General features: G+C 46.1%; 3 protein-coding genes across 11 annotated transcripts in view; 1 reads left to right on the forward strand and 2 right to left on the reverse strand.

Annotated features, from left to right (window-relative positions):
• KCTD6 (potassium channel tetramerization domain containing 6) overlaps positions 1-5,273 on the forward strand; it is a 12,340-nt gene extending 7,067 nt beyond the window's left edge. For 2 of the 3 annotated variants that reach the window (XM_033210276.1, XM_033210277.1), the window contains exons 2-3: positions 987-1,056; positions 3,872-5,273. In XM_033210276.1, coding sequence (XP_033066167.1) covers positions 1,030-1,056; positions 3,872-4,558 — 714 coding nt within the window. In that variant the 5' untranslated portion in view covers positions 987-1,029 and the 3' untranslated portion in view covers positions 4,559-5,273. Of the gene's footprint in view, positions 1-986; positions 1,057-2,533; positions 2,623-3,871 lie in introns of those variants that run through there. The other variant, XM_033210279.1, reaches the window with a different exon arrangement.
• A 2,744-nt stretch (positions 5,274-8,017) lies between these two features.
• Positions 8,018-41,369, reverse strand: ACOX2 (acyl-CoA oxidase 2). 3 transcript variants are annotated; one of them, XM_033210280.1, is made up of 15 exons: positions 41,272-41,369; positions 39,100-39,350; positions 38,515-38,677; positions 38,149-38,300; positions 37,600-37,707; positions 35,872-35,991; positions 35,431-35,546; positions 34,672-34,844; positions 33,005-33,167; positions 30,670-30,860; positions 28,624-28,803; positions 26,041-26,146; positions 20,440-20,657; positions 11,763-11,895; positions 8,018-8,171 (listed from the first exon to the last, which is right to left on the reverse strand). In XM_033210280.1, exons 2-15 carry the CDS (start codon positions 39,257-39,259, stop codon positions 8,109-8,111), a joined length of 2,046 nt encoding a protein of 681 aa, XP_033066171.1. In that variant the 5' UTR covers positions 39,260-39,350; positions 41,272-41,369; the 3' UTR covers positions 8,018-8,108. The 3 variants fall into 3 exon arrangements, with proteins under 3 accessions (XP_033066171.1, XP_033066173.1, XP_033066172.1); XM_033210281.1 differs by having other exon boundaries at positions 8,019-8,171; positions 39,100-39,370; positions 41,272-41,320; XM_033210282.1 differs by lacking the exons at positions 38,515-38,677; positions 39,100-39,350; positions 41,272-41,369 and adding an exon at positions 38,393-38,475.
• A 21,392-nt stretch (positions 41,370-62,761) lies between these two features.
• FAM107A (family with sequence similarity 107 member A) overlaps positions 62,762-69,999 on the reverse strand; it is a 65,703-nt gene continuing 58,465 nt past the window's right edge. For 4 of the 5 annotated variants that reach the window (XM_033210284.1, XM_033210283.1, XM_033210285.1 and 1 more), the window contains 3 exons: positions 68,069-68,243; positions 65,901-66,057; positions 62,762-65,382 (listed from right to left, as the gene is read on the reverse strand). In XM_033210284.1, coding sequence (XP_033066175.1) covers positions 65,275-65,382; positions 65,901-66,057; positions 68,069-68,243 — 440 coding nt within the window. In that variant the 3' untranslated portion in view covers positions 62,762-65,274. Of the gene's footprint in view, positions 65,383-65,493; positions 65,628-65,900; positions 66,058-68,068; positions 68,244-69,999 lie in introns of all 5 variants that reach the window. The other variant, XR_004436917.1, reaches the window with a different exon arrangement.

Raw genomic sequence — 69,999 nt, forward strand, 5'->3', positions numbered from 1 at the left:
GGTGTGCAGTGGCACAATCTCGGTTCACTGCAACCTCCGCCTCCCGGGTTCAAATGATGCCCCTCCGTCAGTCTCCTGAGTAGCTAGGATTACAGGTGCCTGCTACCACGCCCGGCCAACTTTTTGTATTTTTAGTAGAGATGGGGTTTCACTATGTTGGGCAGGCTGGTCTTGAACTCCTGACCTGGTGATCCGCCTGCCTCGGCCTCTCAAAGTGCTGGGATTACAGGCGTGAGCCACTGCGCCCGGCCTCTCCCTTTTTCTTAAATGACCTTTATGGTGAGGACCATTATAGGTTTGTACCAGGATAAGGTTGTAGAGTTAATCATAATGTTCTCTTACATAAATTCTAAAAATTGACTTTCTAAGAAGAGAGGTAGAATTTGAATGACTGGGTTGCTTCCTAGACTCTTCCTCCTTCTCTTAAGTACCAGGTAGTTCTTTCTCTGAAAATCTTCAGTCTCTTAGTTCCAGATGGGTTCTCTTTTTTTTTTGAGACGGAGTCTTGCTCTGTCGCCCGGGCTGGAGTGCAGTGGCCGGATCTCAGCTCACTGCAAGCTCCGCCTCCCGGGTTTACGCCATTCTCCTGCCTCAGCCTCCGGAGTAGCTGGGACTACAGGCGCCCGCCACCTCGCCCGGCTAGATTTTTGTATTTTTTTAGTAGAGACGGGGTTTCACCGTGTTAGCCAGGATGGTCTCGGTCTCCTGACCTCGTGATCTGCCCGTCTCGGCCTCCCAAAGTGCTGGGATTACAGGCTTGAGCCACCGCGCCCGGCCTTCCAGATGGGTTCTCTATGGTAAGAATACAGGACATGGAGGCCCTAGGGGAATGCTTTCTTCCCCAGATCTTTGCCCTGCGGTAGGTTTCAGCTGAGCAAGGACGAGTAGTTTTTCTGGTGTTTGGCCTCCTCTGTTGGGTGGAAAAAACCTTTCTTCTTTATGTTCATAGTTATATATGCTATCATATGTCTGTTTTTCTCTTGAAGTTTCCCTGAAACCTGGGCTCTTGAAGACGCATCACTGGAGCAGATGGATAATGGAGACTGGGGCTATATGGTGAGTGCTTCTTGGAGATGTATTTTGAAGGCTGGGGAATTATTTTTGTGTGTACATAAGGATAACTTATGTATTTTTAGGTATATCTTATAAGAAAAGAAAATTGTGAATTTGTGTAACCTCTCTGCCCCCTTTTACTTAGCTTAGATGTATTTTGGAGGTTGTTTTTGTCGCGTGGTGTTTTTTTTTTTTTGAGACGGAGTCTCGCTCTGTCGCCCAGGCTGGAGTGCAGTGGCTGGACCTCAGCTCACTGCAAACTCCGCCTCCCGGGTTTACACCATTCTCCTGCCTCAACCTCCCGAGTGGCTGGGACTACAGGCGCCTGCCACCTCACCCGGCTAGTTTTTTCTATTTTTTTAGTAGAGACGGCGTTTCACCGTGTTAGCCAGGATGGTCTGGATCTCCTGACCTCGTGATCTGCCTGTCTCGGCCTCCCAAAGTGCTGGGATTACAGGCTTGAGCCACCGCGCCTGGCGAGTGGTGTTTTTAAAATTTTTATTTTATTTTTTAATTTTTTTATGTGGAGTCTTACCCTCTTGCCCAGGCTGGAGTGCAGTGGTGTGATCTTGGCTCACTGCAACCTCCACCTCCCAGGTTCCTGCCTCAGCCTCCCAAGTAGCTGGGATTATCAGTGTGCACCACCACATCTGGCTAATTTTTGTATTTTTAGTAGACATGGGGTTTTACCATGTTGGCCAGGTTGGTCTCGAACTCCTGACCTCAAATGATCCTCCTGTCTTTGGTGTTTTAATGGAAGCAAACTCAAAATGGATTCTCCAAATACTTTTTATAATCACTGAAGAAGTAACGTGATTTTTTATTTTTTTTTATTTTTTATTTTATTTTATTTTTTTTTGAGGCAGAGTCTCGCTCTGTCGCCCGGACTGGAGTGCTGGAGTGCAGTGGCCAGATCTCAGCTCACTGCAAGCTCCGCCTCCCGGGTTCACGCCATTCTCCTGCCTCAGCCTCCGGAGTAGCTGGGACTACAGGCGCCCGCCACCTCGCCCGGCTAGTTTTTTGTATTTTTAGTAGAGACGGGGTTTCACCGTGTTAGCCAGGATGGTCTCGATCTCCTGACCTCGTGATCTGCCCGTCTCGGCCTCCCAAAGTGCTGGGATTACAGGCTTGAGCCACCGCACCCGGCCGATTTTTTATTTTTTAAAGTATATTGCTCTGAAGACTCTTTCTTCATGAATAGTGGCTACAAAAGGATCTAGTGAGTAATGATAGGAGGATATTTTATTGTGGTTTGGGAGATTAATGGTTGAGAAAGTGCCTCTTCTCCCACTCCTTTTTTTGTGTGTGCATATGTCTCCCTATTTTTCTGTTCCTTTGGTGTAAGGTATATTTTACTTGCCTAGTACTTGAAGTCTCTTTCTTTTTTTTTTCTTTTCTTTTTCTTTTTCTTTTTTCTTTCTTCCTTTCTTTTTTTTTTTTTTTTTATTGTTTTGAGACAGAGTCTTGCTCTTTTGTGTAGGCTGGAGTGCAGTGGCGCGATCTCGGCTCATGACTTTCCGAGCTCAGGTGATTGTCCCCCCTCAGCCTCCCAAGTAGCTGAGACTACAGGTGGGCACCATCATGTGTGGCTAATATTTTGTATTTTTTGTAGAGACGGGGTTTTGTCATGTTGCCCAGGCTGGTCAGCAACTCCCGGGCTCAAGTAATCCACCCTCCTTGGCATCCTAAAGTGCTGGAATTACAGGTGTGAGCCACCACGCCTGGCCTGTTTTTTCTTAAATAGTGTTTCTAAAACTGAAGGTATGTTTTTTAAGAGAAGCTTGCTTCTCAAAATTGAAGGTCAGATTGCAACATTAATGTTACAAAAGTGAATACACTATCAGATTATGAAATTTTATGGCTGCTGTTAGCTTTTGGGTATGTGATGATTTTTTGACTAAAATGTATATTTTAACTTAGTATTTGAAAGTATCACTTCCATGAAAAAGTTACCAAGATTAAGTCTGCACAGTTTTTAATTAAATTAATTAGTTAATTATTTTTGAGACAGAATCTCTCTGTGTTGCCCAGGCTGAAGCGAAGTGGCGTGATCTTGGCTCAGTTGCAGCCTCTGCCTCCCGGATTCAAGTGATTCTCAGCCTCCCAAGTAGCTAGGACTACTCAGGCACTACCACGCTCAGCTAATTTTTTTTTTTTTTTTTTTTTTTTTAATAGAGATGGGGTTTTGCCATGTTGCCCAGGCTGGTCTTGAACTCCTGAGCTCAGGCAGTCCGCCTGCCCCAGCCTCCCAAAGTGCTAGGATTACAGCCATGAGCCACTGCACCCGGCCCAAATTTTTATTTTAAAAACAAATTTCATAGTTTATTCCTTTTGTTTGAAGGGGAAAAACCCAAAGAAATATTGAAAGTAAATGTCTATATTATCAGATCATTTTAATTCTATCTTATGTTAAATTAAGTTCAGAAAAATGCAAGTCTTTAAAAAAAAATCAGAAAAACATAAGTGTATTTTAGTGTGGCTTTTCCCTTCTCACAATATATTCTGACCTGAACATTCTGTAGATAATGGGCCTGAAATGATGTTGTTCTGGAAGTCAGTGCCCTGGATTCTTAGCATAAGTCTTTACATAATTGGATTTATCCTTTTTTTTTTTTTTTTCCTATTGAAAGCAAATGTTAGATCGCTTCATCTGGGTGGGTTTATTGCTGGTGGTAAAGTCATTTTGCATTAGAGGATTACTAAATACATTATAGCCTGAAAGACTCTTGGGCTTTGCTCAGTATCACTTACTTTCTTAATTTGTCAAAGTTGGTATTTAAAAATTTCAGATGACTGATCATTTCTTTAAAAATTTCAGATGACTGACCCAGTCACGTTAAATGTAGGTGGACACTTGTATACAACGTCTCTCACCACACTGACGCGTTACCCGGATTCCATGCTTGGAGCTATGTTTGGGGGGGACTTCCCCACAGCTCGAGACCCTCAAGGCAATTACTTTATTGATCGAGATGGACCTCTTTTCCGATATGTCCTCAACTTCTTAAGAACTTCAGAATTGACCTTACCGTTGGATTTTAAGGAATTTGATCTGCTTCGGAAAGAAGCAGATTTTTACCAGATTGAGCCCTTGATTCAGTGTCTCAATGATCCTAAGCCTTTGTATCCCATGGATACTTTTGAAGAAGTTGTGGAGCTGTCTAGTACTCGGAAGCTTTCTAAGTACTCCAACCCAGTGGCTGTCATCATAACCCAACTAACCATCACCACCAAGGTCCATTCCTTACTAGAAGGCATCTCAAATTATTTTACCAAGTGGAATAAGCACATGATGGACACCAGAGACTGCCAGGTTTCCTTTACTTTTGGACCATGTGATTATCACCAGGAAGTTTCTCTTAGGGTCCACCTGATGGAATACATTACAAAACAAGGTTTCACGATCCGCAACACCCGGGTGCATCACATGAGTGAGCGGGCCAATGAAAACACAGTGGAGCACAACTGGACCTTCTGTAGGCTAGCCCGGAAGACAGACGACTGATCTCCGACCCTGCCACAGGTTCCTGGAAACGTGGAAAATACTGATTTTTTTTTTTTTTTTAATCACAGTGTGAGATTTTTTTTTTTCTTTTAAATATTTGTATTTATTTGAAGGCAGTGAGGACCAGAAGGAAGTTTTGTGCTTTGGCACACTCCTCCATGTTTTGTTCCCTTCCTCCTGAGTATGCATGTGCCTGTTCAGAGTCTCCAGATACCTTTTTTATAAAAAGAAGTCTGAAAATCATTATGGTATATAATCTACCCTTAACAGAGCTTTTCTTATTACAGTGCTAAAATGATTTCTGATAAAATGGTCCCTAACTCAACTAGAAGGCTAAAAATACAAGAATGAAAGAATAAGCAGAGTACTCATGATGCCTTTGAGAAAAATCAAAACATCATGTAGGGTGACCTAGTTTCCAAACCAATAAATAAGTAGTATTGTAATATTAAAGGAAAACTGTTCCAGTCATTTAAAAGTACTTATTAAGTACTGCTTTTTACAGTTATGACAACTGTTTCTTTCTATGCATATAAATCAAGGAACCAAATATCTGTAGCCATGGAAATGTCTGACTAGAAATATTTGTATTGAATTCTGAATACAAAATGTCCCTGTGGTAGAAATCTTACTCTTTCTGCCTGGTACAGTATAATTCTCAAGTGTACTGTCTACCAGGGAAAAAAAAAAACTAATAAAAAATGAAATATGAAAATTAAGTTTGTATTTATTGATTATTATTAAGGGGAGAAAATCATATTCCTTTTCTAAAATATGCATTGTTTATGTTCCATTGTTTACTGCCTGTAGCATATTTGTATTTAATTTGAGAGGACACAGTGGGATCTTAGGTTGCAGTTTATAAGAACTGGTGTGTCATTGAAGCAAGGATAGATGGAATTATTAATTTTGACTAAAAGGGTGCATATTTGAACAGTGAACATACAGTTTTTCATATTTTTCAAAAGAATTTATGTTGAAGATTACAGATTTTTCTTTAATTGCCCACAGTTCTATGACCATTATTTCAGTTTTCTGCTAAGCACAGGAACAAAATGACTCTAGCCCTTTATGCTCATGTTTTGTGGTGATCCACAAATGTATTTTGTTAACAAAGGTAAGTTTATTTCTGAAGAGAAGAAACAAACTGCAGTGAATGAAAGACCTAGAACAGTTGGAGAAATACACGTACTTTTGTTTATTTCCCTGTAGTCTTATTTTGCATAGTTCATTTGCTTCTATTTCTTGAAAGTAACTCATAGGAAGGTTATTTTAATTATACTGAGACTTCCTACTTTGTTAGACCACCGTATAAGAGGAAGTCATGTAATTTATTCCCTATTTTCTAAGGGAAGAGTGGAACTCTGAGGCTGTGTGCCCTGGGGCAAGCAGGCCCCTCCTTTTCTCTTTCTCTCTGTGAGAATATTCTAAGGTTCTCTCTCTGCAAAGATGACAGCACTTCCTTATGTCTATTTTTGCCCATGTCTCTGAAAATTTATTTTAAAATTTGACAAATGACCAACATCCAGAAACCTATAATTACCCTATTTTCACCATCTTCAAACTAAGATGTTATTGACAGTTTGCTGTGGTTTCAGTAAATCAATATACGAGTACAAGTTTTTCATTTTGGAAAATTATCTTGTGTTTGTTTATTTATTTATTTTTTTTTTTGAGACGGAGTCTTGCTCTGTCGTCCAGGCTGGAGTGCAGTGGCCGGATCTCAGCTCACTGCAAGCTCCGCCTCCCGGGTTCACGCCATTCTCCTGCCTCAGTCTCCCGAGTAGCTGGGACTACAGGCGCCCGCCACCTCGCCCGGCTAGTTTTTTTGTATTTTTTAGTAGAGACGGGGTTTGACTGTGTTAGCCAGGATGGTCTTGATCTCCTGACCTCGTGATCCGCCCGTCTCGGCCTCCCAAAGTGCTGGGATTACAGGCTTGAGCCACCGCGCCCGGCGATCTTGTGTTTAAAATTGATTTGATAGTTACCTTTAAAAAAAAAAAAAAAAGGCCCAACCAGTTGAGCTAGCTGAGGTCAATATGAAACAAAATGATTTGGGTTGAAAACAGGTGTGGAAATAGGAATAATGCTAGTTCCCAGTTTTTATTTTTATTTTATTTTTAAATGATTTTTATTTATTTATTTTTGAGACAGAGTCTCAGTCTTGTCACCCAGGCTGGAGTGCAATGGCGTGATCTTGGCTCACGGCAACCTCTGCCTCCCAGGTTCAAGCGGTTCTCCTGCCTCAGCCTCCTGAGTAGCTAGGATTACAGGTGTGTGCCATCGTGCCTGGCTAATTTTTGTATTTTTAGTAGAGATGGGGTTTCACCATGTTGACCAGGCTGGTTTTGAACTCCTGACCTCAAGTGATTCACCTGCCCTGGCCTCCCGAAGTGCTGGGATTACAGGTGTGAGCCACTGCGCCCGGCCCAAGTTTTTTAAAGTTAAAAACTTATGAGGCCTCTCCTTTGTCCTGTTTATTGGAGATAAGTTTGCTTTTGGTAACTTTTCTCAAATTTACTAATTGTTAACAATGAAATGATTGTTTATATGAGTAAATTAGGAAAAGTAGCCAGCTGAATTTTTTTTTGTTGCCATTTTACTTGTGACATTTAGAGTGTTTTGTCTAATTGGGTAATTGAAAGTGATATGAAAAATGTAGCTTCATTGTATTTGGGTAACTTGAGACAGTTATGTCTTTTAATGAAATTTTAAATCATTTTCACTGTGGAAGAGTTGATTTTTAAAAAATGATAGTTGCATTCTTAGAGCTGTATTTTATTTAGATTACAGGAAGTATAAGCACTTAGGAGGATTGTGTGTGTGCATGTATGTGTGTCCTTTTAAACCCAAGGATAAGTGTGTGCTAAAAACACACTAACTAATGAGCCTATTGGCTTTTGCTAGATCTAAAGCAAAATCCTGGTATTTAACCAAATAGATGCTATAAATGGACAGTGGTGCGGTTTTACTGTGGGAAACTTCTTTCTTTTCTTTTTTGAGATAGTTCTTACTCTGTTGCTCAGGCTGAAGTGCAGTGGTGTGATCACGGCTCACTGCAGCCTCAACCTCCTAGGCTCAGGCAATCAGCCTCTCAATAGCTGGGACCACAGACATGTACCCCTGGCCAATTTTTATAGTCATTTTCATAGAGGTGGCATCTCTCTATATTGCTCAGGCTGGTCTTGAACTTCTAGGCTCAAGTGATCCTCTCGTCTTGACCTCCTAATGTGTTAGGATTACAGGCATGATCCACCCTTCCACCGGAAAATTGAAACACATTCAGAAGTAGAGAGAATAGTGTAATGAACACCCATGTACCTGCCAATTGACCAGCTTCAACAACTATTCACTTTGGCTTTTTTCTCCTATGGATTATTTTGAAGTAAATCACAGATATTATTTCACATATATCACTTCAGACTGTATTTAAAAGATAATGACTCTGAAACATAAATATCTAATTTAAAATTTTAATGTTGCATATATGCCATAGTACCATTATCACATGATGGTGCTGCTGGTTGCTTCTTGAATACTGTTGGTTATTTCATAGCTTGGATCTCCAACTTTGTAATAGTGGTCTTATATATTCCTCATAGGCAGGGTTCTCCTGTTTGTAGAAAGAAACGCATTATTAAGACAGTATATTTCTGCCAGGATTAATGACTTTTACTTTCAAATTAAGTCTTTAGCTTCAAAAAGTAACATTACGTAAGATTCTTAATTTTAAAAATTATTTCTAAAACTCATTTTGTGTGAACATATGGAGAAACATTTTTTCCAAAGGGCATCCTTCCTATTCTCATGCAGATTTTAAATTGTGGATGCAGGTGGCCAATTAAAAACACAGCTTATCACTTGCTTTTGGAATTTAATACAAATAAAAGGCTTGACTCTTTGAGGCTCTCTGAAACTGAATATTAATCACAAAGCAAGGAACTAGATAGGGATCATATAAGCAGTATTCTAGGTCCGACTAGGTTATCTTTATGCTGTAATTCAGCGTCTTGATTCTTTGTTTCTAGTCTCATCTTTTATAATATTTACTTTGTGTGTGTGTGTATGTGCCTGTCTATACTAAAACTGTAAGCTCCTCGAACACTGGGCTTTTGACTCTTTTTGTTGTTGTTGGAGACAGGGTATTGCTCTATTGCCCAGGCTGGAGTGCAGTGGTGCGATCTTGGCTCACTGCACCATCCGCCTCCTGGGTTCAAGCGATTCTCATGCCTCAGCCTCCTGAGTACCTCGGATTACAGGTGTGCACCACCACACCTGGCTAATTTTTGTATTTTTAATAGAGACGGGGTTTTGCCATGTTGGCCAGATTGGTCTTAAACTCCTAACCTCAAGTGATCCACCTGCCTCAGCCTCCCAAAGTGCTGGGATTACAGGCTTGAGCCACTGCACTCAGTCTGGGTTTATGACTCTTGTTCTCCAGGATATCTTCAGTATCTAGAATAGTTTTTGGCACAAAGCATGTACTTAGTAAATATTTGTTGAATTATTGAATGAATGAATCAGTAGATGTATTTAATGCATCTAACTCCTACTTGGACAAATTTTTACAATAGAATACTTGGGGAAAAACAGGATTTTTGTTTTGAAATTATCCCCAACGATTCCTCCCTTAAACCAAGAAAGCACATCATCCTGTCCAGGGATAAAGCTCAACACTGCCCCAGACAGAAGAGAGCTTCTCCTATGATTCTAAGATGTTTACCTTAGCATAGCACTTTTCTTTTGGTAGAAAAATGTCAGTGAAATATATTCCTGTTTGTACTTTCATGTCTACAGGGCGGGTTTCAACATAGCTGCTCTTTTATTTAAAATATCTGCCAGGCGTGGTGGCTCACACCTATAATCCCAGCACTTTGGGAGGCTGAGACCAGCCTAGCCAACATGGTGAAACCCTGTCTCTACTAATACAAAATATAAAATTAGCTGGGTGTGGTGGTGTGTGCCTGTAATCCCAGCTACTTGGGAGTCAGGAGAATTGCTTGAACCTGGGAGGCGGAGGGTTGCAGTGAGCCGCGATTGTGCCACTGCACTTCAGCAAGGGTGACAGAGTGAGACTCCGTCTCAAAAAATAATAATAATAAATAAAAATACATAAAATATCTGCAGTGTGCCTTTTTCTATTAGTGCAAATGAGGAAAATGTCTCTTATTGCAGCTTCAAAATTATAGCATCTTTTAAGAGTAGGATTAAAAAATTATCCACAGCAGATTAAAAAATACACTTTAAAAGTGCTATTTTGGTGATCTCTAAAAGGAGCCAGAAATGTAAGATCATGTACGTTAGCAGGCAGCCTCATGTCATTTTAACTGACTGGAAACAGTTCACAAAGGTCATTTGTAACTTCACATTCCCAAATTATCATGCGTGAAAGATCCACAGTGCTATACCTGTCACCTTTTTAGAAAGGTAATATAAGCTAGGATGACAAGAGTCTGTGGCACTGTGTATGCAGCAGATTCCTTCATCTCACTACGTAGGTCGTAAAACCATGTTCATTTATTCCATAAACGTGGAGTGTCTACTCCGTGATAGATCCTGGCGTTGGCAAGGTGAATACTCCTTTGTTGTTCACAGTCAAGTGAAAGGAGATAGAAGTGAATGGGATGAAGTGCATCAATGTTTTCCCAACTGTGTTGAGCCTCTGGGTCAGTCATTCCTCTCATTTAGATAAACATGTTCTCGTGTAGTATCCAGATTAAAGTCTTTTAAAATAAACATTAAAACCAAACTAAAACACAAGAAAGCCCCCTCCATTCTCTCTAGAGAAACCAGAATGTTTCCTGTGTTGCCAGTAAAACAGGTTTGAGCTATGTATGTCAGCATTTCTGACAGGTGTTATAGCAGAGCAGGTTTTTCTCTGGAGCTCCAAAGGGCATACATTTATCTTTAGACCATGGGAGGTAGTGTGGAGTGGGAGGACTGCTGTATTTTTATGCCAAGATTTAAATGTTAGAAAGTAGAGAGATCTAATCATTAGAAAAAGTGACACACTGGAAGTAGGTTAACTGTACTGAAGTAGTGAACATATATTGTTTATTTTTCCTTGAGTTAAAAGGATGTCTTTCTGGGGACAGGGAGTGACCAAGATGGGTTAGTTGTGTTGTAACTTTAGATAGTCATGTTAAATTAAGCCATGTGGTATGACAGGCTGCAAATTGTTAAGAACAAGTCTAACACCATGCTAGGTGTGAATGAAAGCCTGAGAGTTGCCAATTTGATGTGGTGTTAAGACACCTTTTCTGAAATTGGATCAAAGAGGTAAAAAAGAAAGCTTCACCACCTGAATAATGTATTGGCACTATAAAATTTAAAATAATCTGTTGTGTACCTATCGACTTTTTGTTTTGATCATCTACGTAAAATCTGCTATTAAATATTGGTTCCTCATATTCTAACTACAGGGTTTATTTCCTCACTCCTGTTAACATATTCACTGACATTTACAACTTTTCTCTAAGAGGCTCATGAGCAGAGAGCTGTGAGCTGTGAGCATACCCTGGCCCTAGAGTGTTGGGACCTTATGAGTCCTCCCCGTCTTCTCACTGTTAATGATGTAGAGTTCTGGTGTGCTCTCCTAGGATGGCTGGGGATTTTTTTTCATGACCCTTGTAATTGTCACTTATATGGCTTTCCTGGGCTACTGATGGCAGTGCAACAGCTTTCTTTGCTCCTTGGATTGTATTCCTTAGAGTGAAGAGGAGAGGGTATCATCTCTAGCAGGCAATCAGGTCTGAGAGAGACATCCCTCAAGCTTCCTACCACTTCCGAATACCCACTTTTATCTACACAAAACTGAAAGTTAAAAGGCTGAAAATAAGGTGGTTAAATCACCGCAGTGATTTATCTCCTTCTTTTTGTTACTTAAAAGCCAGTTTACCACTCTGTGTGTATGCCCTTGGGTCTGTCAAGCCATGATTTAGAGCTTGGGCCTTCCTCTTAACTCCCTTTACTAAGTTCCAAGCAGTGCATTTTGCTGATTACAATCCAGGCTCAGAGTTCCTGCCAGGCCATACTGCCACTCCTGGTTTCTTTTATGTGTTCTCTAAAAATATTTTAAACAGACATGCTACGCCAAGTGATTGCCAACCTAATGGGAGTCAGTTAAAATAGGAGAACATGCAGGTGTTTTCACTGCCTGTTCTCTGCTTTCTTACATAATTTATAATGTGTTCCACTCAACTACCTGAGTATTGGTTGGTGACTTCTGAGCCCACTGGAACAGGCGTTCATAAACATTTCCATCATAACAGCCAAGTGCTGAATTTAAACACTCATCGGTGAAGTCAAAAGCATCAGTTAACAGGATGGCATCCTTCCTGGGATAAGAAACAAGAGTTTGTAAGTATTTTAGATTGCTCTTATGGATCAAACTAGTCTTGGATGGTGAATAACAATACCTAATTAGAGGTTGCATGATTATTTGCTTTTCAAACAATTCAGCATTTTTTTTTTTTTTTTTTTAGTTTTTAATCAGTTATATATGCATAGTATAATGAGTCAAAGAGTTCCTTAAGGCTTGTTTAAAAAACAACATATCCGGCCATGTGTGGTGGCTCACGCCTGTAATCCCAGCACTTTGGGAGGCTGAAGCAGACGGATCATGAGGTCAGGAGATCGACACCATCCTGGCTAACATGGTGAAACCCCGTCTCTACCAAAAATACAAAAAATTAGCCAGGCGTAGTGGCACGTGCCTGTAGTCCCAGCTACTCAGGAGGCTGAGGCAGGAGAATCACTTGAACCCGGGAGGCGGAGGTTGCAGTGAGTGGAGATCATGCCACTGCACTCCAGCCTGGGCGACAGAGCGAGACTCCTGTCCCAAAATAAATAAATAAATAACCAGCATATTCCTGCCTGATTTCCACTTCTTTCTCCTCAGAAGCAATTTCAGTCTTTTTTTTTTTTTTTTGAGATAGTCTCGCTTAGTCGCCCAGGCTGGACTGCAATGGCGCAATCTCGGCTTACTGCAACCTCCACCTCCCAGGCTTGAGCCATTCTCCTGCCTCAGCCTCCTGAGTAGCTGGGATTACAGGCGCCAACCACCATGCCCGGCTAATTTTTGTATTTTTAATAGAGATGGGGTTTTACCATGTTGGCCAGGCTGGTCTCGAACTCCTGACCTCAGGTGATCTGCCCACCTCGGCCTCCCAAAGTGCTGAGATTACAAGTGTGAGCCACCATGCCCAGCCGACAATTTCAGTCTTTTAGCTGATATTTCCGTATTTATCCGAATGTCAAAATACCTTGTTTATATTGCTGCTTGTTCATGGTTCAGTTTGAGATATTATCTGTTGATTCTTCATTCAAAAGGTAAAGATTTATATTTATCACCCCTCTCTTCACTCCTACCTCCCCTTGTTCCCATTCTTCCTCCTCCTGGTCATCGGGCCTCCAATATAGTTATAATTTTGGCCAGACCAATATTTAGTATTGATATCACGATGACTGTGCATCATTAAAGCATTGGAGGTAACTGGGATACTGTATCCAGTGTAATCCTTTCTTGATGATCCCCAACATCATATGAGCCCTACCACCAATTTAATGTCCCCTTGTGGACTCACTTCATTCCTTATCCACCTGAAATTCCATGCCCTATTACTCTCTCAAAAATATATTCAACAGGCCAGGTGTGATGGCTCACGCCTGTAGTCCCAGCATTTTGGGAGACTGAGGCAGATGGATTGGCTGAGGTCAGGAGTTCGAGACCAGTTGGCCAACATGGCGGAACCCTGTCTGTACTAAAAATACAAAAATTAGCCAGGCATGGTGGTGTGTGTCTGTAGTCTCAGTTTCTGGGAAGGCTGAGGTGGGAGAACTGCTTGAACCCAGGAGGCAGAGGTTGCAGTGAGCTGAGATCGTGCCACTGCACTCCAGCTTAGGCAACAGAGCAAGACTCCCTCTCAAAAAAAAAATATATATACACACACACACACACACACACACACACACACTCAACAGTTTTTCTTGCTTTGTCATACCTGTTTAGCAAAATGCATACCTCTTTGTCTTTAATTTTCCACCCACTTTGTGCTACCACCTTTGTAGCTATACATGACTGGAAAAAACAATCATAACTGGTGTAATAATGGCTCAAGTGGGCCCTGATTGCAGCTCAGCAATCGTATTACATTGCTGCATTTACTCATTGTTCATTTACTCTTTCCTTTTCTTAGGTAGTTATTTCATACCATCTCTTTGATCCTCAGAATGACACTATCCACCTTTCCCATCTCTCTTGCCTGGATGGCTTTACGTCATATTTCACTGATGAAGTGGAAGCAGTAAGAGAATCTGTATAAGTTCCCACCCTTGCATTTATACATACAATGCCTTCTCTCTTCAGGCTCTCAGCTCAGGCCTCAGTCCCTCCTTGTCTACTAGATGTCTTTTCCTCTTGCCTACTGGAGAACAAAATTCTCCTGCCTTTCCCCTACAACATCAAAATTCCACTCTCAGGGGTAAAAGGTTAGTGGAAATGCCCTTCTTTCTTTTTACTGTAGGCCTGGCTGGTTGCTGTCAAAATGGGCAAGTTCATGAAACCTGGGAAAGTGGTGCTGGTCCTGGCTGAATGCTACTCTGGATGCAAAGCCATCATCATGAAGAACATTGATGATGGCACCTCAGTCCATTCTTACAATCATGGTTTGGTAGCTGGAATTGGCTGCTATCCTCACAAAGTGACAGCTGCCATAGGCAAGAAGATCTCCAAGAGGTCAAGGATTAAGTCTTTTGCAAAAGCTTATAACTACAATCACCACATGCCCACAAGGTACTCTGTGGATATGCTCTTGGACAAACTATCATCAACAAGGATCTCTTCAAAGAACTTGCTCTTAAACACAAGGCCTGATGGGAGGCCAAGATCAAGTTCAAAGAAAGGTACAAGGAAAAAAAAATCCCCTCGGTACTGGATCATTTCCATCAGTATACAAACAGACAGTCATTTCTCCCATCTTAAACACAAGCTTTTGACTCTATTTCCTTCTCCATCATCTTGGCTCCCCTTTAGGACAAAACTCTCTGAAAGTGTTATGCGCATTTATGCTTATGATTTCCAATTTTCACATTCTCTCCTGAACTGGATCTATTCACGTTTTTACTCCCACCACTCCACAGAAATAGCTTTTGCCACGGTTACTTCCTTATTATCTTTCGAGGGTCTCAAGACTCAGTACTTGGGCCTCTTCTCTTCATGCACTCCTTGTGATATTCTTCTCATGGCTTTAAATATCAACCATATGCCAATGACTTCCAAATTTATTCCTCCAGTGTCCCCTGCTTACCAACATCTGTACTTGGATTTCTGACAGGCTCTTCAAAGGTGATGTGTCTGAACCCAGACTCCTGGGCTGCTAGCTCTTTCCTGTCCACCCTGCCACCTGGCCCTCCTGTAGTCTTCCCCATTTATGGTAAATAGCAGCTCTGTCCTTCTGACCAAAAACCTTGATTCTTCTCTTCTTTCTTACCGTACATCTAATCTGTCAGCAAATCCTGTTCTGCCTTCAGGATACATTCAAACTTCAACCACTTCCCACCACTTTCAGCACTATCACTGCTCCAATCCACTATCATCCCTCACTTGGATGATTGCATGATCCAGCTGATCTCCCTGCTTTTCACTCTTAGTTCTTAATATAGCAGCTGGAGTGAGCCTTTAAAAATATACATCAGATTCTTTCAGGTTGTGTCTATCCAATGCTCAAAACCCTCCCATTCTATCCAGTGCTCAAAACCTTCGCATTCTCTTAAGTCTTTGCAATGATCTACCTTACTCTCTCTTCCCACCCCCTGCTGTACTCCCTTAACTCTCTGACCTCTGCCCTCATTTTCCACTGCAGTCATGCCATTCCTGCCCCTGTGGCCTCTTCTGTGTGGATGGATATGCCAAGCACACTCTGGTCTCCAACATTTGTACCATCATGCACTGCATAATGACGTTTTGGTCAATGATGGACCATGTATATGATGGCGGTCCCATGACATTATGATAAAGCTGAAAAATTCCTATTGCTTCATGACTTATGTTAGAATTGCCTACAGTATTCAGTACAGCACCGTGCTTTGCAGTGTGAACCTACGAGCAACAGGCTATACCATTTAGGCTTGTGTAAGTACACTCTGTGATGTTCACACGATGACAGACTCACCTGAAGACACATTTCTCAGAACGGATCCTCCCGTCATTAAGTGATGCATGACTGTACTTATGTTCTGCCTGTAATGTTCTTTCCCTAGCAGCTACAACAGCTTCTCCCTACCTTCTCCCAGGTCTTTCCTTTTTTTTTTTTTTTTTTTTTTGAGGCGGAGTCTCGCTCTGTCGCCCGAACTGGAGTGCAGTGGCCGGATCTCAGCTCACTGCAAGCTCCGCCTTCCGGGTTTACGCCATTCTCCTGCCTCAGCCTCCCGAGTAGCTGGGACTACAGGCGCCCGCCGCCTCGCCCGGCTAGTTTTTGTATTTTTAGTAGAGACGGGGTTTCACCGTGTTCGCCAGGAAGGTCTTTCCTTAAATGTCACCCTCCCAGGGAGGTCTTCTCTGGCCTACTTAAAATTGTAGCTCCCCATCCTCCCTACTGACCCCTGGCATTCTTTCCCCCACTTCCTACTATCGTTTCCTTCATCGTAGCTATTATCATTTCACATGGTATACAGTGTGACTTATTTTGTGCATGTGTGTGCCTGTCTCCTCTCCTCTAGTCTGTAGGCATCTGTGACCCTTTTTCATCTGAAACTCGTATCCTTCATCTGAGAAATGTTTTCTTGAATTATTTTATTAATGATTCGCTTCCTTCTGTTTTCTCTGTCTTCTTTCTAGACCTATTCTTCAGATGATGAACAGTAAGACTGGTCCTCTTACTTTTTACAAGTCCTCCTTTTTTTTGTCTTTTTGCTTTCTTGCTGTGAGGTTTCTGCAATCTTATCTCCCAGTCTTTACATTGAGTTTTCATTTCCACTATCATTTTTTTATTTCAAGGAGCTCTTTTTTAAGGTTCTCTGAATATTAGTTTTAAGTAATGGCATTCAGGTTTTTTTTTTTTTTTATTTTGTGGTTGCAATACTTTCTCTATCACTGTTTTTTTTTTTTTTTTTAAGTTTTCTTCTCCCTGTGGATTCTCTTATGTCCTCTGAATTGCCTTGTTCTTGCTTGTTTTAGTCTCCATCTTTTATGTTAGGGGCATTCTTCAGATATTTATTGATCCCTGAGTGTCTGATCATAGCTAAGAGCAAGGCATTAACTAGCTGATTACAAACCTGTGGCTATGCTTGCTAATGTGGGGTTCACTATGGAGTGAATTGGATGGACCATTGGGGGACTCTGATGTCAGTGTCTTTTTTTTTGTTTGTTTGTTTTGTTTTGTTTTTTTGAGACGGAGTCTGGCTGTGTCGCCCAGGCTGGAGTGCAGTGGCGCGATCTTGGCTCACTGCAAGCTCCGCCTCTCGGGTTCATGCCATTCTCCCGCCTCAGCCTCCGAGTAGCTGGGACTACAGGCGCCCACCACCACGCCCGGCTAATTTTTTGTATTTTCAGTAGAGATGGGGTTTCACCATGTTAGCCAAGATGGTCTCGATCTCCTGACCTCGTGATCCGCCCGCCTCGGCCTCCCAAAGTGCTGGGATTACAGGCTTGAGCCACCGCGCCCGGCCGATGTCAGTGTCTTTAGCTCCTTCTCCTTGGGCTGGCCAGATTCTCCAGAGAAGGATCATCTTATTATCTTCTTGCAGGGTACTAGTCTAGCTGCCAGTTTTTTAGGAACCAGTGGGAAAAAAGGTCTGGGGGAGGGAGGTGTCCACATTTGGCCTATAAAGAACCCTTTTTTCTGAAGGGTAGCCTTATTATCAACTATACCTGATGCTCCTTAATCCACAGACCCTCTATTTACCCTTCTGCCAGGGCAGAGTCAAGGAAAGTCTTAAAATTACTCACAGAGGCTTGGTGTGTTAGCTCATGCATGTAATCCCAGCACTTTGGGAGGCTGAGATAGGAGGATCCCTTGAGCCCAGGAGTTCAAGACCAGCCTGGACAACATAGAGACAACATCTCTTTCTCTTTGTGGGTTTATGCCTTTTAAAAAATTTCAATCCATTCACTGATGTTTTAGTAGGGTTTCAGGAAAGAACAAAAGTAAATGCATATATTTAATCTGTCATCTTTACCTAGAAGTACCCCCAGCTGAGGTTTTATGACCGTTTAAACAACTAAAGACTGTTTGGGTCAGTTAACATTACAGAGAGCTTGTTCTTGGCATCCTTAGCATACTTTGCCACCCTTCAGTTTTCGTCTCAGAAATCTTAGGGAGATAGTGACTAATCAAGGCAGGGAACTGTGACACCAAACAGTGATGTGCATAGAATCTGTTAGGTGCCTAATTACTCTGCAGTAGTAAGGCTACTTAGGAACCATCATGGAAGTAAATCAATTTCTGGGTTTGATGCATGAGTAAATTGGCAGCTTGCATCAGGGCTGTCTGTCTTGTCTTGAATTGTAAGTTGCTGGAGCCAAGGCAAGCACTTAGAAATGCTGTTTGCAAATTTAAAAAACATGCTTATAGGGTGTTAAGGTGATCTTTTGTATTTTATCATCACCGACAACCGGGGCTAGAACAATTATTTTCAAGTGCTTTTAAATTCTGAGGGTTTCAGACAGATAGACACCCTTGGGCTTAAACTGTGCAGTACTTAATTATGCTCGTAATAGTTTTCACCACTGGATTCCCTGTATTAGGGAAAGTTTAATACCTGGGACATAATTGTGTCAAATGTATTTTTGACGGTTTTTGATGATTTAACTGAACTTTTTTTTTTTTTTTTCTTGAGACAGAGTCTCACTCTTGTCGCCAAGGCTGGAGTGCAGTGGTGCAATCTTGGCTCACTGCAACCTCTGCCTCCCGGGTTCAAGCAATTCTCCTGCTTCAGCCTCCCAGGTCGTTAGGATTACAGGTGCCCGCCACCACACTGAGCTAATTTTTTGCATTTTTAGTAGAGACGGGGTTTTACCATGTTGGCCAGGCTGGCCTCGAACTCCTGACCTCAGGTGATCCACCCACCTTGGCCTCCCAAAGTTCTGGGATTACAGGTGTTAGCCACCATGCTTAATATATGTATATATGTATATATATAATATATATTAAATAAATACATATATTTAATTTTAGAGACAGGGTCTTACTATGTTGCCCAAGCTAGTCTTAAACTCTTTGCCTCAAGTAATCCTCCCACCTTGGCCTCCCAAAGTGCCAGGATTACAGGTGTGAGCCACTGCTCCCAGCCTCTTTTTTTCTTTTTGTCAGTCTTGTTGATATGAGAATAGTTGGAGATTCTAGGAGTCACCTCTAACCCCATGCAATAGGCATCATATTTTCTGCCCAGTGAGGTCTCGAAAAGATTATATTCTCAAATTAGTCCATTTTTTTTAACCTTATGGACAATAGTAAATAATTTGCAATGTTTTCTTTTCTTTGCTTTTTTTGAGACAAGGTCTCACTTTCTTGCCTAGGCTGGAGTGCAGTGATGGGATCATAGCTCACTGCAACCTTAACCTCCTGGGATCAATCAATCCTCCTACCTCAGCCTCCCGAGTAGCTGGGACTACAGGTGTGTGCCCAATTCATTTTTTGTATTTTTTGTAGAGGTGGGGTTTTGCCATGTTGCCCAGGCTTTTTTTTTTTTTTATTGTTTTTATTTCTATTTTTTCTAGGACTCTTGATTGGGCTAGCTTTGGTTTTGATATGTTTTTAAAGCATTTGTTTAGATTATAGAATAACAGTGTGAAAGCACTGCATTAGTATTTCATTGACCCTGCATTAATGCTGCATTTAAAAACTTTGTGTTATTATTTTATAAATGAATATATGAATTACAGAGTTAAAAAAATTTTCATCTTAAAGCTGAGGGAGGATTAAGGTAAGTTTACTAAACTTGGTAAGAATTTGCTGAAGCACATTTAACAAAGACAAGGATGTGTTTGAAGTAGATAATACCTCAACCTTCACCTTAACATACAGGTGAAGAGCTCATGCCCAGGGGCCAGACTGAGATTGTACCCGGCCCCTCCTCTGGCTGATGGACACTGGACAACTCCCATCAGCCTGAATTTCCTTTCCAGTAAAATGAGGAGATTAATAGTACCCATTTCAAAGGGCTGTAAGGATTAAATGAGATGTATGTAAAAGCCTTTGGCACAGGGCGTGTCACATAAGTGCTCTTTAAAGGTTAGCTATGCCTGGGCACATTGGATTACACCTGTAATCCCAGCACTTTGGGAGGCCGAGGCACGTGGATCATTTGAGGTCAGGAGTTCGAGATCAGCGTGGTCAACATGATGAAACCCCATCTCTACTAAAAATACAAAAATTAGCTGGGCATGATGGCGGGCACCTGTAATCCCAGCTACTTGGGAGGCTGAAGCAGGAGAATCACTTGAACCCAGAGGCAGAGGTTGCAGTGAGATGAGATTGTACTACTGCACTTTAGCCTGGGTGACACAGCAAGACCCCGTCTCAAAAAAAAAAAAAGAAAAAAAAAGTTAGCTATGGTTGAGAATATTATTAGCACATTAGCAACATATCATTCATGTGTAGCATGCTTCATTTTATTCATTTTCCTTAGATACTATTCCTATTTCCTTGACAATGTGAAGAGTTCAACTGAGGTAGCTCATTTATTCTTAAGTATTTTTCCCATTTTTTTCTTTCATTGATTCACAGTGCTTTGTGCTGGTGTAATGATAATAGGGTATAAACCTCTCCAGGGCTGTTGCTGCTCTGTCCATTAGCAAGGTTTTAGAGTTGGAAGTGACCTGTGAACAAGGGGGTAGGGTTATTCTCTGAAGGCTAACATGGTTTGAAGGCTGTGCCACTCACCGGATCAGGCGGAGCAGGTCCAGGTAGGCTGTTCTTGCCATGTCCACTTGGGCACCAGACAGGAAGGCATCATGGAGAAAGTCACCCGAGTTAGTCAAGATTCCGTGTATGGCATGGAGGTCACAGAGGCGCTTGAGCACCTGCTGAATCGCTGATTCATTTTCTAGTTTCTCCAGAGCTTCTGTAAAACCCTTCACAGTGACATAGTAGCAGTGCGCCTACAAAGACACAAAGATATGTTCTCCTGATTTCTGGTTTTCTACTCCAGAAGTCATCCTGGAAGCTTGGCAAGATGGCTGAAATAAACAAGGCAGGATGTGCTTCCCAGCAGGCTGACGAGCAGCCGCCTTTTCTCCTAGCTCACTCTGGGTCTGATCAAGGCTTTTGGATGTCGTGTGTGTGTGTGTGTGTGTGTGTTGTGTGTTGGGGACTGGTGGGCTTTTGAAATATGGCCCTTGTTTTCTTTTGCTTGGAGCGGTTTCAAGTAGGTTGGAAAGTGGAGAGAAAGAATACAGGCATACTGGAGGCTGGCCTGGGGAAGGTGGAGGACAGCACCACTGTTCTTAAGAAAATAGCTATTTTAAGGCTGGGTACGGTGGCTCATGGCTGTAATCCCAGCACTTTGGGAGGCCAAGGTGGGTGGATCACCTGAGGTCAGGAGTTTGAGACCAGTCTGACCAACATGGCGAAACCCTGTCTCTACTAAAAATGCAAAAAGTAGCCAAGCATGGTGGTGCATGCCTGTAATCCCAGCTACTTGGGAGGCTGAGGCAGGAGAATCACTTGAACCCAGGAGGCGGAGGTTGCAGTGAACCAAAATCATGCTATTGTACTCTAGCCTGGGCAATAAGAGCGAAACTCCATCTCAAAAAAAAAAAAAAAAAAAAGCTATTTGTTGTCTGCAGTGTTCAAGTCAGTGGTGTGTGTGTGTGTGCATGCACACGTGTGTACACCATGGGGTGAGAAAATAATGGTTCAAGATATATATGAAATTTATCCCAGCTAGAGTATAAACTCCTTAAGGTAAGCAGTCCTGTTATTTAGCTCATATGTAATGGTCTGGCTGTGGCAGTTGTCAAAATAATACTTTAATACCAGCTGGCAAGTGTCCACTGCCATCAACCCTGTGAGAGCCCCTCCTGCCAGATGGACTCTGTCCCGAAGACCCCCTCCTTCTCTCCACAGCCCAGCAACTAAAGGATTAATGCTTGACCCAGCAGGAGGCCTTCAGGACCTTGCTTCCCCTAGGGCTGAAGTCCATTTTGATTGGTTAGTGCCTTGTCCTACTGGTTGTAACATATTTTGAACAGACCCCATCTCATCAAGACAAGCGCACATAATTATTTTGTCAGGTAGGATATATGAGTTCTATAAGGGAGAGTGAGGAAGACAAAAAGTATAAAGCAGTGCTTCTCAATTTTTTTTTTGAGATACAATGTCACTCTGTCACCCAGGCTGTAGTGCAGCGTTGCGATCTTGCCTCACTGCAACCTGTGTCCCACTGGGCCCAAGTGATCCTCCTGCCTCAGCCTCCCGAGTAGTTGGGACCACAGGTGCACACCACCATGCCTGGCTTCTTTTTATTTTTTTTTGGTACTTTTAGTAGAGACGAGGGTCTTGCTATGTTGCCCACACTGGTCTCAAACTCCTGAGCTCAAGTGATTCTCCTTCCTTGGCTTCCCAAAGTGCTGGGATTACAGGCATGAGCCTCTGGGCCTGGCCCCGCTTCTCAGTTTTTTATGTGCACACAGATCACCTGGGGATCTTGTCAAAATGCAGATTCCAGGGCAAGGCCTGAGACTGCATTTCTAACGAGGTCCCCTGTGATGCCCATGCTGCTGTAGTGATTTTCAGTAGCAAGATTTAGAGTGTCTTGGGGGTTTGGCTGGGTGCGGTGGCTCACACCTGTAATCCTAGCACCTTGGGAAACTGAGGTGGGTGGATCACTTGAGGTCAGGAGTTCAAGACTAGCCTGGTCAACATGGTGAAACCCTGTCTCTACAAAAAATACAAAAATTAGCCAGGTGTGGTGGTGCACACATGTAATTCTGGCTACTCAGGAGACTGAGGCACGAGAATCGCTTGAACCTGGGAGGTGGAGTTTGCAGTGAGCTGAGACTGTGCCACTGAACTCCAGCCTGGGTGATGGAGTGAGACTCTATCTTTTTTTTTTTTTTTTTTTTTTTGAGACGGAGTCTCGCTCTGTCGCCCAGGCTGGAGTGCAGTGGCCGGATCTCAGCTCACTGCAAGCTCCGCCTCCCGGGTTTACGCCATTCTCTCGCCTCAGCCTCCCGAGTAGCTGGGACTACAGGCGCCCGCCACCACGCCCGGCTAGTTTTTTGTATTTTTTAGTAGAGACGGGGTTTCACTGTGTTAGCCAGGATGGTCTCGATCTCCTGACCTCGTGATCCACCCGTCTCGGCCTCCCAAAGTGCTGGGATTACAGGCTTGAGCCACCGCGCCCGGCCGAGACTCTATCTTAAAAAAAAAGAATGTCTTGAGGGTTCAAAGGAGTTCACCCAGTGGGACATGAGTTGGGTGAAAGGTCATTCCAGGCAGGGATAACCTTATGTGCAAAAAGTTGTACATTCAGGAAGCTACAGGCAATTTAATAAGGCTGAAGTGTGGTGGTATAATGAGGTGATGATGGAGAACCATGGAGGTTAGGGTGGACTCATACCTGGGGCTCAGGTCAGTGAAGGGCTGTGAAGAACATGGTTGGAATTTGTTCTGTGGGACCGGGAGTCTTTAGCTGCACAGTGATCCGATCCATTTTCTCACTTGGAAAGAACCTGGGTTTCCTAGGGGGCCCTCACACAGGTGCTGACAACTCCACTTGGCCATTCAGACATGGTGTGCTCACAGCCATGCTGGACTTGCAGCATTTGGCTGTGGAAGGTCAGCAGATGTGCTGTGTTGCCTCTGCTGGTTCCAGTAGCCTTTGTTGCTCAGACTGGGTCCAGCTTGGCAGAACTGTAGACCCACACTCCTTTTCCTGTCCCAATCTGAGAGCTGAATCCTCAAATGCCTAAGGCTCTGAGTTGAGGAGTGGAGTGATGGAGAGCTGCCCAACGGCCTGGGCCTCTGCCTTAAAAAGCAGGATGAGGATCAGAGACAGAGGTGACCTCTACGCTTTGGGGAAGGGCTGAGCCGAACTTTGGTCCCATGCTCTGAGCACAGTGAACATTATTTACATTGTATGTGTTGGTTTAAATCTTGCCTCCTGTCTAATTTGGGGGTGGGGGTAGGATATATGCATTTATGTGCTAGCTGCCTCTCTTTAAGTTTTACTTATTTAATCTTTATCAGAGTCCTACAAAGTAGGTACTGTTATTAGCTCTATCTTGCAGATGAAGAGACTGAGGCTCTGAAATATTAAGTTTTTTGCCCAAGGTCATGGCTAGGAAGTGGTAGCAGTGACATCCACACCAGGGCTGTATTCCTAACCCTGTGTGGCCAAAGCCACAGGAGACTGAGGCTGGATTATAATGAGGCCAGCATTTGTTCCAGTGGTCCTGGAGACTGACATCTCTTCTGGTCAGTCAGAATTATAGGACCAGAGCCTGACAGAGCCTAAAGGGCTCTCCCATGCCCCTTTGTCTACAGACAGGGAAGTTAAAGCCCAGAGAAGGAAGGGGCTGCTTGAGGTCACACAGAGCTGGGACCAGAATTTAGCCCATGGCTCCCCCTTGTCTACTCTTCTGTCAGTATCATCCCCGCTTCCCCCAAGTTGCAGTTATCTCTACCTGCACATTTATGGTTTCCAGATGGGGTCCAGTTGGGTGCTGAAGCTTTCTGTAGACTAAATAACCCCGCAAAGCACAGAGTACAGAAAGCCCTATCCATTATGACCTTGGAGACGCAGCTGGTCACCACCTCCCCAGGAAGCTGTCAGGGACGTGTTCTTCCCTCACAGGCTGGCTGGCTATCACCCTCCATCCCCCCAGAGTTTGTTGCTCACCTCAGTCACTCATCACACCCTCGGTGGTGTGGGAAGGGAAAGCATCTGGACTCAGCTATTTTCTACCTCTGGGACCTAACTCCTGAGTTCTCTTTCCTTACTCTTGAAGTGGAGATAATGTCAGTCTCCCTCCCAGGGCTGTGTGGATTAAATGAAGTAACCCTGGCAAGCAGCAACTGGTCCATTTGAAGGCAGGCCATAGGTTTGGAAAATGGAGGAGTGGATAATGGGCCGCTGTGGTTCCTGTTTTGGTAATCCAGTGAAAGCGGGAAGCCTTGGCTCACCCTATGTGTGGACAGGACAGTTAGCACAGCAGGGGGTGCCCCTGCTGTAGGCTGAACAGAACTGAGGGCTGCAGAGGTAATCCCAGAACCAGCGGTGTGGTGGAGGTGGTGGGTCACATGGTGGTACTCAACGTCCATCCTGCCCCACCAACCCTGTCCCACGAGGGCCTCTGCAGCCCTTCAGGGCTCTCCTGTTCCAAGGCTGCCATTTTCTGGGTCTGAGGCCTGAGCATTGGTGTGATCACTTTAGTTTTCCAGTTGTTGGCAGTGCCAGAGTCCCAGCTGCCTAAGCTAGAACTCAGGAGTTGTTCTTACCTCTTTCCCACCCCAGCACTCTGAGGCCTGTCGCTGCCTTCTTCCCCCTTAGTATCTCTGATCTACCCACTTATCTCCAGGCCTTCTGCCATGCTCATGGTCAGGACCACCCTCAGTCCTGGCCCAGACTTGCTCCTTTCTAACTTGTTCCCTTTCATTCCACTCCGGGCAACCTGCATGATTCTTCTAGAATGAAACTGATCACTTTACTCCACCTCCAAACAAACTCAGCAAAGGCATTGCAATGAAAACAAAACCCCAACTTTTCACAGTGGTGCAAAAGGTCAGAGGCCTTGCCTGTCTCTCCTTCTCCCCTTGTCTCAGTCCTCCTCCTTAGGTCCTCCTTGAGAGATTTGCACTTCCTCCCAAGCACACCAGGATTCTTCTTGCTGACTCCTTTTGCACGCGCAGCTCCCTTTGCCTGGAAACTTTTCTCTCCAAAGCTGCCACCCCACCCTTTAGCTGGCTCATTTCAGCTTATCCTTGAAGTTGCCGCTTCTTTTGGGAAGCCTTTCTGACTCCTCCAGGTGGGCAGAAATGTGCCTGCTCTGGGATTCCACAGCAGCCTATATGGCCATGTCATGGTGCTTCCTTGACTGTAGCTGTGCATGGGCAGTGGCTTCACTGTTGAGCACCCACCTCAGTGCCCAGTGCAGAGTGGGTGCTCAAATATTTGCCGACTGACTGTGAATTATGCACAAACACAAAACGAGTAGAAATTGAATCAGACATCCAAGGATTGCCTTTGGGGCTAAGGGGAGACTTGACCTGCTTTTCTATCTGGGAGGAAATATTTGAACAACCTGAAGCAAATCCAATAACACTGCCTCATTACCTTTTCCCCTAAGAGCTGCCAGCAAGATTGCTTTGGAGTTAAGTCCTTTAATTAAAATACCCTGGACTAAAGCCTTGGAAGTGAAATGAGGGCAGCAGCCGCTGAGGCAGAGTTGGGGAATAATGGCAGAGCTGGGATTTTCCCAGCAGGGTAGTGTGCCTGGGAAACAAAACGATCCGTTTCAGCTTCAGCTGGCGGGCGCTCACCTTAGCAGCCTGGAGGTGTATGACAGTGGTCTGGTTCCAGGCCTCGTGCTGGTCAGCTCCGGATTGCGTCAGGGTCTGTAAATGGTGCACTGAGTCCTTGATCAGTCTGAAGGCCAAAGCAAAAAAGGTTCAGCTTCCTGACTGAGTGGAAAAGACAACTGATGGGCTTCCTGTGGTCCCTCAGAAGTAGAAATAATGCCTGTTTATTGACCACTTACGTGCTATAAAGCTAAATGATTGATATTCATTATCTCTTTAACTCTTTTAAAGGCAGGCACCCCCCCAGTTTGCTATGGGGAAAACTGAGGCCCAGAGAGGTTAAATAATTTGTCCAGGGTCACACAGTTAGTAAGGAGTAGAGCCAGGATTTTGACTTGTTAATCGCCACGTTATAAAGCCTCAGGGCCATAGGCCAGGAGCTGTCCCCTATTTCTTTCTTTCTTTTTTTTTTTTTTTTTTGAGACGGAGTCTGGCTCTGTCGCCCAGGCTGGAGTGCGGTGGCCAGATCTCAGCTCACTGCAAGCTCCGCCTCCCAGGTTAACGCCATTCTCCTGCCTCCGCCTCCCAAGTAGCTGGGACTACAGGCGCCCGCCTCGTCACCTGGCTAGTTTTTTGTATTCTTTTTTTTTTTTTTTTTTTTTTTTGAGGCGGAGTCTCGCTCTGTCGCCCGGACTGGAGTGCAGTGGCCAGATCTCAGCTCACTGCAAGCTCCGCCTCCCGGGTTTACGCCATTCTCCTGCCTCAGCCTCCCGAGGAGCTGGGACTACAGGCGCCCGCCACCTCGCCCGGCTAGTTTTTTTTTGTATTTTCAGTAGAGACGGGGTTTCACCGTGTTAGCCAGGATGGTCTCGATCTCCTGACCTCGTGATCCGCCCGTCTCGGCCTCCCAAAGTGCTGGGATTACAGGCTTGAGCCACCGCGCCCGGCTAGTTTTTTGTATTCTTTAGTAGAGATGGGGTTTCACCATGTTAGCCAGGATGGTCTCTATCGCCTGACCTTGTGATCTGCCCGTCTCGGCCTCCCAAAGTGCTGGGATTACAGGCTTGAGCCACCGCGCCCGGCCTGCTGTCCCCTATTTCTAATGCAGATTCCAGCCTGACACCAGTATGTTCAGGCCTTTTTGTTGACTGTCATCCTATGGCCTGAGCAAGGAGAATGGTTTTTCTGTAAAGGCTAGAGAGGCCCATCTGTCACCTAGCCTGCTGCAGGTTCTACCCACGGGACCTAAAAACAAAAACGGAAAACCAACCTTTGTCCTGAAAACCACTAAATTAGTCATTTGCCATTTTATTAACCTTTAATCCCCTCTTATTTTCTATTCCCTGCCCGTCCGTCCATGACCCTTGGAATCTGTGTGTAAAGAAAACTGTTTATTAGGCAATATGTTTTTTGCTTTGTCAGGGAATAGATAAGCAGATGTCACATTGAGTTTCAAGCAAGGAGAAATATCGTGACACTTTAATTACCTCGAGCAGCCTTATTTTCCCCTCCTCAAATCTCTCAATTGAAATGTTAGCTCTGTGAGGTCTGGGGTGTTTATCAGGCCTATTTACTGATAGGCCCCTAATGCCTGGAACAGTGCCTGCCATATTATAGGCAGTTAATAAATATTTTTGGAATAAATAAATGAATGTTCCAAGTTGCTTATGATCTTGAAATAACTATTAACCATCCCTGGGACCACAGGTTGGGATAAAAGGCCTCTTATTATATACTGAAAACATGTTTTTCCAGTTTGTTTTTGGTGTTTCATTTTTATTTTTTTATTAAATTTTTTTCTGTGTTTGGTAGAGGTGGGGTTTCACCATGTTGCCCAAGCTGGTCTCAAACTCCTGAGCTCAAGCAATCCTCCCACCTCGACCTCCCAAAGTGCTGGAATTACTGGTGTGAGCCACCATGCCCAGCCTGTTTTTGGTGTTTTAATTTGGGGCAGGGTTCAGAAGATTTCCTTTTTAGGTAGTTAAACCTCCATCTTTTCCACGGTGGTATCTGTGTTTGATCAGGACCTCTCTATTCCCAGCCCCTGGCATATTTGGTCATTCCTAACACAGAGTAGGTACTGAACAGTATTTGCTGAATGACAGAATGGATGAGTCATTGGCTTTGTCCATGTTCCCTGGAGCCTACTAGACCCTGGAAATAAATGAATTCTATTCTGTGGTGTTGTCATATTTTCAAAAATTATTTGTAGATTATGGGATATTTCAAACATACGAGTGAGTATTGCTTTATTTATTGGTATTTGCATATCAGTACATTTGTAGTATTTACATGTGGTACATTCCTTGTATTGCAAATCACCATAGGACCCTAGAGATTCAAAAAATATCTCACAGTAGTAGAAGGACATCACACCTCTGGGCCACCAGAGGTGGCCAGGATGGGGAAGTGATCGGATCCATGGCTGATGCGGGGGACTTCCCCCCTCTCCCATGGCGGCAGGGACTGAGAGGATGGGGGGCTAGGCATGGGGTGGCTTTTTAGAACTGAATCCACGAATGTCCACCCAACCAATCCAAAGGCCCTAGTGTGGCATGGAGCCTGTCCCCAGGTGGGATGGCTGATTTCTCAGCACTGGCTTACCTTGTTGCCACGTGTGCCCAGGCCGTGGTGTAGAGCTCCGGGCAGAGGAAGTCGGCTGCCCTCTGGGCTGGACACCTGGCCAGGTCAGGTGTGGCGAGATATGCAACAGATGGAGGCAGAGATCTCTGTGGCGTGGAGCCAGGGGACATCTGAGTCTGCAGGTAGCTCTTCACCAGGAACCTGGGGGGTGGAAGGGGAGGCAGGTGGGAGGGCAGAGACTCTGTAGGACAGCCCAGCACCCCTCACTCCCAGAGGCAGGCGAGTTCATGCTGGGTTCCAGCCTTCCCGTGGGAGACCCGGGTCACCAGGCCTCCACTTGGCCTCCCTCCTGAGGATACCCCCTTGGGCCATCCTGCCTCGAGGTCTGCAGCCAGGCACACCCCGGGAAACTGTGGAGCTGGGCCAGACACTCTCAGATCCTGAACATAAACCCTTCTGTGATCTGAGCAAACAGAATTTTCCATCAGAACATTGCGATTTTGGGATTTATAATGACTTGTACAGTGACTGGGTGGAAATTAAATTTTCTTAGCTGAAAAAAGAAGGATAAAAGCAAGAATGCTAACAGGAGTAGAAGGATTATAGATGACTCTCAACTGCTGCTTTAGGATAATCCAGTGGTTACAGGTTCTGGGCTTAGACAGCCCTGGATTCCCATACAGCCTTGCTGAGACCTGTGTGATGAACGAAGCTTCACCTCCCAAGTCTCGGTTTCTCTGGCTCTAGGTGGGGAGGACAGTTCTCGGCTGATTGAGGGTTCGTGAAACGGAACGAGATGATATTTGTAGAGTGCTTAGCACAGTGCAGAGTATATAATATGTGCTATTGTATTCCTTTTCTAATTTGGAAAAAAACCAAGGGATGTTATATATTTTTAAAAACACAATAAATGTTGTTTTTCATATTTGCCAGTGAACTTCTTTTTCCTTGCATAGGGAAGCATTTGCCCTGTTTGGTCACCGGAGAGTAGGTGAGGATGAGGCTCTGTCAGCCTCCAGGGTCCACAGACCTAAGAGGGATGAAAAGAAATCACCTGTGTGGAGGAGGCTGACTTGGCCGTTGCTTGGAGCCTCTGTGTGCAGGCTCTGCACCAAGCCTAGGCAATGCTAAAGCGAGCAAGGTAGGGGTAGTCCCTGCCTTCAGGGAGCTCCTAGTCTAGTTGTAGAGTAGAGCTAAAAAGGTGAACAAAAAAATGAGACAATGATAGATTGTGAAACTGCTCCAAAGGAAACAAGGCCATGTTGGGTGGGAGGGGATCAAATGCAAAGGCCTCCTGGACAGAAAGAGGTGTGTGGCTGGCAGAAGTGAGCAGAGGTGGCTGGGTGCGTTGACTTGTGCCTGTAATCCCAGCACTTTGGGAGGCTAAGGCAGGTGGATCACTTAAGGTCAGGAGTTGGAGAGCAGCCTGGCCAACATGGTGAAACCCCATCTCTACTAAAAATACAAAAATTAGCCGGGCATGGTGGTGTGTAATCCCAGCTACTGCAGAGTTTGAGGCAGGAGAATTGCTCGAACCCGGGAGGCTCAGTGAGCCGAGATTGCACCACTGCACTCCAGCTTGGATGACAGAGTGAGACTCCATCTCAAAAGACAAACAAACAAACAAACAAACAGAAAGAAGTGAGCAGAGGCAGGAGGTGGTGGGAGCATCACGGACAGGGAGGCAGGGGTCAGGTCACACAGACCTTGCAGGCCACAGCATAGAATATGTCATTTTCCTACAAGCACTGGGAAGCCATTGAAGAATTTCAAACCAGAGAAAGATGTGATCTTCCTTAGGCTCTGAAAAGATCCCTCCGGCTGCCTGTGGAGAAGCGGGACAGGACAGAAGCAAGAGACCAGGGAGGGGTCTGAGGCTGTGGTGGAGGTGACAGAAGATGGTGGCCTAGAAGTGGATAGATTAGTCATACTGGGGAATTGGACAGCTCCCAAGTGGCACTTCCCAAAGCCTGCTCCCTTTATGGGTATCAGACGGAACCCTCCACCCAACAAGCTTGGTGGGTCCCCAAGGGCTTGGGCAAAGGCCTGGGTCAGCCTGGACCTTACCTGGCCACCTGCAGGTAGAGCACTGTGTTCTCACCCTCATAGGTGCAGGAGGCCGACAATTTGGTGACCAGTGATGGCAGGCCACTCAGCTTTGAGTAGCCGTGTCCGCCACAGGCCCTGCGGCATATCTCAGCTCCCTGAGTGCAGAATTCCGACATCATGGCCTTCATGCCTGTGCTCAGTGCGTGGAGCTGTGAGAACATGGAGGGGGGTTGGGGAGTGTAAGGGGGCCTCTACCATGGGGACCAACCCTGCGCACCACTTACTGAGCATCTACTGCATGCCCAGCTCAGCTCTGAGGTAAGAAGCGTTTCCTCTGCTCACAACTTAATGAATAAGAAGGCCGGTACTTAGCTTCTGTGACTCACCCAGAGGCATACAATTAGGCAGTGTAGCTGTAGGGGCATAAGAGCAAAGGAAAACCTGGCCTGGCCAGTGTCTCCAGGATTGGGAAGAGGGTGCTGCCTGGATTGGGCCCACAAGCCTCCAGGAGTTACGGATTTTGCCGGCCTGAGTTTTAGAAAGCCTGCCTGTGAGGACGGGTGTCTGCTGTAAGCCCACTTACTGGGTTGTAGGAGGGTGACAGGGTCTGAATGTGTCCACCTAAAATTCTTATGTAGAAATCCTAGTCCCCAAGGGTTAGGGCTAGGATTAGGAGGTATTGATGATTAGGAGCTAGGAATAGGAGGTATTATGATGATAGTAGGAGGTGGGGCCTTCTGGAGGTGATTAGGTCATGAGAGTGTAGCCTTGTGAATGGGATCAGTACCCTCATGAAAGAGGCTGCTTCTGGCTGGGTGTGGTGGCTCACACCTGCAATCCCAGAACTTTGGGAGGCCGAGGCAGGTGGATCACGAGGTGAGGAAATCGAGACCATCCTGGCCAATACAGTGAAACCCCGTCTCTACTAAAAATACAAAAATTAGCCGGGCATGGTGGTGGGCACCTGTAATCCCAGCTACTCAGGAGGCTGAGGCAGGAGAATCTCTTGAACCTGGGAGGCAGAGGTTGCGATGAGCTGAGATTGCACCACTGCACGCCAGCCTGGGTGACAGAGTGAAGCTCTGTCTCAGGAAAAAAATAAAATAAAACAAAAAGAAAGAAAGAGGTTGCTTCTACCATATGAGGGCACAGCAAAAAGACAGCAGTCCATGAGCCAGGAAGCAGGCCCTCACCTGACACCAAATGCACTAGTGCCTTGACCTTGGACTTCCCAGCCTCCAGAACTGTGAGAAATAAATTTGTTTTTCTTTTTTGAGACAGGGTCTCACTCTGCTGCTCAGGCTGGACTGGATGGAGTGCAGTGGCACAATCACAGCTCACTGCATCCTTGAACTCCTGGGCTCAAGGAATCTTCCCACCTCAGCCTCCAAAGTAGTAGTTGGGACTACAGGTGTGTGCTACCACACCTGACTAATTTTTCATTTTTTTTTTTTTTTTTTTTGTGGAGATGAGGGTTTCACCATCTTGCTCAGGCTGGTCTTAAACTCCTGGGCTCAAGCAATCCTTCTGCACTGGCCTCCCAAAGTGCTGAGATTACAGGTGTGAGTCACCATGCTGGGCCAGTTTCTGTTGTTTATAAACCACCGCTTTACGGTATTTTGTTACAGCAGCCTCAACAGAGAGAGAGGCTGCCAGGCAGCAGGCCTAGTTTGAGATTTTGGTTCTTGAAGCCCCTGCCTATCTTTGGAGTTTTCAAGTCCTTGGGAGGAAAGTTGTGTCCCTTGATCTCTCTGTGCCTCAATTGCAGTTGAAAGGGTTAATGAGCAGTGCTTATGAAGCATGGTGCCTGGACAGACTGCATCTTACTGTATATGTAAGATTTACTTGAGACCTGTGAGCCAGATGTGTTTAGGAATCAGAGTAACTTTTGAATTGTAGAAAGGCCAAGTGGCATTGAAGGTACATTTTATATAATAGCCCAGTGGGGTTTGGGGCGGCTTTAGGGATTAAACACATTAATAATTTTCCCGCAAAATGTATTCACACTCAGAAGGATAAATCAGGTCAGTTCAGGTCAAACTATGCCACCAAATGAGTTCCAAACAACTGTTTTTCAGAGCTTTGTGGGTTTCAAATACAAATCAGGGGTTGTGGACTTGTGTTCTCTACACTAGATGTGATTGTTTTCTCTTAGCATGTTTGTAGCTCTCTGGGGGCCAGCTGTGGGTAAATTTATATATCAGGGTGCCGTTCACCCAGACGCCCTGGGATGCTGAAAGCTGGGAGGGGTGGGGGTGGGGAGTGCCTGCGGGGATGGGGCTGTGGCTGCTCCCCAGTGAGTGGAGCCATCTTAGCTGCCCTCCCAGCGCCTGCCTCTGCAGACAGCAGGTACCTCAGGCAGCAAGCTGAAGTCTCTGTTCAGAATAGCAGTGTAGGAGTGCTGGAAGAACTCCAAGAGGTTGACTGCCAGGAAATGGAAGGCATAACTGATGGCCAGCTGAGGAAAGAGTTTCTGCTGCTGCGTCTGGTAGTCCAGGACCTTTGCCTCTGGGTCACTGAAGGGAAAAGAACCGGAAGATTTAATCACTACGTGCCATGTCCACCTTCCCCTATCCCTAACACCATAAAAACCTTAAAAACAGACAGTTCCTTAGAACTCATTGCAGAACTTGAACTGACACGAGGCCGTTGATAATCCTTTAAAAATCCCATCTAACATGAACATCCATCCACACATTTCACTGCAGGAATATTGACACGTTTGTTGGTGGGTACTGCCTCTTGTTATGGGAGGCTTATAGAATTCCGGCATATACATGGTATTATCCTAAAACCTGAAAAGTTCTGAGATTCCAACATGTCGGGTCCCAAGATTTCAGATGAAGAGTTGTGGCTGTGCACCTGTGATGATTTGAACCTGGGACTCCACTGCCCGTGTGCACTTGCCGCGTGCTGAGGAATACATCAAGCCTAAACAATAACTCTTAGAGTGTAAACTCAGGTTCGATGGAACCCCAAGGAAGGGACTGTGTCTGCCTTATTCACTGCTGTGTCCTCAGTGCCTGAGACTATGTCCAGCACTTACAAGCTCATAGTCAATGGATTGAAAGAGGGTGTGATTACAAGAAGCCTCCTCTCTGGACAGCAGCTGCTCACCTGGCGCATCTTTCTCATGACCACCCAGGGACACTTCTGCAGCCCAGATAAATGGGCCTCGGGCAGGACAGCAGCAGAAGCCCCTTCTTCCCAGTGGCCCTCTCCTGCAGAGAACTCTCCCAGCCCGGATTCTGAAGCCCAGGCCAGGCGAGGGCGCTGTGAGCTTGCCAGAGGAAAGGACCCTGGGCTGAGGGCCTAATGCACCTTACTGCATTTCACCCTCCACACCACCCTGAAAGGCCGCTTCTGCCACACCCATTTTGTAGCTGAGGAAGCTGAGGGATGACGTGAAATGGCCGAGCTGTGTGTTCACAGAGGGTTCAGTCAGCCCTTGCTGTTCTGTGCTGTGGGGTGGAGGGAGTGGTAGCAACACAACCAATGACAACAAAAGGGATCCAGACATAGACATACCAGTCAGATGCTGACAGCACAGCTGGACAGAACGAGTTCAGCCATACACAATCGATATGACATTGGATTTTGCTAGGCTCGGCCTGACAGAATCAACTTAGCCAGCCACAGTCTGACGCGGCTGGCAACTGACTGACCCAGACCTGTCCAACCCATCACAGCCACACAGAACACAGCCGGACTCGGACAGACACAGAGTTAGACAGACCTGGTGCTACAGGGCCAAAGACACTATCACATAGAGCCCGAGGGGGCAGGCACTGAGGATGCAGGTTAGGCCAACTGGTCAGCCCTGTTAGAGGGAGCCAGAGAGACCTCTTTGACATGCCCAGATGGGGCCAGGCCTGGGTAGATTGTGTGTGTGTGTGTGTATGTGGTGGGTGGCAGTGCCTGCCCCCAGCGCTCTGGCTCTGGCAGAAGAGTGTCAGGGGGAGGCACTGTGGGACCAAGAGGCAGCATATCTGTGGTAGTCAGTCACTGGACACCCCTTGCCTGGGCCGGAGCTGGGATTGGCGGCGGATGACCGAGTAGCGCATGGCGATGACACAGGCCTTCTGCAGTATAGGGAGGACCTCCCCTAGCAGCAGCTCCACCCGCACCACCACCATGGGAAGGTAGTTGCTCTGTGCTGTCCCGAGTTTGATGTATGTGCCATCTGGCAAGACCTGTGTGGAACAAGGACAGGCACAGGGTCTGAGCCAAGGCTCCCCAGGATGCCCCTGCTTCCCCAGAGCTGTGGGGCTCCACACATGGAAGGTGCTTCTCTCCTCAACTGGCGCATCTGGGGTTGGAATGTTAAAATACCAGGCCCTCTCCCCAAGTGCCCTGCTTCACAGTGCCTCTCCTGGGACACCCCAGACCGCCCCACAACGCATAACTAAAGGGGTGATGCCTGGCAGAGTTGGGACCGCCACAACTCCTGCTGGCATTCTGGCTGGTATCTGCTGGGCAATTGGTTGTGTCAGGCCTCACCGTGGGTAAATATTACGCAGATCACCTCAGCTCTATCCTCTCCTGGGGCTGCCACTCCACCCCACGACTGCTCCGTCAGCCTATGTGACGAGCATTTCTGCATGAGAAGTCAGAGGCTCTGTGTCTAAGATCATACTGCTCCTAAGCAGGGTTTCACCCCAGTCTGGGAGATCAGAGCCTCTCTTGGGGGAGGAGGTTATGTGGCCCAAACCCAGCCTGCACAAAGTGCAGGTCCTCTCTCCGGGAAGTACAAGTCTCCGTCCTCCCCAGACGTGTAACCTGTGCAAAGCGACTCAGCATGTTCTCCCTGGGGACCCGCACATGGTCCAGCCGCAGGAAGCCATTGTCCGTTTGATCAAAGTCCATCTTGGGCCCGATGTCCCCAACGACGATTCCTTGAAGGAGATGGAGATGAGGACACCTATCAGTTGAGAGACTGCTTGTTATGTGGCAGGTATCACACACACATTCCAGGTCACAGCAGCCTGTGACACTGGGGTTATTGTACCTATTTTGCAGGTGAACAAGCTGAGGTCAGACAGATGCTAAATCTTGCTCAAGTTCACCTCACCAGTTAGCACCAAGTCTGTCCAACTGGACCCCTCTCTGCCCAAGGAAGACATGTCTTAGCTATTCCTGTGGCCCTCTGGGGCCCCAGGTCAGGGAGGCCACCTGGGCTCTCCTCCTGGCGGGGTCCTTGAGGGAGCATTATGGGCTCACCTGGCAGTGGGGTGTGGTCCCGAAGACTCCGGATTGGCACAATAAAAGCGTGCATGCCCTGCCGGGCTCCTGAGCAGACCAGCTGGGCCTGGACCAGGGCATGGGTAGCTGACCGTCCCACTGAGGGCAGAGAGAGGAGAGGCCCGTCACAGGAAGACTTGAGCATTGCTTTTCCCAACCCAGCCTCCTGGGGCTGGGGTTTTGGATGGGTACCTCTGGGGCCCTGAAAAGTCACTGATCAAAGAGAGGCGGATTGCCCCCAAAAAACCAAGCAAACTTAGCAGTGACTTGGCAAAGGCACTGTGAAATGATTCAGTTTTTTTTTTGTCCCCCACCCCACAACTATTAATGAATTACTCTGTCATCAACCTTATAATAATGAATACAGATAATTATCGTTTATCAAAATCCAGGTGGCGCTAGACCCTGTGATAGACGCTTTCCAGTTCTCACAGGGGAGAGAGGATGATGAGTCCCATTTTCCAGATAAGGAAACAGGCTCAGAGAGTAGAGCGACACACTGAAGGTCACTGGCCTGGAGGGGCAGAGCTAGGATTCATCTGTACCCTGGTCTATCTGATCTTAAAGGCTGGTTTCTTTTTTGTCTTCATTTTTGACAGTGGTCATTTATTTTCTCTCTCTCTTTCTCTCATCACTCTCTCATCTCTCTCTCTCTCTCTCTCTCTTTTTTGAGACAGAGTCTCGCTCTTTCGCCAGGCTGGAGTTCAATGGTATGAGCTCAGCTCACTGCAACCTCCGCTCCCAGGTTCAAGCAATTCTCCTGTTTCAGCCCCCCCCCGAGTAGGTGGGACTACAGACACCCGCCACCACACACAGCTAATTTTTGTATTTTTAGTAGAGATGAGGTTCCACCATATTGGTCAGGCTGGTCTCAAACTCCTGACCTCAGATGATCCATTCACCTCGGCCTCCTAAAGTGCTGGGATTACAGGCATGGGCCACCGCACCTGGCTCATGTTTCTCTATTATGTCTCTGGTCTCCGCCTCTGTCTTCCTCTCTTTGTGTGTCTCTCATCTCTGTCACTCTCCTGCTTTAGTTGGACTCAGCATATTTGTTTTAATTTTTTCCACACAAGGTGTGGGTCCCCAAGTGCCACAGATGTGTCCTGGGAGGTGAAATTCTCAAGTTTGAGGAAGGGGAAATCCCTCCTTGGGGCTTGGTAAATCACCGAGCCTCAGGGACACTTGATGTGGCCGCCACCTGGTGGCCACAGCGGGAGGTTCGGCGTTGGTGGCTTGATGGGGGCTGGTGGTGGGCGTGAGCCTTTCTGGGTGTCTGCAGCAGGGGCAGACAGGCGTGTTCTTTCCACTGTCTCATCACAGGGCCTGTGCTCTGGCTGGTGGCAAGCTCTACTTCTAACTCAGGAGATGAGAGGAACTGGGCTTGTGAGGAGTGCCTGGGACTAGACCAAGTGTGTGTGTGTTTGTGTGAGTGTGAGGCCTTGTCTCTCATGGATTGATTGTCTCCTCTATTTCAAAGTTCCTTTGGGGACTTTCCAACCACTCACTAATGAAATGTTTAACATCCCACCTATTTTACAGAGTGAGAACCTGAGGCTCAGGGAGGTGAACTGACTTGCCCAAGGTCGCCAGCCTAGAACAGAAAATCAATCTGAGGTCTGTTGGACCTCAAAGCCAGTGCTACTCTGCCCTCCAATATTTCTATTTGGGGAGAGATAAGGATTTGGGGGTTGGATGGATACTCACGGTCTCCAGGCCACCATTTGGTGGCAGTCAGCGTGGGGCTGTGTATCACAAACTCCTGGGTGGCTGCGTCATAGGTGGCTTCAGTCTCCAGGCCCTGAAGATATGTCCCTTAGGATCAAGGAGGGATGTTAGACATTGGCCCGAGGTGGGGTTCTTACCTGGGAAGCTGCTTCTAGGTGGGCCTGAACTCTTAGGCATCAGCACGATACAGAGTGGGGCTCAGCTCCCGGCTGTACTTGCAGGCAGTTCTCCCCTTTCATCTATGGGCCGTGTGGGGGACACACAGTTCCCTATAGCCAGTCTGTGACAAGGGATGGCTGCTGATGTTTCCAGAAGGAATGACTTGCCCCACTGGGAGCTCACACAATATGTGCAAATTAGAAGGCGGCATCCCTTCCTCAAGACTCTTGACTGCCATCTGCTGGAATGTTTTCATATTAAACATATGTCCCTCGAAGCATATGAACCTATGACTACCGAGATGTAAATGGGCCCTCTGGAGTTTTGCAGTGCACAACCTAAACACCACATGCAGCAGTCCTGGCTCACCATGTCCCAACTCTGTCTGTGCATACGTTGCAATGATCTGGATGTTTTTGCAGAGTGGGTCCCATTTGGCAATCTGTTCCTCTGAGCCCAGGCTCCTGAGGGCTTTCAGGAAGACTCTGTGTATATTTAAGGCCACATCTCCAGAAAGGGCTCTGTTGGGGAGAGATGCTGTAGTTGAGTAGCCTGTTACAGACGGGGGCCCAGGTACCCCCTGCCTGAGCAGAGTACAGGAGATAAAGGGCACCTGGCATCCTGGTTTCCCAATAAGTCTTCCCTTTGTTGGGGGAAATGGCTCATGGGGCTGGGGGGTTTCCAGGTGATCCTAGGTGGATCCTTCTCTAGTAGGGCTGACCCAGGAGTGAGCACCTGTAAGCGTAGCCTAATTCACGACCATCTTCCAACCAACCCAGGCGCCGTGCTATCAACCGGATGTGGAATGCCCTCCGCATGGCAGCCTTATAACGCTCATTCTGGGTCATGAAATAATTGTCCTTACAGCTAAGCTCTGGGTAACTGTGGATGATGCTCTCTGCAGAGACAGAGAATAGAGGGCTTAGGGACCTGGGTGAGGTTTCTGGCACCTTCAAATCTTCTTACCCACTTGCTTCATGGATCTAGAAAGGAAGTCAGACATTATTGTTATTTTACAGATGACAAAACCGAGGACCAAGGTGGGAAAGTGAATTGCCCAAGGTTACAAAGCTATACAATAGCAGAATTTTAGGACCAGAATCCAGGTCTTCTGCTGCCTAGGACTCTTCTATCCCCCAGGTGGGCTCAGGCAATATTGGCATGTGAAGACTGTCTTTACAGTTCAAAGGAATGAATCTCTAACAGTGGAATTTTAAGGCAAAGTTTGTTATTTGAAAGCAGGACTGCTAATGAAGGACTCTTCTTACAAGAGAAGCATGGGGCATAAAGCAGATGTCCTATTCCCCAGCTTCCCCTTACCAACTTTCCTCCGGAGAGCAGTGTTCTGGGCACCTCCATCAAGGATGTTGGTGAGCCGTTCCACATCAAAGGACTGCATATACCTCTCGCTCTCCATGTCGGGGTGCATTTGTCTGCTCCAGGTATCCCCCAATGACACTCGGTGCACTGGGCTGCCCATCCTATCCTGGATCTGTCTGGTGACTGAGGTGAGACACTTCCGACCCGGCTGCTCCGAGGGTCTGCTCTCAGTGTTGGTCAGTGCAAAGAACCTGTGTGCAAGAGGAACTGCCTAGGGCTGGGTGTCAGTCAGGGCTGGTTGGTAGAAGAAAGACATCCCTAAGTACCTGCATCCCACTCCACCTCCACACTCTCCCTGTGGACGCTGGCTGTGGCAGGCCGTGTGTGCATGGTAGGCATGGTATGCAGTCATTGCTTGGTACATGTCTGTTCAATACTTGTTAAATAAGATTGAACAGGGCCTGACCCCAAAGATTAGGCTCTATCCGCTGCAGTTCATGTTACATGAGTTGCCTAGGGAAATCTTCACAAAAAAGTCAGTGAAGGTTATACCTGAAGAAAATAATCCTGGAGAGGCTGAGTGGCCCCTAGCCACACAGCTGGAGATGGCCAGGAGTTGGATGGGGTCTGACCACAAAGCACATGCCTTGTCCATACTTTAGTTCCACTGTGGAGGATTACTGAGGGCACCTTGGTCTCATTCAGCTGCTCATAAGTTCTAGGATCATTCAGCCCCATTTCTATGAGCCCTGCAGATGTACTGTGGAACTGAAAGGAGGAAACCTGCTCCCTGACTGTGAAGTGTTCCCCTGGAACCCCTGAGTGTCTTTCACACCCAGGCTGGGCCCTGTCTCCTCCACAGCAAATGCTTGACCTCTGAGAAGCCCCTATTCCTTCACAGTGAGGCAACCATAAGGTGCAGTTCATCCTATTTCACAAGTCTCTTGAGTCCATCTGCTCCTTGCTATCTCTTTGGCTAGCATCCAGGCCACTGTCATCTCTTACTTGGCCTCAGTGTCCCTTTTATCTGTTCTCCCAGCTGCCAGGTGAACTCTTGAACTGCAAATCACATTGTTTTCCTCTCCTGCTTGGAATCTGCTCCTTGGGGCCCACTGTTAGTGGAATGGAGTCCTTACTGTGTCTACCCACCTCCCACTCCACCCGCCTCTCTCCTGTGTCAACTAACTGCCATGTCATCCCTGGCCTCCACTCACTCTCTTCCTGCCCTTTGCCCCTGCTGTTCTCTCTGAACAAAGTTCAGCTCCCTGGTCCCCGGGGTGCTCTAGGGTTAGGGACAAGTTCTTATTTGCTTACATGTTCCTCCCACAAGGCTGGGAGGCCAGCTCTGCATTTCCTAGCTTGCAGCAGGCATGCTGTAAATCTTTCCTGCAGGCTGCCATGCTTTTGATCCCCCTTCCTTCCTGACCTCAACCTGACAGAGGCACTGTTGTTATTACCATTTTATGGGGAGGATGTGGGCCTTGGAAAGGGAGGCGACTTTATAAGATCATGCAGCCACAAGTAGCAAGTGAAATTCATACGCAGGCTTTCAAACCAATACCCCTAGCAAGGCTGTGGGGGTGCTGGCAAGGGCCCCATCCTCTGCCCCCTGGAGTCCTGCAAGCACACCTAGTGCAGCTCCTCTCTTCCTGCCTCACCTCTTTTCCTTGCTCTGTTGCCACTACCTCCTTGCTGTTCTGAATGCTCCAGGACTCCCTGCCACCGCCAGCTTTTGCTGGGGTAGCTCCCTCTGCCCAGAACACCCTTTCTTCAAATGTCACCAGGGCTGTTTGCATTGAACCTCGTTTAACCTTGAAGAGGCCACCCTCTTTAAAATCAAGCCCCCTCCCCCAGCATTCCCTGTCCTCCTCACTCTGCTCTCCTTTGTCTCTTTTCACTTACCCTCTTCTGACATTTGAGATCATTTACTAATTTCATATGTATCTGTTTACTTCCATCTCCCTGCTAGTAACACAGAAGCTGCAAGAGGGCCGGGATCTTTGTCACTGTCACGCTGTGACCCTAACACTTAGTACAGGGCCTGGTTTGCAGGAGGTGCCCAGTGACGAAAGCCTTGCTCAGGGTCTCTCAGAGCTGTGGACAGGGTCATCACCGAGGCAACTCTGTCCTCTGGGGTCTCCCAGTCCCTCCCCACCCAAAAGCCTGGCTCACCTGGCTCCCCTCTGTCCTGTGTCTGCACTGTAGGCCGGGCTGGCCTCTCCCAGGCTGTAGGCCACAGCCTCTGGCAGGCTTGTGGTCCTGCCCTTCTCTCCTCCCACAGAGGGGCTGGAACACAGAAGCTGAGAGCCCTGCTTGGCCAGCGCTCCGCCTGTCCGGGTTTGCGGAGCTCCCCTCCCTCCTCTCTCTCTTCCTGCATGGGTGTGACCTCTGTGCCAGTTGCTGGGGCTGCTCTGGGAGGACTACTGGGAGGTTGGAACCCTTCCTTCTCAAAGCCAGGGATTCCTTTGACACTACTTGTACCAAAAAGCTGTGTACCCCAGCAGTGTTTCCAAAGTGATATCTTGGTCTTCACTGATCTTTCACTGTGTGCCCTTCAGGGACTCAAGCTGTTAATATCACACGAGCTTAATAGGCTCCCCTCAGATGGTCCTCATGTGAAAGGATTGCTCTGTAAGGTATATGTTTTTCCTCTCTCCCCATGTTTCTGCTCTAAAATATGGCTTGTCTTATGCTTAGCATCCCCTGACATTCCCTGGAAAAATATTTGTGGCGCATCCATCTGTAGTGTGTGGGATCCAGATGGGAGCCGGGTCTTAGTGAGAGGAATGAGAGGCTTAGAGGTTCCCTCCCTGCATAACCACCCTGGAAAGTCAGATGCGGCTCCCCATTTTGCAGGTAAGGAAACAAGCTCAGGGAGGGTATGTCACTTTGTTTAGGTTTGCACAATAAGTAGATTACGTAACACATTTGTGTAAGATAGGGAAAGAAATCAGGGAACCAGTAGGAGATCAAGGCTCCTATTCTAGCAGGACTTCTGAGCTATTTTGACCCTGAGCAAGTGTACTCCCTTTCTGGGCCTTGGCCCCCCTGTAATGCAAGGTATTTGCTCAGTAAGGAGCCTCACAGCACCCCATCATATCGCCAAGGTAGCGTCTAGCTTGTGTCTGCAGGAAGAGGCAGGACCTGTGGCCCAAGCTTTGCGACTTATTACTTAGCAGGTCCTTCTGGAGCTGTGGGGCTCAGAATCCTGGCAGTCCTCATTGCTGTGGGCAGTGGTTTCAGGGAAGGTGGTCTTGGCCCCACTGTTTGGAGGTGAAAGTTCGCACTTCCAACTGGACTCATCTCTGTCAAGGATTTATGCTATCACTGACCATGGGAATGACTTGGTTCCTCTCTGCCATAGAGAAAGGCTTGGATTGCAGGAAGTGCCCAGTGAAGAAAGCCTTGCTCAGGGGCTCTTGGAGCAAGGCTTTTTAATAAACTCTCCATGTTTAAATTGTTTTCTCATCCACTGGAGGCTCATGGAGCCAAAGTGGAGATTACCTTCAGGCGGATGTCTCCGTCCTGAACGGGTCTCCTGAGCCACTTGGTGGCTCAAAAGTGGGCCTCGGACCTGCGCAGGATTTTTGGCCGAGGGAGGTAAAGAGGAGACAAGGGCACTTACCCCAGAGAGGCCATGAGAGTGAGGGAAGCGGGTCTCAGGTCCTGGTCCGTCTGCGGCGTCGGAGCAGGAGGAGGTTCCTCAACCCTTAGAGGCCTGAGGAGGGGTCTCCTCCCGGGTCTTCGGCACCAACTGATTTGTTTTTTTCTAAAGACCACCAGAGCGGGCACAAAAGAACCAGCGAGTAGGAAAGGGTAGGAGCAAAACTGCAAATTTATTTTGGTCACCTAAGGTGTGGGGGAGAGGTCCGGAGGCCGACAGAGTCCCCCGGTGGGGCTCTGGGGGGGGGGTTCCTGATACAGTCCCGACATCCCGACAGGAGTGGGGCTGGGAAGTCCTCGCGTGGTGCCCCTCCGGAGCGGCTTTTCTAGGAGTGGGAGGGCAATAGGCGGGGCACGGGCGTGTCAGGGGGGCGTTCCGCAGGTGCGACCAGGTAAATCTTGGTCTCTTCAGATTGACGTCACCTGGCGCATGCCCGGTTGGTCTGCACCTTCCCCGGTCGCCGGCTGCATTTTCGCGCGCGGGAAAAGTTGATGAAGAAGAACCCGGAAGTGCACCATCTTGCCTCCATTCGTCCAAACAATAAGAAGACCACAAGCACAGCAAACTGAGCTGATCTCATCTCGGAGAGGTCAGCCCACTCTGCCTTCCTGGAGAGTATAATGCTGTGCTTAATAAACTATTGCTGCTGGCTTTGCTACTTGTGTGTGTCATGTCCAATTTTTTGGTTTGTTTGTTTTTGAGACAGAGCCTTGTTCTGTTGCCCAGGCTGGAGTGCAGGGGTGCAATCCTGGCTCACTGCAACCTCTGCCTCCCGGGTTCAAGCGATTCTCCTGCCTCAGCCTCCTGAGTAGCTGGGATTACAGGCATGTGCCACCATGCCCAGCTAATTTTTGTATTTTTAGTAGAGACGGGGTTTCACCATGTTGGTCAGGCTGGTCTCAAACTCCTGACTTCAAATGAGCTGCCTGCCTTGGGCTCCCGAAGTGCTGGGACTATAGGCATGAGCTGTTGGGGGAAGTCAAGGACCTCGAACAGAGGGACCGGCTGAAGCCGCGGCAGAAGAACATAAATTGTGAAGATTTCATGGACATTTATTAGTTCCCCAAATTAATACTTTTATAATTTCTTATGCCTGTATTTACTGCAATCTCTGAACATAAATTGTGAGGATTTCATGGACACTTATCACTTCCCCAATCAATACCCTTGTGATTTCCTATGCCTGTCTTTACTTTAATCTCTTAATCCCGTCATCTTCTTTGTAAGCTAAGGAGGATGAATGTTGCCTCAGAACCCTGTGATGATTGTGTCAACTGCACAGATTGTTTGTAGAGCATGTATGTTTGAACAATATGAAATCTGGGCATCTTAAAAAAAGAACAGGATAACAGCAATGTTCAGGGAACAAGGGAGGTAACTTTGAACTGGCCACCGGTGAGCCAGCTGGAACAGAGCTATATTTCTCCTCTTTCAAAAGCAAATAGGAGAAATATTGCTGAGTTCTTTTTCTCAGCAAGGAACATCCCTGAGAAAGAGAATGCATCCTGAGGGTAGGCCTATGAACCGCCCCTCAAGGCGTGCCTTCTTTTATAGTCAAAGCCGAAGGGATGAAATAAGCCCAGTCTCCTGTAGTGCTCCCAGGCTTATTAGGACGAGGAAAATTCCTGCCTAATAAATTTTGGTCAGACAGGTTGTCCGCTGTCAAACCCTGTTTCCTGATAAGATGTTATCAATGACAATGCCTGCCGAAACTTCATTAGCAATTTTAATTTCACCCCATCCGGTGGTCATGTGATCTCGCCCTGCCTCCATTTGCTTTGTGATATTTTATTACCTTGTGAAGTATGTGATCTCTGTGACCCACACCCTATTCGTGCACTCCCTCCCCTTTTGAAAATCGCTAACAAAAACTTGCTGGTTTTTCAGCTCGGGGAACATCACGGATCCTGTCGACATGTGATGTCTCCTCTGGACACCCAGCTTTAAATTTCTCTCTCTTGTGCTCTTTCCCTTTATTTCTCAACCCAGACGAGACACTTAGGAAATAGACAAGAACTCACGAAACCATCAGAAGTGGGTTCTCCCGATAGTGAGCCATGGCACCTGGCCCAATCCAGCTTTTTGTTTGGGACACCAAGAGACTGGAACTGCATGGCACCATCTGACAACATCTTGGTGTCCAGAGTTATTGCAGTCATCACAGAGTCATGGGATGCTGGTGTGGCTGACCTTAGCTACTCCGTCTCCATTGACTCCAGATGTGAAACTGATAGAGTGTGGCCCAAGGACCCACTCGGAATCACATCATTAGTATAAACTGCCGGGCATGGCCCAAGGCCCCGAGTATACAAAGATACTGTTTTCAGGCAGGATATTCCAAGGGCATAGAGGTTAACTCCCAGGAGCTGTCAAGTGCCAGTCCTTTCTTTGAACTATGCAGGGTTTGAAATATTGCTGAGTTACCATTTTTCTGCATATTGAGTTTTGCTAGTTTTCCCACTAATGTTCTTTTTCTGGGTTAGGATTGAATTCAGGATCTCATGTTGCATTTAGTTGTCCTGTCTACATGAAATAGTATAGTTCCTCAGTCTTTGTCTTTTCTGACCACGATACTTTGAAGAGTACTGGTCAGGTGTCTTGTAAATGTCTTTCCATTTGAATTTGTCTGCTGTTTTCTTGTGACTGGATTGAAATTAAGTTCTTGGTTTTTTTTTAATATTTGGTTTACCACACCCCATGCACACAAGGTTTTTTTTTGTCTATTAAGATGCATCCACTTGCCACATGATATTCTGTTTCACTGATAGTCAGAAATTGGATTCCTCATAGGTGGTATTAATATGCTATTTTGTATTCTTATTTTTATACTTTAAAAATATTTAACTTATTTATTTATAATTGAAAAATTAAGATAGTATATATTTATCATGGACAATCAGGTGTTTAGAAATATGTATATGCACTGTGGAATGGCTAAATCAAGCTAATTAACATATTCATTACCTCACATACTTATTTTTTGTGGTAAGAACACTTAGAATCTACTCTCTCAGCAATTTTCAAGTGTATAACACATTGCTGTTTATCACAGTCACCATGTTGTACATATCATATTATGTTATTGAAACCACCTTTGCAAAAATTATAACTGAGAAAAATTATGATGATGAAATAAATCTGACATAACTGACTCCATCTTGCTTCTAACCTCCAAACTGTTCTTGTTCATTCCCGGGCACAGGTCAAACTGACTTTGGGAGGAACTGAATTTAGAGTTTAACTTTGAACAAAGACGGTAACAGCCCTTTCCCAAAATAAACCCCCTTCTTGCATGAGGACTAGACTGCCTTTCCAGGACTGACAAATTAGCTACAAGATTAGAAATTATGGTTTAGGAGTCATGCAGCTGGACTCCTAAGCCTGTGTGTGTGTGTGTGTATTCTGATGTTGGGTACATATATGATCGTTATATCTTCTTGATGAATTGACTTCTCTATCATTTTATAATGACCTTCTTTGTCTCTTTTTACAGTTTTTGACTTAAAGTCTATTTTACCGGATACAAGTATGACTTTTCCTGCACTCTTTTGATTGCCATTAACAAGGAATGTCTTTTTCCACCCCTTTACTCTCAGTCTGCGTGTATCTTTGTGTGCATGTGTGTGTGGCAGAGGGTCTCACTCTGCTGCCTAGGTTGGAGTGCAGTGGTGCAATCTCCGCTTGCTGAAACCTCCACCTCCCAGGCTCAAGTGATTCTCCTGCCTCAGCCTCCTGAGTAGCTGGGATAACAGGCACCTGCCACCATGCCCAGCTACTTTTTGTGTTTTTAGTAAAGATGGGGTTTTGCTATGTTGGCCAGGCTGGTCTCAAACTCCTGGCCTCAAGTGATTTGCCCACCTCAGACTCCCAAAGTGAGTGTGAGCCACTACACCCGGCCCTCTAGTGACCTTCTTTGTCTCTTTTTACATTCTTTGATTTGAAATCCATTTTATCTGCTATAAGTATAGCGACTCCTGCTCTTTTTTTGTTTTCCCTTTGTGTGACATATCTTTTTCCATTCCTTCACTTTCAGTCTACATATGTCTTTAATGGTGAAGTGAGTTTCTTATAGGCAGTATATAGTAGTTGGGTCTTGTTTTCTTAATCCATTTAGCCACTCTATGTCTTTTTATATTCATTATTTATTTATTTGAGACGGAGTTTTATTCTTGTTGCCCAGGCTGGATTGCAGTGGCAGAATCTCGGCTCACTGAAACCTCCGCCTCCCAGGTTCAAGTGATTCTCCTGCCTCAGCCTCCCAAGTAGCTCGGGTTACAGGCGCCTGCCACCATGCCAGGCTAATTTTTGTATTGTTAGTAGAGACAGAGTTTCACCATGTTGGCCAGATTAGTCTCAAACTCCTGACCTCAGATGATCCCCCTGCCTTGGCCTCCCAAAGTGCTGAGATTACAGGTGTGAGCCACTGTGCCAGCAATATTTCATTCTTTTTTATGGATAAGTAGTGTTCTGTTTTTTATATATACATATAGTAAATATACATGCAAAGAATTTATGATTAAGTCCTCAAAAACAAACTCAACAAAACATATGTGTGTTTAAATATATATGTTTTTGTGATAACTAAACAATATATATTTTGTGACAAATATACAAATATATCATATTTTCTTTATTTCATAATCTGTAAATGGATGCTTAGTTTGATTCTATAACTTAGCTATTGAGAATAATGCTGCAATAAACATAAAAGTGCAGGTATGTTTTTGGTATAATGACTTATTTTCCTTTGGTTAGATACCTAGTAGTGGGATTGCTGGATTGAATGGTAGTTTTATTGTTAGTTCCTTGAGAAATCTCCATACTGTTTTCTGTAGAGCTTGTACTAATTTACAGTCTGACTAATAGTGTCCAAGTGTTCCCTTTTCTCTGCATCCTTGCCAACATCTGTTGATTTTTGACTTTTAAATAATAGCCATTCTGACTGGTGTAAGATGGTGTCTCGTTGTGGCTTTAATTTGTCTTACTCTGATGATTAGTGATGTTGAGCATTTTTTTCATGTTTCTTGGCCACTTACATGTCTTCTTTTGAAAAATGTCTGTTCATGTCCTTTGCCCACTTTCTAATGGGGTTATTTGTTTTTTTCTTGTTGAGTTGCTTGAGTTCCTTGTAGATTCTGGCTATTTTCCCTTTGTTGGATGCATCACTTACAAATATTTTTTCCCATTCTGTAGGTTGTCTGTTTAGTCTGTTGTTATTTCTTTTGTTGTGTGGAGCTTTTTAGTTTAATTAAGTCCCATTTGTCTATTTTTGTTTTTGTTGAGTTTGTTTTTGAGGACTTAGTCATAAATTCTTTGCCTAGGACTATGTCCAGAAGAGTTTTTCTCAAATTTTCTTCCAGGATTTTTATAGTTTCAGGTCTTACATTTAAATCTTTAATGTATCTTAAGTTAATTTTTGTATATTGTAAGAGATATGGGCCGAGTTTCATTCTTCTGCATATGGCTATCCAATTTTCCCAGCACCATTTATTGACTAGGGTGTTCTTTCTCTACTGTATATTTTTGTTGACTTTGCTGAAGATTAGTTGTTTGTAGGTATGTGGTCTTATTTCTGGGGTGTCTTGTCTATTTTATTGACCCATGTGTCTGTTTTTATACCAATACCATGCTGTTTTGATTACTGTAGCCTTGCAGTATAATTTGAAGTCAGGTAATGTGATGCCTCCAGCTCTGTCTGTTTGTTTAGGATTGCCTTAGCTTTCAGGCTCTTTTTCTGGTTCCATATAAATTTTAAGACTTTAAAAAATTCTATGAAAAATGACATTGATAATTTGATAGGAATAGTATGAATCTGTAGATTGCTTTGTGCAGTATGGTCATTTTAATGATATTGATTCTTCCATTCCATGAGTATGGGCTGTTTTTTCATTTGTGTCATCTACAATTCCTTTTATCAATATTTTGTAGTTCTCTTTGTAGAGATCTTTTATTTCCTTGGTTGATTTTATTTCCTTGCCATATATATATATATATGTGTGTGTGTGTGTATATATATATATATATTTTGAGACGGAGTCTCACTCTGTCGCCCAGGCTGAAGTGCAGTGGCGCCATCTTGGCTCACTGCAAGCTCCGCCTCCCAGGTTCATGTCATTCTCCTGCCTCAGCCTCCCAAGTAGCTGGGACTACAGTTGTCTGCCACCATATCTGGCTAATTTTTTTTGTATTTTTAGTAGAGACGGGGTTTCACCGTGTTAGCCAGGATGGTCTTGATCTCCTGACCTCATGATCCACCCGCCTCGGCCTCCCAAAGTGCTGGGATTACAGGCGTGAGCCACTGTGCCCTGCTGATATATTTTTTTGTTGCTATTGTAAATGGGATTGAATTATTAATTTGGTTCTCAGCTTGATTGTTATTGATGTATATAGAAATGCTAGTGATTTTTGTATATTGTTTTGTATCCTGAAACTTTATGACATCTAGGAATCTTTTGGAGGAGTCTTTAGGGTTTTCTAGGGATAGCATCATGTCAGTGAACAGAGATAATCTGACTTCCTATTTCCAAGTTTGGATGCCTCTTATTTCTTTCTCTTGCCTGATTGCTCTGGCTAGGACTTCCAGTACTATGCTGGATAGGAGTGGTGCAAGTAGGCATCTTTGCCTTGTTCCAGTTCTTAGCGGGAATGATTTCAACTTTTTCCCATTCAGTATGAGGTTGGTTATGGATTTGTTGTATATGGCTTTTATTATTTTGAAGTATGTTCTTTTGATGCCTAGTTTGTTGAGGTTTTTTTCCCCCTATCTTAAAGAGATGCTGGTTTTTATGGAATGCTTTTTCTGCATCTACTGGGATGATCACACAGTTTTAAATTCTCTTTATGTGGTGAATAACATTTATGTATTTGTGTATGTTGAACCATCTTTGCATCCTTAGAATAAAACTCACTTGATTTTGGTGTATTATCTTTTTGATGTGCTCTTGGATTCAGTTTGCTAGTATTTTGGCAAGGATTTCTGCATCTATGTTAATCAGGGATATTGGCCTGTAGTTTTCTTTTTATGTTGTGTCCTTACCTGGCTTTGGTATCAGGGTAATATTGGTATCATATAATGAGTTAGGAAGGATTCCCTCCTCCTTGATTTTTTAGAATAGTTTCAGTAGGATTGGTAGCAGTTCTTTGTACATTGGTAAAATTTGGCTGTGAAGCCATCTAGTCCTGGGTTTTTGTTTTTGTTTGGAGATTTTTAAAATTATTGACTTAACTTCACTGCTCATTATTGGTCAGTTCAAGATTTCTAATTCTTCCTGGTTCAGTCTTAGGAAGTTGCATGTTTCCAGAAATTTACCCACTTCTTCTAGGTTTTCTGGTTTGTGCACGTAGAGATGCTCATAGTAGTCTCTGATGAACTTTTGTATTCCTGTGATATCAGTTGTGACACCACCTTTGTCATTTCGGATTGTCTGTTTGAATATTCTTTTTTTTCCCTTGGTTAATCTAGCTAGTGATCTATCAATTTTGTTTATCTTTTCAAAAAACCAATTTTTTGTTTCATTGATCCTTTGTATGTTTTTTAGTCTCAATATTACTTAGTACTGCTCTAATCTTTATTTATTTTCTTCTGCTACTTTTGGGTTTGGTTTGTTCTTGCTTTTCTAGTTGTTAGAGGTGAGATGTTAGGTTGTTAACTTGAGATCTATCTTTTCGAGGCAGGTATTTAATGCTTTATATTTTCCTCCTAGTACTGCTTTTGTTGTATCTCAGAGGCTTTGGTATGCTGTATCTCTATTTTATCTCTGTCTCTCTGTCTCTGTCTCTGTCTCTCTCTTTCCCTCTCAGCAGGGTGTCACTCTGGTTTCCTAGGCTGGAGTGCTAGTTGTGCGATCTTGGCTCACTGCAGCCTCAACCTCCTGGGCTCAGGTAATTCTCCCCCTCAGCCTCCTGAATAGCCAAGACTACAAGCATGTGCCACCATGCCCGGCTAATTTTTTGTATTTTTAATAGAGATGGAGTTTTGCTATGTGGCCCAGGCTGGTCTCACTCCTGGGCTCAAGCAATCTGCCCATGTCAGTCCCTCAGAATGCTGGTATTACAGGTGTGAGTCACTGCACGTGGCCGCTATTTTCATTCATTAAAATATTTTTAGGCTGGGCGCATTGGCTCACGCCTGTAATCCCAGAACTTTGGGAGGCCAAGGTGGGTGGATCACCTGAGGTCAGGAGTTGGAAACCAGCTTGGCCAATATGGTGAAATCCTGTCTCTCCTAAACATAAAAAATTAGCTGGGCGTGGTGGCAGGCACCTGTAATCCCAGCTACTAGGGAGACTGAGGCATGAGACTCGCTTGAACTTGAGAGGCGGAGGTTGCAGTGAGCCAAGATTGTGCCATTGCACTCTAGCCTGGGCAACAAGAGCAAAAATCCATCTCAAACAAACAAACAAACAAAAATTTAAATTACTGTCTTAATTTCTTTTTTTTTTTTTTTTTTTTTTGAGACGGAGTCTCGCTCTGTCACCCGGGCTGGAGTGCAGTGGCCAGATCTCAGCTCACTGCAAGCTCCACCTCCCAGGTTTACGCCATTCTCCTGCCTCAGCCTCCCGAGTAGCTGGGACTACAGACGCCCGCCACCTCGCCCGGCTAGCTTTTTGTGTTTTTTAGTAGAGACGAGGTTTCACTGTGTTAGCCAGGATGGTCTCGATCTCCTGACCTCGTGATCCGCCCGTCTCGGCCTCCCAAAGTGCTGGGATTACAGGCTTGAGCCACCGCGCCCGGCCTTACTGTCTTAATTTCATTATTTACCCCCAAATCATTCAGGAGTGGACTTTTTGATTTCTATGTATTTGTATAGTTTTGAGAGTTCCTTGGTATTGATTTCTTGTTTTATTCCATTGTGGTCCAAGAATATACTTGATATGATTTTTATTTTTATTTTTTGTATTTGAGACTTGCTTTATGGCCAAGCTTATGATCTCTTTTGGAGAATCTTCCATGTGCCAATGAGAAAAATGTATATTCTGCAATTTTGGGGTAAACTGTTCTATAAATGTCTATTAGGTCCATTTGGTCTAGAGGCTAGTTTAAATGCAGAGTTTCTTTATTGGTTTTCTGCCTCAGTGATCTGTCTATGTGCTGTCAATGGGGTGTTGAAGTCCCCTGCTATTATTGTGTTGCTGCCTATCTTATTTTCTAGGTCATAGTATTTGTTTTATGAATCTGGGTACTCCAGTGTTGGGTGCATATATATTTAGGATTGTTACATCTTCTTGTTGAATAGATTTCTTTATTATTATATAATAACTTTCTTTACCTTTTTTTACTTTTGGTGATCTAAAGTCTGTTTTACTTGATATAAGTATAGCCACATTGCTTGCCTTTGGCTTCTATTTGTGTGGAGTATCTCTTTCCACCCCTTTATTTTGAGTCTGTGAATGTCTTTACTTGTTAAGTGGGCTTCTTTTAAGCAGCATATGGTTAGATCTTGTGTGTTTTTTTTAAAATACATTCTGCCAGTCTGTATTTTTTAAGTGGAGTATTTAGATCATTATGTGCAAGGCTAATATTGATATGTGAGGATTTGTTTCTGTGATAATGTTAACTGTTATCTAGTTGCTTTCTAGTCTCAATTATGTAATTGTTTTATAGGATCAGTGAGTTTTATACTTTTGTGTGCTTTTATGATGGAGAGTATTGCCTTTTCATTTCCAAGTTGAGAACTCCTTTGAGCATTTCTTGTAGGGCTGGTCAAGTGGTGGTGAATTTCCTTAGGGTTTGCTTGTCTGGAAAATATTTTATTTTTCCTTCATTTAAAAAGCTCAGTTTAGCAGAATACAAAATTTTTGGCTGAAACTCTCAGAAAGACTCTCCCAGGTTGTAATCCTCAGTAAGACTCTGAATAAAACAAACTCTAACTCTTAAATAAATAAATAAATAAGTCCCTTTGTTAAATTTCTCTGACAAATTTCTTAATTGCTCTTCTGTGTGATCTCGGAGTCTGTTCAGTCTCCTTAGAATCGTTATTTTGAATTTTTGATCTAAGAATGCACACACTGTTGTCTTGTTAGGGTCAGTCATTGGCTTCTTGCTTTGTCCATTTGGGAAGGTTATGTTTCCTTTTTTCCTATTGTTTCTTGTAGATATATATCTATGGCTTCACATTGAAGGAGTAGTCATTTATTCCTTTCTTCTCATTTATTCTAGTCTTCTCTGTCTGGCTTATTTTGGCCTTTCTAGGGTTTGTTTGTTTAAACATTCTTTGCAGTTACCATGAGTCTCCATAATCCTAGATTACTGCCTTTTTTTTTTTTTTTTTTCCAGTAGATGGTGCCTTAAGCTAAGGTTTGTCTTGACTATTACAAATGTTCAGAACACTACCCATCCTAAATGGGGGGCGGTTTTCGAAAGCAATACCTCAGCTGTGGGGGAAGGCTGGCTTGGAGTTCATGCCCAGAAGACCCATGGTGTGTACCTCCTACAGCCTGGTGCTGCTGAACAGCCACTCTGATTCGCTGTCTCCTTTGGCTGAGATAAAGAGCAGAGTTTCATGGACTGGAGTTTTTAGTCCCACCTCCCCTTTTGGTTACTAGCTTCCCTTAGGAGTTTTTCTTCTTATAGGCACTTGGGATGCTGGTTGAGCAGGAATGGTTTTTCTCCAAGGGAACCCAAGGTGGTGGGGAAGCTGGCTGTCTGCCTCAATCTTACTTTTTCCAGTGTAGAAACTGTGAGTCAGGGAGAAAATGTCATGGATAAAGAATTTTGTTTCTCTTACTCTCTCCTCAGAGTTTTTCACTTTTCTGTGGCACCAGGGATTGTCTTAGCCTCCATTTTGAGTTTTGGGATAGTGTCGATGACATTTGTGTTGGATTTTTATTTTTTTTTTGGTTTTCAGTGATCCAAACTGGGCCAATCACAGACCTTCCTCTCTGACCACCCACCCCCAAATTGCTCCTAGTTGAGACAGACTCTTTCTGTTGTGCTTGCTCAGTTGGAGGATGGGTTAGGGGCTACCAGGAGTCATCTCACTCTGTATATAAGAACACTGCGAGAGAGAGAGAGAGAGAGAGAGAGAGAGAGAGAGAGAATGAGACATGAGACCCTGGATCCGGCCACACCTGAGGCTTAATTTTATATCTATAAAATTCCTTTTATTAAAAAAATCAATTTGAATAACATGTCTCTCATTTGCCACTGAAAGAGTCTTTTTTTTTTTTTTTTTTTTTTTTTTTTTTGAGACGGAGTCTTGCTCTGCCGCCCAGGCTGGAGTGCAGTGGCCGGCTCTCAGCTCACTGCAAGCTCCGCCTCCCGGGTTCACGCCATTCTCCTGTCTCAGCCTCCCGAGTAGCTGGGACTACAGGCGCCCGCCTCGTCGCCCGGCTAGTTTTTTGTATTTTTTAGTAGAGACGGGGTTTCACCATATTAGCCAGGATGGTCTCGATCTCCTGACCTCGTGATCCGCCCGTCTCGGCCTCCCAAAGTGCTGGGATTACAGGCTTGAGCCACCGCGCCCGGCCGAAAGAGTCTTGACTAATACAATTTCACTGTCAAAGTCTGTGGGTATCTCCTGTGGTCTTAAAATATTTTTTTTCTTTTTTCCTTTTTTTTGAGATGGAGTTTCACTCGTTGCCCAGGCTAGAGTGCAGTGCTGTAATCTTGGCTCACTGCAACCTCCGCCTCTCAGGTTCAAGCAATTCTCCTGCCTTAGCCTCCCAAGTAGCTGGGATTACAGGTGTCTGCCACCACGCCCAGCTAATTTTTTTATGTTTAGGAGAGACAGGATTTCACCATATTGGCCAAGCTGGTTTCCAACTCCTGACCTCAGGTGATCCACCCACCTTGGCCTCCCAAAGTTCTGGGATTACAGGCGTGAGTCACCGTGCCCAGCCTTAAAATCTAATAAAGATTAAAATCTCCCTAGATTAACAGACAGACTTGACAATGTCGATTCATCTTCCGAACCCAGAAAAGCACATCTGTCTTTCATTCTTTCCCTATAGTGTCTTTTATTCCTATTCGTGTTTTATTAATTTTCTTAGAATAAATCACATATTTTGAGTTAAATTAGCATTTATTCCATTTATTTACTTGCTAAAACATCATATCCAATGTTATCCTTTTTTTTTTCTAGCTGTGTACTCCAATATAGAAATTCCATAGGCTTTTGGAACTTTAGCTTGTGTTACTTCATTAGGCAGAATGAGCTAGACTGTGCTGCAGTAATACAGCACTCCCAAACCTGAGTGGCTAAACACAAGTTTATTCCTCCCACATGCCAAGTCCACTGCTGGCATGATAAGCATCAGAACAGCTGTCCTCTGTGTGTTGAGTTAGTGAGCCAGCCTGCTTGACTTTATGCTCCTCCATCTTAATACTCAGCCTTCGCACTTGCCACCAAGGGGAAGAGGGAGACCTGAGGATCCCCAGGGCTTCTTACTGCCTCAGCCCAGAAGTGACCCTCATCACACTCCTGCTCCTATTTCATTGACCAGAACGAGTCACAGGACTCTGCCTAAGGACAAGGGGGCTTAGAGGCAGAGTCTTCTCTGGAGAGGAGAACCAGATAGGGGAAGCCATGCCACACCCATGCCCTTGGCTTTTTGGGGTTTGGGATTAGCAGATTCAAACAGAAGAGAAATTCCCAGGAGTTGTTTTAAAATAGCGGTGAAAAGATTAGATACTATGGGGGCACTCGGAGTTGGTGTCAGAAGGTGTGAGGTGATACCTCCCCCAAAAAGATAAGGGCTGGGAGAAGGGCAGGAGGTCTTGAGGTGGGCCAGCATCAGGGAGGGATGGATGTCAGACAAGTTTAGGGACTGAGAAGAGTAAGTGAGTGGACATAGGACCTGGAAGGGTCTGGTCAGCAAGAGACACGAGGGAGTGGAACTACCAGGGACAGGAAGAGGATGATAATGAGCTTTTTCTGAGTTCTGGCCCTGTGCTTGGTGCTTGCCAAGTACTCTATTTTATTTTATTTATTTATTTATTTATTTATTTTTGAGATGGAGTCTCACTGTGTCGCCCAGACTGGAGTGCAGTGGCGCAATCTCGGCTCACTGCAACCTCCACCTCCTGGGTTCAAGCAATTCTCCTGCCTCAGCCTCCCGAGTACCTGGGACTACAGGCGCCTGCCGCCACGCCTGGCTAAGTTTTTATATTTTTAGTAGAGACAGGGTCTCACCGTGTTAGCCAGGATGGTCTCAGTCTCCTGACCTCAGGCGATCCACCTGCCTTGGCCTCCCAAAGTGCTGGGATTATAGGCGAGAGCCACCGCGCCTGGCAAGCCACTATCTTTTCTAGAAGCCATGAGTGAGATGGGGCTGGGATTCTTGTCCCAGGGACCTACTCTGCCAGATTGGTAAAGGCGGAGCCGCCTGCTGGCAGGCAAGGAGGAAGAGGGAAGGCTGTTTGGCCTCAGCATGCTTGCAGAATATTTCTGGTGACAGATGGGAAAGCTTGAATGTGGGTGCTTTGCAAAACATCCTCCTGCAGCCTCCACCAGCGAGTGCTGCCAGGATAACAAAGCCAGGCAGATGTGAGTTCAGATAAAATGGGGGTAATGACAGTCTTGGGGGATTAAATGAGAGAATTCATATAAAGTGCTGAGCACAGTTCCTGGCACAGGCAATGAGCACAGCTCTCATTACCCTTGTCACAGATGTTTAAAATGGAAAATGAGGTTCAGCAAGTTGCCCAGGCTTATGACAAATAAGTGGCAGAGCTGGGGCTTGAATCCAGGTCTGGGCCACAGAATTAGCTCTGGTCTCCCCACCCCACTACCCCAGCAGGACCAGAGCTGAGCAGTTCACCTGGGATTTTAGCAACATAGAATCACAGGAAGAATATTCCTGCCTTTCCCGTAAAAATGCTGTTTTGGACACAGAACATTATGTAATTAATGTCCTTTCTCGGGCAGATTTGAGCTCTGATTCCTCTTGGCGTTTTATGTTAAAAAGAAGTTTTTCTTTTCTGGCAAGCCTGCATGATTGCTAATAACAGTGTAGCAAAATAATTTTTGCTACAGCAAGGAAAAGAATTTTTCCTCAATCATCATGAGTTCTTAGCTGGGACGAACCCCTGTAACAAAAGACAGATTGAGGAGAAAAACAGTTTAGGGACGCGTGCCATGCATATCACATGGCAGCAACTTCAGTGAAAAGTAACTCAAAGCGGTGGCTTAGAACTCTGGCTTATATAACATCTTCAACAAAGAACAATAAATCTGTGGAGAAATGACAGGACAAAGGTAAGCAGTTTTGGGCTTCCAAGAGCTGGAAGCTTGGGAAGGTAAATATATGGGAGGAAACCGCTGGAGTGAGGTTTCCTTGCAGATTCCTCTGGTGCCGTCTCTGAGCTGATAAGAGTCTAGAGTTGTCTCCAGTAAAGGTGAATTTTTATCCTGCCTTTAGGCAGATAAGGGGGAGGGTGGAGGGAGTTTTCCTGTGTTTGCTGCTTCTTAATTGCCTTCAACTCTAATCTGATGTCAAAGAGGATACTTTGGGGGACATATCCTTTGACAGCTACTATAGGTTGAGTTCTTACTATATTCCAGGCCTAGTACTCATTGCTTTACAAACAAACTCTCATTTAATTCAGAAAACCCTGTGGAGTAAGTACTTTGAGACCTATTTTACAGTTTAGGAACCGAAGCACAGTTTTTCCTAAAATTACTGCTAGTGGGCGGTGGAGACAGGATTTGAAGCTAGGTTTTGGAATTTTTCTGGCTTTTGTCCGTTTTTTTTTTTTTTTTTTGAGACGGAGTCTTGCTCTGTTGCCAGGCTGGGGTGTAGTGGCACAATCTTGGCTTACAGCAAGCTCTGTGTTCCAAGTTCAAGCGATTCTCCTGCCTCAGCCTCCTGAGTAGCTGGGACTACAGGCACGTGCCACCACACCTGGCTAATTTTTTATATTTTAGTAGAGATGGGGTTTCACCATGTTGGCCAGGATGGTCTTGATCTCCTGACCTCGTGATCCGCTTGCCTCGACCTCCCAAAGTGTTGGGATTACAGGCATGAGCCACTGTGCCCAGCCTGGTTTTCGTCTTTTTTTGGCCATGGGATCTGTGTTTAAATGGAAATACGTGGAAACAAACGTTGAGCTGCTCTAATTAAAGTTGAGAAAAGTGGTGATGAGGGCAAGGAGATTATAAATGACTTGGTGTCACCCCCCACTTCCCCCATGAAGCAAAATCTGAAAATCACTGAATTGTTCTGCTTTCTATGACTCCATGTTTATAGACAAAGATTGGATTTCCTTTTTTGCCTTGCCTTCTGGGAGGCTCAGGCCTTCTTTGTTATACTCAGTCATGCTAATTATCTTCAAACTGGAGTTCTGGACGAGGAGCAGTGGCTCGCGCCTGTAATCCCAGCACTTCGGGAGGCCCAGGTGGGCGGATCACTTGAGATCAGGAGTTCAAGACCAGCTGGCCAACATGGCAAAACCCCGTCTCTACTAAAAATACAAAAATTAGCTGGGCATGGTGGCACATGCCCGTAATCCCAGCTACTCATCAGGCTGAGGCACGAGAATCGCTTGAACTTGGGAGGTGGAGGTTGCAGCTGCATTCCAGCCTGGGCAACAGAGTGAGACTCTGTTGCAACAAAACAAAACAAAAGAAAAACCAAAACAAATTGGAGTTCTGGAATAATTTTCTCTTTCCCATCTCCCCATTACAAAGCCCTTCTTTTACTCTGACCACCCTTTAATCAGGAACACTGGGCTGGCATGGTGGCTCACACCTGTAATCCCAGCACTTTGGGAGGCTGAGGTGGGAGGATTGCTTGAGTCCAGGAGTTCGAAACCAGCCTGGGTGACAGGTGTGGTGGTGTGCACCTGTAGTTCCAGCTACTTGGGAGGCTGAGGCAGGAGGATTGGTTGAGCCTAGGAGTTGGAGGTTACAGTGAGCCATGATCATTCCACTGCTCTCCAGCCAGGGCAGCAGAGTGAGAACTTGTCAAAAAAAAAAAAAAAAAATCAAGAACCCTGAACCAGCACTCATAATTTACAGTTGCCGCAGGCTGTGATTTAATGATTAAGACAAGTGACTGACTCGGAGGCAGCGGGCTGGCCAGTGTTTGTGTTGGGGAGAGTGCTTTCAGCATCCCTGGATATGCCAGTCTGCCTGTGCCCCAGCAGAGGGCCTGTGTCCCCACAGCTCTCTCCCTTTGCGGGGCATGCCTGAGGTTGGCTTTGCAGGGGGAGTGAGCATTTTAGGTTGGACAACGAGAAGGTTGAGCTTAGGTGCCCTGATTCCATGGGAAGCCTTCCTTGGAGGAGGGAGCCCTGGCTCACTTAGCTATTGTCAGTCAACTGGGGAACATGACTGGGCTTCTTCACTGGGTAGTCCTGCTCATCTCTCTATAAGGTCCTTTCTAGGAAGTAGATGAGTACATTTAATGAAAGGGCTAGCTTTGGAAAACAAGCCCAGCCCCATGTCCTCCTCTCTGGATGAGTGTCAGCTAAAAATCAACTCAAAAAATCTCCTTGCTGTGGACTGAAGATTTGTCTCCCCCTAATTCATATGTCAAACCCTCATCCCCAGTGGCATGGTATTTGGAGATGCGGCCTTTGGAGGTAATCAGGGTTAGTTGAGGTCATGAGGATGGGGCCTTCACAATGAGATTAGTGTCCTTATAAAAAAGACACCAGAGAGGCTTGCTCTCTCTTTTCCCTCTTCCTCAATGTGAGGACACAGTGAGAAGGTGATCATCTGCAAGCCAGAAAGACAGCCCTCACCAGAAACTAACCATGAGGGCACCTTGATCTTAGACTTCTAAGCCTCCAGAACTGTGAGAAAATAAATTTCTGGCTGGGCGTGGTGACTCACGCCTGTCATTCTAGCACCTGGGGAGGCCGAAGCCGGTGGATCACCTGAAGTCAGGAGTTCGACACCAGCCTGGGCAACATGGTGAAACCCTGTCTCTACTAAAAATACAAAAATTATCTGGGCATGGTGGCAGGCACCTGTAATTCTAGCTACTTGGGAGGCTGAGGCAGGAGAATTGCTTGAACCTGGGAGGTGGAGGTTGCAGTGAGCCGAGATTGTGCCACTGTACTCCAGCCTAGGTGACAGAGCAAGACAGTCTCAAAAAAAAAAAAAAAAAAAAAGGAAAAAAGAAAAAAAGAAAATAGATTTCTGTTGTTTAAGCCACCCAGTCTATGGGATTCCGTTATGGCAGCCTGAGCTGACTAGGACATCCAGACAGGAGGAGATTAAGGCAATTAGTTCTGTTCTTCTGAAGTCCAGCAGGCGGGGGCACTGTAAGGCAAGAAACTAGCAGGGGTGAGGTGGTTGTTGGTTTAGTGGGTCTTTGGAGGCACTGAAAGATCAAATTGTTTAGGTTACTGCTCAGCGATAGGAATGCAAGGAATCCCTTCACAATGGGAGATCCTGACCTTTTTTTTTTTCAGAAGGAGTCTTACTCTGTCACACAGTGTGGAGTGCAGTGGCATGATCTCTGCAACCTCTACCTCCCGGGCTTAAGCGATTGTCCTGCCTCAGCCACCAAGCAGCTGGGACTACAGGCGTGTGCCACCATACTCAGCTAATTTTTGTATTTTTAGTAGAGATGGGGTTTCACCATGTTGGCCAGGCTGGTCTCGTACCCTGACCTCAGGTAATCCGCCTGCCCCAGCCTCCCAAAGTGCTGGGATTACAGGTGTGAGCCACTGTCCTCGGCCGAGTCTGTTTTTATAGCGCGGAGGTTAAATATTTCAAGTTCAGACAGACAAATGGCAGATAAAGTAGGTCCCTGAATCCCATGGCGCATGGTCAGGCTGGTACGGGGCCTCCCAGGAGCACTTTACAGGAACAAGGCCTGGCTGTAGTGGAAAGAATGCAGACTCTAGCCGGGTGCAGTGGCTCACGCCTGTAATCCCAGCACTTTGGGAGGCGGAGGCGGGCGGATCACGAGATCAGGAGATTGAGACCATCCTGACTAACACAGTGAAACTCCGTCTCTACTAAAAATACAAAAATTAGCTGGGCGTGGTGGTGGGCGAGGTGGCAGGCGCCTGTAATCCCAGCTACTCAGGAGGCTGAGGCAGGAGAATGGCGTGAACTGGGGAGGTGGAGCTTGCAGTGAGCCGAGATCAGGCCACTGCACTCCACCCTGGGTGACAGAGCGAGACTCCGACTCAAAAAAAAAAAAAAAAAAAAAAAGAAGCAGGTTCTGCAGACAGGTCGCTTTGGGTGAGAATCGCATCTCTCCCAGGGCATTGCCTTATGTTTTCTGGCAAGGGCCTTCACTTACCTGAGTCCAGGTGTCTTCATCTGCAGAGTAGGGAGGAAGACACCTTATTGTCAAGGGTGCTGACATTGCTGGCCCCTATGAATGCAGTCATCATTACTGACATCCATTCCCAACTTTCTGGGCCACCTAACTATTTTCAGGGCCCTGGATAAAGGTGAGCAGAATCAGACAGGGTCCCACCCTCACATGGTTTGGAGTCAGTATAGTCTCAAGTGTGGTGAGGCTGCTCTGCCACAGCTCCTGTGGTCTGAGGACTCCAGTGACACACACACTGCAGGACCAGGGATGGAGGGTCCCTTCATGTCCTAAGATCAGCCCTCTCTCCCAGATTTTGTGTTTAGTGCTGGTTTGCCATTGACAGGTTTGCATTCTGCAAACCCAAACCAGGACCCGTGGTCTGGTGCGTGTGAGAGAGTGTGGCCCCTACAAGAACAGGGGTTGCTGTCTTGGCTCCCTGTTTAAGGAGAGGTCTGAAGTCAGAGCTGCTGCAGCAGCCTTTTGCTTCTCCATGGTCTCCAGGCTTGGGTGATGGCCTCATTATCAGCCTTCAGGGATGATCTGACTCTCTAGACACTCCTGTGGTGTGCAGGAGCCACGCGGCTCTGATGCAGCTCCTGCCGGTGTGATGCCAGTGAGGCCCAGGTGTATTGATGAATGCCCAAGAGGGCAGATGAGGGCTTCCCACCAAATGGACATCTGTGGGTCAGGGTGGAGACCGTGGAGGAAGGAGGCAGGTGGCGCCTTCTCTGGTTGCTATGGGCTGGACCTGGGAGAAGGCTAGGTGTATTGCAGAGGGAGAAGGGGTTTCTCATTCATTCATTCAACAAACACTTCCTGAGCACCCTTCTCTAGGCCCTGTGCACTAGGGATTCAGAGTAAACAAGACAGATAAGAATCTCTGCCCTCATGGAGCTGACATTATCATTAGGAGGGACACACGAGATAAATCAGTAAAATATAGAATATATTCAATGGTGATAAATGGTAAAGGGATAAAGAAGGCAAGGCAGGCAGGGGAAGACTGTAGAAGTTGAGATTTTAGATGGGGTGGCTAAAGGGGACCTCATTTAGAAGAAGCATGATGAAAGACCTGAAGAAAGTGAGGGAGTGGGCTGTGGGTCTTGGAGGGAAGGATACTCCTGGCTGGGGAAGAGCAGGTGGAAAGGCATGGAGATGGGGCATGCCTGGAGAGGGTAGGAGGCCAGCACAACTGGGACTGTGTGAGCGAGCGGGAGAGTGCAGGAAGGAGGTCGGAGGCGAAGAGGGAGCTGGACTTGCAGGACCACCTGGAATGCAGGAGAGACTCCACTGTGAGCCCAGGGAGGGCTCTGTGCAGAGTCACAAGTTCTGCCTTAGCCTGGAAGAAGATCATTTTGGCTCCTCTGTTGAGAACAGGGTGTGGAGACAAGGCCAGCAGGGGACACCAGTTGGGAGGAGGCCACTGCAGTCAGCAGATGAGGGGGAGGCACTGCACCTTTGTTCTCCACTGTGCCCCAGCCCATGGCATGCTTCCCGGCATGGAGCAGGCACTTAATGAATATTTGTTGAATGATGTGTGCATTAGTGATGTCCAAGTACCAGTTTTCAGACTCATGCTAGGTAGGCTATATGGGGAAGGTACAGAAAAACAGATCCTAGGCATTGCAGCTGGGGATCCTGATCCAATAGGCTTCTGATGGGAAAGTTGAATCTGGATTTTTAGCACAGCCTGCAGGTAATTTTGGACAGGCAGGGACTGGCTTTCTCTGTCAGTTAGGGATGATTTTGGTTGCAAGTAACAGAGACTGACCAACAATGGTTTAAACAAAGAGGGATTTATTTTATTTACAAGAATTATGGAGAAGGATGGTGGTGGGCATTGGCTTGGTGAAATAATGATAGGGTCAATGACTCTGTGATTCTCTTGGCCTTTTTCTCATGGTAGCAAAGTGGCTGCTGTGGCTCCAGGCATCGCACCCTCAATCAAAGCAGAAAGAAGAAGGCCAGGGAGATGTTAGCCATGCCTGTGTCTTTTATCAGAAAAGCACACGCTTTCCCAGAAGCTCCTGTAGACTTCCTCTTCAATTTCATTGGCTACACCGAATCACATAGCCATTCTATACTGCAAAGGAGACTGGAACAGTGAGAATCTGGGTTTACAGCCTCCACAGTTGGAGTGGCTGGAGATATGGAGTTGGGATGACCCCTGAAGCATGAACCAAGGTCTTCTGCACGGCTGCCCTGGAGGGCGTGGCGCTTGAGGTCCCTTCTACTTCTGGGGCTTCACCGAAAGACTTGTTGCCTCCATGGAGCACCTCTGGGGACCACCGGGTAAAGCCCCAGGCATTCCCTTGGGGACCCCTCATCTATCTGAGACCCTCTGTCTTGCTTCTCTTCACATGTCTGAACAACACATGGACCCGAGGGCTGCTTCTTTGGGGATGTGGTGATCTTTATTTTAGGGATTGTGCATCTTCAGCGTAACCCTCACCTGGCATACATTAAACAGCATAACCACATTCTCAGCACGCCAGTCACATTCAGGAGCCTCTTTGAGCTCGACTTTATACGCACACAGGCGGAATATCTGCATTTACAGCCCTGTGCTGGCAGCACACACAGGAAAAGCACAACTTCAGTCACCCTCAAACCACCCAGTTTTGAGTAAGACCAGGACAATCCCTTTCCTCCGGCAGTCCCACGTTTGCTTCCAGGAATCAGACAGCATGCCAGTGGCAGCTCTTTGTGGCAGTTCTGGGGGAAGTGAAAGGAGATGCTATTCCAGCACTGCTCTGTCACCTTAGAAGATGGGTTTAGGAAGCCAGAGGCAGGGATTTCAGGGGAAAAGAACAGGCCTGGTTTATTCTCTAATTCTTTAAAAATGGGATAGGAGCAAACGGTTAAAATAAGTGGGTCTCACATACGAAACGCCTTCTGAAGAAGAAAAATGGGTGAATTCACTGGAGTTGGCCCAGTTAGGGGTTGGGTCTCAGGTGACAGAGACCTGGGATTCAGACTCAAAGGGGCCAGTCCATAAAGGCGGCAGTGGGGTCTTCAAACCACTGTTTCTATTCCAGAAGCCTATTGGAAATCATTGTATATTTGCTTTCCTTAAGACTGCAGGAAAAAGTAAAAAAAAAAAAAAATTCTTTTTTTTTTGGCTAGAATTGCATCATAACAGTGTGGTCACACTGGTAAGAAATGCAGATTGGCAATCACATACATCTCTGATTAAAACAACACTCACATAACCAACACAATTTGCTAGGCCAAAGTCTTCATGGAGAATTCCTGGGGGTGGGAGTCTGGGGTGGGGTGGATAAGGAAGAAAACCTGGGGTTGCAGAGGTGGGGTGGGAATCCCTGGGGCATCAGTCCATGGGAGATGGGGGCCAGCGATGGCTTCAGGCGTGATATTTCTAATACATACCAGCCCTGGGCACTCACGCCCTGCTGCTCACAGCATGGTCCTCACACCGGCAGCCTCCGCCTCACCTGGGAGCTTGTTAGAAATGCAGGATCTCAGCCCCCACCCCAGATCTACTGAGTTAGAAGCTGTATTTAACAAGATCCCCAGTGATTTGTATGCACAATCAAGTTTATGAGGCACTGCTGCAGACTTCTGGGCGCAGGAATGTGGCAGCCCTGGCTAGGTGTGGTTAGAAGGCCTGGACCGGGTGGGGGTGGGGGTGGGGGTGGGGTGGTGGTGGGCGCTGTGCGGAGGGGATGATGAAAGCATGGGTGAGGGGAGAAGACCCTAAACAGCTGTCTTTGTTAGTGTCCTCCCACCTGGTCAGGATGGCAGCAACAAGGCCACCTGCGGTCTGCCCTGCCCGTCCTCCCCTCAGTGCTTTGGAGGCGGGTGTCCTTGAAGCTAAGCTCTGCTGGCTGCAGGTAAAATCACAGGTGGGGGAGTTCTCTGAGACCTAGGAGCTGGGTTCGTGGAGAAGCGGGGCCCTGGGGAGCCTTGGAGAGTCCTGGTGGGAAGGCCCGGGAAGAACAGAAGGCTTATCAAGCCAGAGGGCTGCCTCTTCCTCCTCAATTCTGCCAGAGAAACCCCCTGTGCTGGGCTCCAAACTCCCTGCAGGGAGGGATGCAAGTTTTCCCTCTTGGAGCAGAAGGTCTGGGTGCTTGGAAGGAAAAGCCTAGGAGCTTAGGGGCGCTGGCCTCCCAGGGAGAGCCAGGCCCTCTGGGGTGACGCATTTCTACAGAAGCAGGTGGGAACATCACAGACGTCCCAAGGCCTGGGGCTCAGGGCTGCCAGGTGCAGAAGGGCTGGAGGAGGGTGTCCAGGCCAGGATGGGTGGTGGCCTGAGCCTGGCAGCCGGCCCTACAGCGCTCTCTCTTCGCTGGTCAGTGTGGCAATTCTCCGCAGGTTTTCCTTGACTTTAATAAACTCCGGGGCGTGATCCTCTTCCTTCTCCGGTGGTTTTTCCAGCTGAAGGAGGGAGAAGCAGAGGGGTGAAGGGGGTGGAGCTAGGGGGATTCCTACTCTGAAAACCTATGGAGTTTGGACCAAGGGCCCACTCAGTGGGGAAACAGAACCAACCTGAGGATGAGTTTTGCTGCCAGCCTGGTAGCTGGGACACAGAGCACGAGACTGAGTTCTCCTTGTGAAGCCTGGTTCAAATCACTCACCCGCTCTGGGCCTCAGGTTCCCCATCTCTAAAACAGGAATGCCATCTGGCACGCAAGACAGTTGTAAGAATGAAATCAGAACCAGCGTGCAGTACGTTGGGACAGTGAGGAAGCTGACGTTCAGAGACGGGAAGCCACTCACCCTAAGGACCTAGCAAAGTGAATGGCAGAGGGAGGACTCAGGCCAGGCGTGGACTCTTAGTCCAGTGCTCTGTCTGCTGATCCTCTTCCCTCTTACTGGTTGTGGCCACAGCAGAGCTCCTCCCTGGAGGACAGCCCTGGAGGATGCGTGATCCTGGCTGGGTGCCCATCACCCACCTGGTTCAGCCTCTGCTGCCGTCTCAGCAGCTCCTGCTCAAAAGGGCACTGCAGCCGCTTGGCTTCCAGCTCCTCCTTCTTCTTCTTGATGAGCTGGTTCCGACGACGGTGCTCCAGGACGCGCTGCAGCTCTGGCTTGCTGTCCACACCAAGGCCCCTGGGGTGGGGAAGGGGGAGCTGTCAGGAGACCATCACCTTCCCGCTTCCCCCAGCCTCAGGGCTGCTTCCTGCGGTGACACCAACCCCCAATATTATCTTGTGCAATCCTCCCTGTAGCCTTGGAGGTGGACCCATTACTGTCCCATTTTACCGAGACAGAAACTGAGGCTGCTAGGGCTGAAGATACCAGTGCAGGTCACAGCTACAGATGGGCCAGATGAGGATTTGAACCCAGGCCTGTCTGACTTCAGAGACCAAGTTTTATGTTATTTCTGGTTATTTTCTTAGGATACTTTTCTAAAGGTATAATTGCCGGGTCAGGCTCCTTGAAAAGATTTGAGGTACATATATCTATCTGTGCCTGAGAAAGGTTATCCAGTGTATCCTCCTGTGAACAGTGTACAAGAGCTTCTATTTCTCCCCACCATCACCAGCCAATCTTTTTATATTTGAGAATCTGGTAGGCAAGAAGTAATCTCTGTTTTTCATTTGTTTCTTTATTAGTCACATGGAACAACATTTGATATGTTTACCAGCCATTTGCATTTCTTCTTTTGTGAATTAACTGTATTATCACTATTATTTTTACAGACAAGGACTTTCTCTGTTGCCTAGACTGGAGTGCAGTGGTGCAATCATAGCCCACTGCAGCCTTGAACTCCTGGGATCAAGTGATCCTCCTGCCTCGCCCTCCCAAAGTTTTGGGATTACAGGTGTGAGCCACCACGTCTGGCTGACTGTATTACTTTTTATTCATCTTTTCCTTGTGGATTTTAAGAGATCTGAATATATTAATTTTTTTCTGTATACGTGAGTTTTAAAAATAAAATTTATTTATATTATAAATTCTCTGATTTGTCTTTAAGCTTTTGTTTTTGATTGTGGTGATGTTTTTTGATATTAAAGGGATGAATCTAAAAGCCACTCAGAGAAAATGCTCATATTATAATACTAATTGAAAACAAAAACAAAAGCGACTCAGTGTACAAAATGATAACTGCTAGGATATTAGTCACATAGCTGAAAACAAGAATAGAAATCACAATCGGCTCTAATACCAGAATCAGCCAGCAGAGGGAGCTCTGAAAGCAACGCTGGGCTGGTGCTATTATTGGTGAGCAGGAGTATTTCCCAGTCCTCCCAGAGGACGCTCAGCCTTCCTCTTCTCCAATTCACATCCCATCAATTGCCCCATCCCACCCCTGCCGCCTCCCAGATGCCCCTCTGGCTCGTCTCTGTCATTGCATACCACGGCCTGCCATGAAAGAGACAGCCACCATCCTGGGCCTCTGCAACACTCCTGCCCCCTTCAGTATTGTGAGCTCCCCCACCCCCCCAAACCTCACCAGACAGGCCCATCACACCCTGTGCCCCTGCTGTAGACCCTTCCTTAGTCCATCTTTCTGCCCTGGCCTGCACCACACAATTGATGCCCCAGGCACAGTGAGTGACTCCTATTTCCTGTTCATTTGCATATGAGGTTCCCTCTGCCATCCACACCCACCTCCGGGCCTGGCTGACTCCAGTCCCCCTTCAGGTCATAGCTGAGGCAGCACTGCTCCTGTGAAGTCATTTTAGACCCCTCTCGGGTTCCTCCTCTGGGGTCTCAGGCCTATTAATACCCTCATCAATGCACCCATCCTACTGCCTGGCTATGCACCCGTCCCTGTCTGTGAGGACGGGAACTGGGTCCCATTCATTCTTGTATCCCAGGTCTGGGCTCAGTGCCCAGCACATAGTAGGTACTCAGTAAGTGTATCTGGAGTGTGGGCATGAAGCGGGTGGCTGGGCAAGAGAACAGGGTTTTTTGGGTTCCTCTGGTTCCCAGGGCCCACTGGGGATGGGGTCTTTACAGGTTTTGCTGGTGATCATGAGGGGCACCCTCAATCTTCCTCAGTCTCCAGGAGCCCCAGGATAGTAGCCAGCTCTGCTTTCCTCCAGGGGCACCTTCCCCATCCCCCACAGGCCCAGGTGCTTGATGGGCCCAGGCAGCAGGGCTTCATCCCTACCTTCTGTGGTTCATGAGCAGCTCCCGGTGGAGCTCCTGGTGACTCCGAGAGGCCTTCACGGGGTTCAGCAGCTTCTTGGGCTTGATGAGCTCCGGATTCCACTCTCTGTATTCTGGCCGGGCCATCAGGCCCCCGATGTCCGCCCGCTCCCTTTGGATCTCCGAGTACATGGCGGCTGTGGAGATGGGCAGAGGAGTAGCTCAGAGCTGAGCCTGTAATCTCACCCTGCCCCACGGGGCACAGTTGAAGGGCAAGGTTTTCACGTCACAGGGACCTTGGCCACCTGCTACTGCGCATACCTGGGCAAGCTACCTGACTTTCTGAGCCTTAGTTTCTTCACTTATAAAGTGGAAATCATAATGGAACGCATGCACAGGGCTGTGAGAACTGGAGATGATGTTTGCGACATCTCTGGAGTATAGAAGTAAAGTGATAATGGGTCACAAAATATGGGTTGACACATGCATACTTTTTGGCCTGACTTTGCAAACAACGGTTTTCTCCCACTATAAAAGGAATTGTGTTTGAGTTTCTGTTTTTCAATGAGCTCATAACAGAAAAGGAAAACATATTTAAAAAGAGTAATATGTACTTGTTAAAAACAATTTGGGTAAATGCAGTGATAAAAAGAAAGTATTACCCTTTATTACCTAGCTCTATTCACAGTTCCAAATTCATTGTGGAACTGTTCAGCTTTTCATTTTCTTCACATCAAAGAGGAGAGTATGAAATTCAGAGACTGCTGTGTCCCTCATAGCAAAGGGATGGTTGTCAAATGTTTGGCTACTCAATGGCCCTACTTCTACCACAGCAGTTTGAAATCTGTCAGTTTACTTAAAAATGAGACACAAGGGCTCCCTCTTCTACAAACTGGCTCCTTATCCTTGAAATGCCCAAAAGCAAGTACAACAGAGAGAGAGAGAGAGAGACAGAGAGAGACTGACTTAAAAAAATAAAGGCCTCAAAGGTATAGACACTGCCTGGCCATTAGCTGCTTATAGGAATTTCAACGAAAATTTAGACTTTAGCTCTGCTCCCTTCATGAGTCTAGCTTTGCAGAGGTTGAGCTCCTAGTATTTGCCAGGCCCTGACAGTTGGCAGTGTCCGGTCTGGTATGCAGTAGGTGATCAATACACATTTGTTGGTAATTGCCAATACAACGTTTGAAGTTTTCTTTGGTCTTGGGAAACCAGTGCCCTGTGGCATGTGGTTTTCATGTGGCAACTGAGGGAGTGTGTCCCCACCTCAAACACCAGGCTTCAGCCCCCGCTTGAGGGCCACCATGTTGCCTGTGGACAGACTTTCATTTCCTCCCCCACACTGGGAAGGGGATGAGAACCATTCTTTGTCCGAATACAGTTTCATGGATGAACAGGGATGTGTGAAAACCTGGAAGTGGCAAACAGCTTGTTGGGGTCAGAACATACAGAGGAGGAGGTTTGACAGGGTGCACATTGAAAGGTGACATATCAGGAATCTATGCATCAAACTGGAGACTGTACTTTGCAATGGTGGCCACCAGACCCGTGTTGGGCATTTCTATGATGATCCATCACAGGCTGCTGTTAGGAGGAGCAAGTAAGACCACATATGTAAAGGTGCTGTGTAATCTGGAACAAGTGTTAATTATTATAAGGTATTTTGGATGTAGCCAGGCGAAGTGTCAGAGCATAGACATGTTAATTTTTCTTCTCGAATTCATATTCTCAGAACCATTTCTAAAATGAGAATTCTTATTAACTTCCCTTTTCTTTCCTCAACTTTTTTGTAAGGCTGTTTGCTTTCAGGTTACATCCTTCCTAATTTTTTGGTCCTTAAAAAGTGATCATAATAGTATTTAGAGTTACTTTAAAATGGGCATTTGACAAAATACATACTTGGCTGTATCAGCTCCCCTTTCTGTTTTTAGTGTGGATATTTTCTTGTCTGTA

Source organism: Trachypithecus francoisi, unplaced genomic scaffold, assembly GCF_009764315.1.
Source record: "Trachypithecus francoisi isolate TF-2019V2 unplaced genomic scaffold, Tfra_2.0 Lachesis_group0, whole genome shotgun sequence".
Classification (NCBI taxonomy): domain Eukaryota; kingdom Metazoa; phylum Chordata; class Mammalia; order Primates; family Cercopithecidae; genus Trachypithecus; species Trachypithecus francoisi.

Excerpts from the sequence above, each read along its gene's own strand:
- ACOX2 (XM_033210280.1), bottom strand. The coding sequence starts at position 39,259 with ATGGGCAGCCCAGTGCACCGAGTGTCATTGGGGGATACCTGGAGCAGA. Across the intron at positions 11,896-20,439 it reads GACCTGCTCCGCCTGATCCG|GAAGGATGCCATCCTGTTAA; the intron begins GTGAGTGGCACA and ends TTCTTATCCCAG. Across the intron at positions 8,172-11,762 it reads AGTCACCAACCAATACTCAG|GAGAACCCTGCCTATGAGGA; the intron begins GTAGTTGAGTGG and ends TTCTACAAACAG.